We start from the raw sequence: 71,849 nt of genomic DNA, 5'->3' as shown, positions 1-71,849 counted from the left end.
TTGTTATTTTATAATTTTAAAAAATATAATTTTATTAATTTTAAGGAAAATAAAAATATAATTTTATTATTATTAATTTAAAATTAAATTTTAAAGAGTGCGGGTCCAGCTAACCCTATCTTGTGTAAAAAGATAGCCAAACTTTTCCCGACAACTCATTAATTGCTCTTGTATGTGTTCGCTGAACGTTGGGTAGTTGTTGTGCTTATTTAAATTTTTTTTACATGATTTGGTTCACTACAATAAATCTCATAAATATCAAAACAACCCACCATGAACAGCATGTGTACTCTTGAATAAAAGCATTGACTAGCTAATTGAGTTGACCTCTGCCTCTAAATATCATTATCTTTCTTCACTTGTAATCTTGTTTTAAAGGGGTAAATTTAAATTTTTAATTATTATTTTTATAATTTTGAAAAGATTAAATTAAAATTTTATTAATTTTTAAAAAATAAAAAAATAATTTTATTATTATTAATTTAAAATTTTAAGAAAAAGAGTGCGAGTCCTGCTAACCCCCAAATATTCCGCTGCCTATCTTATGTAAAGAGATGGCGAAACTTCTCCCGACAACGTAACTCATTAATTGCTCTTGAATGTGTTGGCTGAAAGTTGGGTAGAGTTGTTTAAAGTCCTTGTTGTGTTGTGCTTATTTAATATTTTTGACATGATTGGTTCACTACAATAATTGAAGGCTGAAATTGTAAACAAAATTGATTTAAATAAATCTCATAAATATCAAATCAACCCACCATAAACAGCATGTGTAATCTTGAATAAAAGCATTCACTAGCTAATTGAGTTGACCTCTGTCTCTAATATCAAATGCTCTTATTTGATACAATATTTTAATCAGAATTCCGATTTTGATGGAATATAGATATAAATTATAAAAATAAATTACAGTCTTTTATTCCGATAGTAATAGGAGTATATTAAAGTTAAAATTTTAAATTCCTGGTTGTTAAAGTACAAGTTTAGAATAGTTAAGTAAAAGTTCGAATAGTTAGGTATCTATAAAACATATTAGGATAAATTCTATGACTGCGGATTCGCTTACTAAGGGACTACACTTATGGTTTTATAAAAGCATATTGCTCATATGGGTGTATTGTCATTTAAGGATTGCTCAAATGGGTGTAATGTCATTTAAGAATATTTAGTTTTAGTGAGAGTTTGTACTTTTAAATGCTTTCATGTTATAGACAAAGTTTTAGTTATTTCAGTTTACATATATTAAGTTTATTTTATACAGAAATAAAGTTTATTTGGTTTATTCACACTCTGATTTTGATAAGGTTTGATCTCACTAAGGAGGACTACTTGGAAATAGACATGTTTATATCATATTGCATATAATTTTCATACTACACATCCATACTTGATCTATGTCATTTGGTTGTGTTAATATACGTGATTAGGGATAAATTTAGTTACGATATATGTAACGAAAGTCGCATTGGTTCTATGTTAACATAATTAATGGACAAGATTGTTTGGAATACCTTTTGGATATGATGGTAAAATTTTGAGCTCATAAGATTATATAACGACATGTAATTATAGAGTAATTAGTATATATATGTGGTCCAAGTGAGAGATTGTTGGAAAATATGGACATCACATATATAATAAGGGTAATTATATGTTATTATTTACTATTATGATACGTTAGCCCAAATTAAAAGTGATCTAATTTGGTTAAAATTTTATTGGGCTTTGATTATTAAATAAAGTATGGGTCAAATATGTGTAGATATTCTAGTAATTGAGTTCTAATCAAATACTAATTAATGATGGGTTAATTAGGAATTAGAACTAATATGCCAATGTTATAAATATTAGAGTTATGGTCCAAAATTAAATAACAAGATATCTTTTCTAATATCAAAGAGAGAGTAAATATTCTCCCAAGATCCGTCGATTTCAAGAAATTCATGACTCAGGTACGCTTCAGCATCTAATTTTATTTTTGATTCATTCTTGATGATTTGACATGATGGATCCTGGTTTGTTAAGTTTTATTTCAAATTTAACTAAATTCAGTGTGAAATGTCTCTACCACCGCAACATGAAATGAATTTTGCTAAATTATTACACAGTAGTTTTAAAAAGTAATTCCCACTTACTAAACAAATTTGGGAGAATTTCGAAGGAAATCAATCTTGACTATGAAACACAATTTTCTCTGTTTCTTTTCAAGTTTCTCTTCTAAGAGCGAGTAGTGTAAACATGTTCATGTTAGCATATGTGAAAAATGAAACAAGAAATAACATCTGAAAACCAATATTCCAGACTACTGCCGTTGCCGGAAGGTATCCTTGCGGATATATGTGGTCATTGCGTTGGAGATGATGGAATGCTTTCAATAGTCTGAGGAGGTTGATTTATAATATTATTAGTTAGTTCAAATAATTAATATTTAGATTAATTTGAAATTTTTTAAATACTATTTTCATAAAAGAATTCATTTTTTACATGATGATGAATAATGAATTAGAGTAAGTGTTAAAAAAATTATATTTATCTTATAAAGGAATGATAGATTATTTTTTTCTTTCATCCTTAGCCCTAGCCACCGCCGTCGGGATCTTTACTATAAGCGAGCCTTTGCCTCTAAATATCAAATGCTCTCCCACTTCCTCAATCTTTATCTTTCTTCACTTGTAATCTTGTTTTTCCATTCAAACTTTCCTCCCAAAATCAAGCTTTTCCTTTACTTACATTGCTCGGGGAAGGAGAAATGGAGGCGACGACGAGTGGCCCTCAATTTAGTGCCAAGCACTGTCACTATTGTACTATTTATAAATTTAAAATTTAATCTTTATACTTTTCTTTCTTAGATTTTAGATTCTAAAATTGAAGTCAAATTATTATCAGAAAAATTAAATAAAAATATCATTTTAAAAAAATAATTAGAAAAATAAATCAATTTTTTTAAATTTAAATAAATAAACTGCTTTTAAAAGAGAAAAGACAATGTAAGACACACTTTCTACCAAAAGTGATTTCTTTTTGCACACAACTCTTGTAATCAAATATTAAATGTTAATTACACATTAATTTGTTGACTTGATAATTTGGGTAGAATTCTTTAAAGTTCCGGTTGTGCTTATTTACTATTTTCGACAACCACAATAATTGAAGGATGAAAGTGGTGTGAAGGAAAGTGTCAAGAAAATTGACTTAGTCATGAATGGTGTATAGTATAAAATAATAGGGGAATTTCGAAATAAAACAAAAAAGGATTGATAAAAAAATCTCATAAATTTAGTCATGAATATCAAACCAACCAAACCTCAAAAGCAAGTGTGAAGCGGGCAGAGCTCTACAGCCAAAAGATAAGACAAAAGCATTGACTACCTAATTGAGTTCACCTATATTGTTTACTATAAGCGACCCTCTGCCTCTGCCTCTAAATATCAAATGCTCTCCCACTTCCTCAATCTTTATCTTTCTTCACTTAGTAATCTTGTTTTCCCTTTCAATCTTTGCTCCCAAAATCAAGCTTTTTCCTTTATTTATATTGCTTGGGGAAGGAGAAATGGAGGAGTCTAACAATTATGGCCACCAACATCCCCTGCTTCTTATCTTGGATCAAGACCAGCTGATCCACAATCAAAGTGGTGTAACTCATTGCTCCAGGTGCGGGGAGGAGGTTTCTGCTCCATGTTTTTGCTGTGTGGAGCACTGTGGGTTTTATCTTCACAAGGCATGTGGCGACGCACCTTTGGAGCTTAATCATCCTTTTCATCCTCATCATCCTCTTCTTCTTATGAAAAATGCACCTTATTCAAATGGAGTGTACGCCTGTGATTTTTGTGATAAAGAGGATAATAAGTTTGTTTATCACTGCTCTTGCGGATTGGACTTTCATATTAAATGTGCTTTGTTTACATTTAATATTGCTGAGAATAATTTGAAAGAGCTTGACCATGTTGCCCTTCAAGATGAAGAACTTGAAGATGATAGTAAGTGCTTTGGGTGTTGGGAACCATTAGCAAAGTATACACACTTTTCTCCTGACTGTAGATTTAATTTACATGAAAAATGCGCTAAGCTTCCTTTCAAACTGAATCATAAGTGCCATCACAAGCATCCTCTTACTCTACAATTTATTAGCGAACAACTCTCTTGCAAGATATGCCAAGTAACAGTCCAGCTAAAAGGATTTGTTTATGGTTGTTCTCCGTGTAAGTTTGTTGTTCACATTGAATGTGTATCAGAATCTTTAGCTCTTGTTGTTGAAGATAAAAGGCATGAACATCCTTTCACTTTGTTGCTAAGAGGATCATCATTCATTTGTGATGCATGTGGTATTGAAGGAAGTTACGCTTCCTACATATGTTGTACATGTAACATTATGGTCCATAAAAAGTGCACTTCATTGCCACGCATCATCAAAAGCAAGTGGCATGATCATCGCCTTTTTCACAAATATTTCCTTCACGTGGAAGATTTTAGAGTTCGGGATTGCATAATATGTCATGATGAAGTCAACATAGAGCATGGTAGTTACTATTGTTCAGAGTGCGATGTTATATTCCATGTGAAGTGTGCAATGAAATATAAATATTCATATGAAATAGTAGAAAATGAAGATGAGGAATCTCCTAATGAGTCTGTTAGCTCCATAACCAAGGTTCTTGAATGGAATGATGCTGGAGAAGCCACTGTAATAGAACATATCACGCATATTCACCACTTAACGTTAAGTGATAGAGTAGGTGAGTATGATAGTAAATGTTGTGATGGGTGCTTGTTACCGATCTCGGATTCATTTTACTACTGTACACAGTGTGATTTCTTTGTCCATAAAGTTTGTGTCGAGTTACCAAAGGTAAAGCAGGTTTGGCATCATCGTTGCCAATCATCACTAGTCCTTACTTCAAACGAAGTATTTTGGTGTGTAGCATGTGGTTACTGGTCTAAAGCTTTTGCCTATAAATGTGAAGAATGTAAGGCACGCACATGCCTTCGATGTATAATTGCTCTTACACCTGGTGCTCACACATGTGTAGGACATAAACACCCTGTTTTTCTCTACATCGAAAATACAGGGGGATGTGTTGCTTGTGGTTGTGATTCCAATGGTTGTTTGCGTTGTAAGGTTTGCGATTTTTCTCTAGATCATAAATGTTTTTCATTGCCTATTACATCCCAACACAAAAATGATCAACATCTTCTTTCACTCGCTTATGGTGATGATAATAGTTATTCAGAAAGCCATTTTTGTGATGTATGTGAAGAAAGTCGAGATCCAAATCTTTGGTTTTATCATTGTGCAACATGTGATACTTCTGCCCATGTCAATTGTGTTCTTGGAGAACATCCATTCATCAAACTCGGGAGTATCGTTGAAGTATATGAGGACACTCATGAGCACCCTCTCACTGTTGTTAAGAAGGTTTATTACTATCCGAACTGCAGTGATTGTGGTAAGCCCTGTTTAGATTTGGCTTTGGAATGTACTGGATGCAACTTCATTGTCCATGCTGGGTGTCTTCAGATTCGGTGGACTAAGGTGACTGTACTCCAAAACTACCCTTTTCTTTTGCGGAGAACACAGAGTATGGTCTTGACTTTATTACTTGAAATGCTGATTGTATTTATCATCCAAACTAGGCTTTCGTATTTGAAGTATAAATGTAAGGGAAGCATGTTTGAAGTTGAACCATGTTTATTCAAACTATAATTTCCTGATTTTTGTGTTCTTTAAACCATGTTTTAACAGAAGCATGAGAACCTGTTAGAGAGTGAATAGTTTATTGTAGAATATTATATATTTATATTTTAAAGGAATGGTAGATTTTTAAGGAAAAAAATAGTTTATTGTTCTGTTGTTTAAAAAAATGAAGTGAATAGTTTATGAAAGAGCATGTAGGTATTTTCCTAAAATGAAAATTTTAAGGTAGTAATTACAAACGAAAGGGAAAGAGTAAAAAAAATTATAAAATTAATATTTTTTGTTGTTTAAGACAAATTTTAAAGGTTTGAAGCACTTTTTAGTTCTTAAATTATATCATTTTTCTCATTTTAATCTTTAAAGATTTTTTAGCTCATTTCAATCATTAACGTTACAAAGCGTTCAATGGTTCAATCCTTTCACATTAAAGAAAACCGGGTGACCTCAACATCCAATTATAAAATGATACCCTTAGTAAATGATAAAGATATATGTTATTAAAATGGTGAAATTTTATTTTGTTATTTTAAAATATCCAATTTAATTCGACCTACATCAAAAATTTTTGGCTTCGCCCCTATTTTTATTTTTTATTGATCAATTGAGTTGTTTACAATACTCTCCAAAGTGTATTGATTAAATGCTAAAAATACATATTTATGTAATTTAATTGGTCAATTTACGAGAATACACCACTGATTTTCTCCATTTTATATTGAATTTTATATAGGGGTACAATTTGGGGTCAAAAGAGAAAAAGGAGAAGCAATTGGGCTAGATTGAAGAAAGGAGCAAAGAAGGCGGGCCAAAATAGAATTTTTTCAAATTGTAATTAGCTGAAATTTTATTTTGACTTATTAGGGGGAGAATATGTAGGGATTTTTCATATCATGGGAATATTTTATTTCCTTGATTTTCTATGGCTAGTGGCTCTTAATTTAGTAAAGTCACTAGTATAAATAGGGGGCTACTTTGTTCATTTAATCATCAAGTTTTTCATCAAGTTTTCAATCAAGCTTTCATCTTTGGAATGCAATCTTTCCTTCATTCTCTCAAAATTATTTGTTGTCTTTGGTTTCTTTACTTTCAATTTATTAATTTCTAGCTTGTCCCCCAACCTACACTACTTACATTTTTCTTTTCCAAACCTTTTTCTCATTCCGTGTAACCTAAAACTATTCCACATATTAAGCCACCCACTTTTTACCATTTCAACATTTTTTCCATCCAACCTACTCAATATATGACCAACTCCAATATGCCCTAAACGTTAGTTAACTAAACCTATTTCAGCTTCAGGTCGGTGTTAGCTTCGTCAAGATCTGTGAGTTACGAACCCGAGCAATTCAATTTCTAATGAGTCTGTTAGCTCCATAACCAAGGTTCTTGAATGGAATGATGCTGGAGAAGCCACTGTAATAGAACATATCACGCATATTCACCACTTAACGTTAAGTGATAGAGTAGGTGAGTATGATAGTAAATGTTGTGATGGGTGCTTGTTACCGATCTCGGATTCATTTTACTACTGTACACAGTGTGATTTCTTTCTCCATAAAGTTTGTGTCGAGTTACCAAAGGTAAAGCAGGTTTGGCATTATTGTTGCCAATCATCACTAGTCCTTACTTCAAACGAAGTATTTCGGTGTGTAGCATGTGGTTACTGGTCTAAAGCTTTTGCCTATAAATGTGAAGAATGTAAGACACGCACATGCCTTCGATGTATAATTGCTCTTACACCTGGTGCTCACACATGTGTAGGACATAAACACCCTGTTTTTCTCTACAGCGAAAATAGAGGGGGATGTGTTGCTTGTGGTTGTGATTCCAATGGTCGTTTGCGTTGTAAGGATTGCGATTTTTCTCTAGATCATAAATGTTTTTCATTGCCTATTACATCCCAACACAAAAATGATCAACATCTTCTTTCACTCACTTAAGGTGATGATAATAGTTATTCAGAAAGCCATTTTTGTGATGTATGTGAAGGAAGTCGAGATCCAAATCTTTGGTTTTATCATTGTGCAACATGTGATACTTCTGCCCATGTCAATTGTGTTCTTGGAGAACATCCATTCCTCAAACTCGGGAGTATCGTTGAAGGAGATAAGGACATTCATGAACATCCTGTCACTGTTGTTAAGAAGGTCTATTACTATCCGAACTGCAGTGATTGTGGTAAGCCCTGTTTAGATTTGGCTTTGGAATGTACTGGATGCAACTTCATTGTCCATGTTGGGTGTCCTTCAGATTCGGAGGACTAAGGTGACTATACTCCAAAACTACCCTTTTCTTTTGCGGAGAACACAGAGTATGGTCTTGACTTTATTACTTGTAATGCTGATTGTATTTATCATCCAAACTAGGCTTTCGTATTTGAAGTATAAATGTAAGGGAAGCATGTTTTAGGTTGAACCATGTTTGTTCAAACTATAATTTCCTGATTTTTGTGTTCTTTAAACCATGTTTTAACAGAAGCATGAGAACCTGTTAGAGAGTTGAAGCTCCTATTGCTGCTTTGTGCAGCCTATTCTGGAACTTGAGAGGCCATAGAAACTTGCTACCAAATCTCCTAATTTACATTATAAAAAATGGTCAAATATAGGGTTTAGTACCTCCACTATTCCTATATCTCGTTTTTAGTTTATACTTTATTTTTTATCATAATTTGATCGAATACTTTTATAATGTTACGAGTTAGTCCAAAAAATTAAAATTTAACTATTTCAATTAAAAGATTGACTTGAATTTTTTTAAAATTCTATTTTAACAAAAAAAAACATTTTTGATGTGATGAATAATGAATTAGAGTAAGTGTTAAAAATAAAGGGTGCCAGCTGAATGGAAAAAATATTAAAATTATGTAAAATATTATATATTTATATTCTAAAGGAATGGTAGATTTTTAAGGAAAAAATAGTTTATTGTTCTGTTGTTTAAGAAAACTGAAGTGAATGGTTTATGAAAGAGCATGTAGGTATTTTCCTAAAATGAAAAATTTAAGGTAGTAAATACAAACGAAAGGGAAAAAGTTATATATATATATATATAATTAATATTTTTTGTTGTTTAAGACCATTTTTTAAGGTTTGAAGCACTTTTAGTTCTTAAATTATATCATTTTCCTCATTTTAATCTTTAAAGATTTTTAGCTCATTTCAATCATTAACGTTTCAAAGTGTTCAATGGTTCAATCCTTTCACATTAAAGAAAACCGGGTAACCTCAACATCCAATTATTAAATGATATCCGTAGTAAATGATAAAGATATATGTTATTAAAATGGTGAAATTTTATTTTTGCTATTTTAAAAATATACAATTTAATTCTGACCCCCATCAAAAAATTTTCTGGCTTCGCCCCTATTTTTATTGATCAATTGGGTTGTTTACAATACTCTCCAAAGTCTATATTTATAGGTATGAGTCCTAAAATTCATCAAACTTATCTTGATCTTGATGGACATTTACAACACTCCCTCTTAAATATCCATTAGTAGATAATATACCTCATTAAAAGCTTACTGAGATAAAAACTCTGTGAGAAAAAAATCTTAGTGATGGAAAAGAGTACACTTATTTATAATACACATATCTTATTACCTCATTAAAAACCTTACTAAGAAAATTCAGTTGGACAAAACCTCGGTTAAGAGAAAAAAATACAACGCATATTTACCCCCTAATGACAACGTCACGTAATTTATCATATTCTACGATTCCAATCTTGAATATTAAGTTTTCAAATAATCACTTAAATAGATTTGATAAACGTTTATATCATCATTTTTGAAAGTTATGGGTAACGAAAAATTCGGGTAACAATAATCATAAAAACTTTGATCATAAACCTTCTATATATGTGCATGTTAGATCATTTTATATGCTTCCAATATTCTAAATCCTTGAAGGATTTTTATTTAAAATTCAATATATAGTGATTCATATAAATCTGTAAGAGCAATTATTAGATGCATGCCAAACTTTTATGAATTGGCGGACTAATAAAATATTTAAAGATTAATGCATCTACCACAAAACAATATCATATCTTTTCACAATTAATGCTGAGATTTAGGTTTCTCTTATTTCGTTTTTGCAAAATTACTTGTTTATACCTCATTGGCCTTAATCTTTAGACGTTCGGACTATTGGTTTAAAAACTTTACGTAGCAATGGACAACTTTTATCAACAGTTGATTGAGAATGAGATATGTGGAATGATATATCTGACTATGATTGCTCAAAATTTACTCCCTTTGCCGCATGCTATCAAACCTAATAGGGGTGCCAACATATCAGTTGCCTTCATTCTCCCATTTTCACTTTCATCTCAAAGCCCAAAGTAAATCTCAAAAATAAATAAATAAATAAATAAAGCCTCCACCGTGAATCTACAAAAATCAACATTGTCACGAGAAATTTTCAATCTACAAAAAACTCAACTCAAGAAGTTTAGTGTATGAGTACTAATGAAATGACAAAAGTTCGTAATGACATCACTACTAATTTGATGACAGCTAGACGACAACATCGTGTTTCTTAAATTTTTGCTTTTACTTGTTTGGATATGTATCTATTTCTTGAATATTTATGTACTTTTAACTTATTTTCAATTTACTTGTGTAAAATGATTTCTTATGCAACTTCATATTAATTGAAATATGCTATTTGACAAATTTATTCAAAGCGACATAATATCATGAATTTACATACTAAGAACATGACATAATTGTAACAGCCTAATTTTCAGTGGTGTTGGAAACAGTGATTCGAGATTACTAAATCCGACCAGTGAGTCTTAAAATTTAATAAATTTAATAATTATGGGTCAAGTGTGAATTTAGAAGAATTTTTGAACTAGTGAATTTTGTGATTTAGTAAATTTTGTGATTTAAAAAAAGAATTTAATAGGTAAATTGGGTCTAAAACGAGGTATCGAGACCTCGAATTCATAAGCCGAGCCATAAATATTTTTATAAATATTTATGGAATGCCATTGAGTTAGTATAAAAGTTTCGTTAGAAAATTTTAATGTTTGGATAGTCAATTAACTAAAAAGAACTAAATTGAAAATAGTGTAAAATTTGTTAAATTGTGATTAAATAGCTTAAGTGACTAAAAAGGAGGGATCTAAAAGGCAATTAGGCCCAAATTATATGGGCTGGACGGTTGGGCAAGAAAAATCTCGAAAAGTGATATAATAAGGGCAAAATTGGAAATTTTGTAAAAGTTAACAAATAAAAATCTTAATTAAAAGAGTTTCTAGGCAATTCTTCATATTTCTCAGCCAAAAAAAGCCATTGAAGAGTCCCTCCAAGCTGGTTTTTCATATATTTGAACCATGTAAGTTTAATTCTTGATTATTTCTTCTAATTTTTGTGATTTTGATACTTTTACAATTAGGTCCAACTAATTATTTCATTAGTTATTGATTTCATGGCTAATTTTGAAAGTTACCATTGATGAGTGCTGGATTTTATGATGAATTAATATGGAATTAAAGCTTTAATTTTATTATATGATGATTTTATTAAGTAATTTTGATAGAAATTGATTTTAGGGACCTAATTGTGAAAAAGTTTAGAATTAGGGTTTGATGTTGCGGTTTTGAATATCAAAGGAAATATAGTAGTCTAAAATGGTTGGACAAGGTGTTAATTGAGAAAAATTAGATCAATTGAAGGGTTAATTGAGTAGGGACCAAATTGTAAAATTGTAAATTTTGGAGGTAAAAGTGTAATTTCGAAAATTTAAAGGCATAAATTGTGAAGAAATTAGTATTGAATTAGATGCTAATGAATGGAAAAATCTATATTATAGATCGGGAATCCAAAGATAAACGCGGAAAAGAGAAAGTATCGAACTAGTTTATGAACTTTTATAACTCCTGCAAATTGGCCCAGGTAAGTTCATACGGCTGAACTTTATGATTAATTGTTAATGTGAAAATGATATATTGTATTAATTCGTATATTGTTGTTGAATTATGATTATGGTAAAAATGAGAATAAAATGAGATTGTTAGTTCAAATTAAGGGATACGCAGGATTGAGTACATACGTTCGGCAACCAGTGATGAATTGACGGATAAGTCCATGGTGGATCCATGGCAAAATGTGAAAAGTAGGTATGGTGTTTCAGTGAAGAAAACCATACTGAGTTGTGAAAAGTAGGTGTGGTATTTCGATATAGAAAACCATACTGAGTTGTGAAAAGTAGGTATGATTTTTCAATGAAGAAAACCATACTGAGTTGTGAAAAGTAGGTATGGTAGGTATGGTGTTTCAATGAAGAAAACCATACTGAGTTGTGAAAAGTAGGTATGGTATTTCAATGAAGAAAACCATACTGAGTTATAGCAATGTAAAATATTCAAGCAAATCGTGGCACCGGGCAAACGATGTACTCAAATCCGTAAGACGATCCTTAATTTGACAAGTATTTATAAGTGCAATTGAAGCTAAAAGTCGGAATATAAGTTGACATCTGATATTGAGCTCGATTGGATAGATTCACTATTTGAGGTTGTGGTTGGCAGGAAATGTTGAATTTTTATTTATTTAATAATATTGTTAGTGAAATTATGGTAAGATTTTATTATGAGCCTATGAACTTACTAAGCTTTCTGTAAGCTTACTCCTGTGTGTTTAATGTTCTTTGTAGATTGATGTGAAATCGGTGGATCGGATCAACACATCAGGGCACACTATCCAGATTACTTCGGTAAATTTTCTTGTGCATCATAAGGTTTATATGGCATGTATAGGGTTTAATTGAAAGGAAGTGAAGGTGTTATAAATTTGGTTATTAACATTTTTTTTTTACTAAAATAGTTTTGGACAGTAGCAGTGATGTGATTTTGAAAAATCACTAAAAAATAGAAGAAATTGAATTAGAAGCTGAGTGGGATAGGAAATTAAAGCTGAATGAGTCTATTTTCACATGAAAGAAATAGAGTAAGTAAAAGATTTATATATTATGAGAAATTTGAATTTAAGTGAGACAGGGTCAAAATAGTTTTTGAAATCCCCTGTTTTGAATTTAGAAAATTATTAAAAATTGTACAAAAGGATTGGGAGTTATAATTTATATGGCTAGATTCCTTAGTGAGTCTATTTTCAATAGAAACAAACGATAATGTTATCCGAATTCTGTACAAAGAGATAATTAATTTTTAGTGACGAGGGGTCAGAGCTGTCGAGCAGTGAAATAGGGGAGAATTTAAAGAATAAACTGTATTAATTGGCTGAACCAAAAATTCTGAAAATTTTATGGTAAGAATATATATGAGTCTAGTTTCAGGGAAAATTTACAGATCTAAATTTTGAGTTTCGTAACTTGAGTTATAATTAAAATAGTGACTTCTGCGCAGGTGAACAGTTTTATTGTGAATAGTAAAATAAATTGTTTTAATTTGATTAAGTATTCGGAGAATTATTAATGTTCCCGGTTTGGACCCGAACCATTTTTATTGCATGATTTAGGGTCTCGAGATTCCTTTTTAGGGACATATTGAATGAACGTAAGTGAATTAATTTTAAAAGTAAATTTTTATGCTCTGAACTAGCAAGTTAAGTCAGGTAATGCCTCGTGCTCGACTCTGACAACGGTATCGGGTAAGGGGTGTTACAATACTAAGAATATAGTTTACAATTATATTGACACGTTATTAATATTTATCAATTTCCAAAAGGTTAATATTTGCAAATAATGCACTTAAGAAATTTGTTTATTTAATTTTTAAAAACTATTCACTAATTAATTTTTATAATGGATGTTTTAATTCCTTGATAGTAGTGTTTTATTTCAATAATTTCGCTCAATCAACTTAAGAAATTGCCGGTCGAGTATGTGTGCGTGCCTTCAGTAAGGAGGAGTGATAAGCCATAAAAGTAACATGTTTTTAATCCCATTCTTGATGCGTTTTTGGATGATTTATTATGTGAATTAGTGAATTTGATGCTCCTAATCTTTTAAATTTATGTTTTTATACTTAGGTGAGTATAGGAGAGCGAAATGAGCAAAAAACGAGCCAAAATTGGGCAAAAAGAGCTATTTTCAGGACCCACGGCCTGGCTATTTCCACACGGGTTGGCCACACGCCCCTGTGAGCCACACGGGCTGGCCACACGCCCATGTGCCTGCCCGTGTCGATTTCGCACCTTGCTTCCCTGTTATGCAAAAAAACTCAATTTTTAGGGTTTCTGAGCATTCTAAAGTTTATAAGTACATATTAGAAGAAGACCTAGGGGAACACGTAGAGGAGAACGAAAAAAAGACGAAGAACGCCATCGGATTCATTTCAGAAGCGGATCTCCTTCAAGATTGAATATCTCCATTCAATTTCTTTAGAAGTTTTATTGGGTTTCTTTATGTCTTGTTGTTTTCCTAACTTTAAGATGATGTTATTCCAAATTATGAACTAAATTCCCTATATACCTAGGGAAGATGAAACCTATATGAATCTTATTATTTGATTTCTAAATTACATGATAAATACTTGATTCTTGTTCTCAATTATGTATGCTTAATTCGTGTTTTAATATTTTTAGGATATTAATTTATGCTAATGTGCATATTTCAGTTAAGCAAAAGTCCCTATTTAAAAGTAGATCTAGCATAATTGAGTGGAGTTGCATGCAATCCAAGAAATAGGACGACATAAATCTACTAGATTAGAGTCAAATCTAATAGAGGAATTCATAAATTGAGTTAATGCGACAATAGGGGTTTTAATTAGAAAGAAATTTCAATTAATTAACCGACAGTCAATTGTTTTTATTCTCGAAAGAGATATTAACATAATTTAGAGATTTCTACGGATCAATGCACAAGTGAATAAATCGTTTAATTCAGATTCAGAATAATAAGTGAAGTCTAGGTAGATTCTTTCCTGGGTATTATCTATCTCGTTGGTTTTATTCGATTATTTCCTTAATTCATTCTCTGTTGCGCTCTTAATAATTAGTTTAGTTAATTTTAGATTAAAAATAATTTCTTCAATTTATCGGCTAGATAATAGAAAAATAGTAAGTACTAGTACTTTTAGTCCTCGTAGATATCATATTCTCGACTCACCATAGCTATATTATTATTCGATAGGTGCGTTTGCCTTTGTCGTAATTTTAGTTAATTTAGTGACTCACCAAGGAGTTTGAAGAATTCAGATCGTGATGTTTTGGTGGATAAGATTACTAAGCATATTAGAAGATGGTAGACTTCAGCTTCTCCACTAAGTCATTAAGAAAGTTACACAATTCTGTAATTCTTTTCTTTGAAAGCGGAACGGTATAATTTTTGGTGAGGTCAAAATCCTTGCGGAAGTCATTCTCGGTCAGTTGGCAGAATTTTGTCATCCTAAGGCAGAAGGAGGACTTGGAGTTAAGGATTTGGTTAGTTGGGATAAAGCCTGCATGATGAGGTGTCTTAGGCTAATTTTGGTGAAGTCAAAATCCTTGTAGGTTGCATGGGTTGAACAGTATATTGTGAAAGGAGATTCTGTTTGGCAGGTACAAGTTAAGCAATGACATAGTTGGGCTTGGAAGAAGGTGCTTAAGCTTAGAGATATTATGCCGCAGATCGGAGAAGTTTAAAGGTGAGTAAAATTTAATTTAACTTGAAAAATTGTTTTTTATTTTATTTTTTATTTTGAGTTAATTTAATCGAGTTATTCAATTTATTTAATTTTTTTCGAGTCAACTCGAATAATTAGTTTAAGTTTCAAGTTCTAGTCGAGTTTAACTTTATGATTTGAATAACTCAAATAACAAATAAGAGTTAATACCTCTTTGATCCGTGCTCAATTTTGAAAATGATTAAATTAGTCTTTCAACAAAAAAATTTAATAATTTTCAAAAATATCAAAATAATTTTAAAAACCCAAATATTTATAAAATTCTAAAATTTATATTTTTAAAATTATAAAAATAAAAATCTAAAAATATATATAATTTTTGTTAAACTATTTGTCTCTTCTCTTAATATTATAGGGAAGAATATTAAGACAAAAAAAATGCAAAGCCGAGAAAGGTCATCATGATCCACACAATTTCACAACAGCTCAAACCAGTAATCAATGGAAGGAGTGATTATGGCCCAAACACTGCAATAGCTTAACCAAGAATGACAATAAACATGGATCCCATCTGCCAGCTTCTACTTTGGGATTCCATTCCCCATACCTAATGTTTTAGCTATTTTCCCATCTCTTTTTTTACTCTCTTATATCACAACCTTGTATTTAATTGTTAGACCAAATATATTAGCGAATAAAATAATTAAATATAAATAAACACATATAAAATAAAAACAGAATGATTTATATTTAATTGTTAAATATGAAAAATAATCAAAATTAAATTCAAATAAAAGTTTAAATAAGAAGGAAGAATAGGAAAATAAATTCATGTTAATCTAAAAAATTCACAAGTCTATTGGGCCTAATTGGTCCAGACATTTCAAGTCGCTCATATTGTGCAAGTGTGCCACAATCCCATTGGGATTGGACTCGCACCCGCCATGCGCGAGGTAAGATTATAAGTTTAGTCATTCAATTATTTTTCAAGAGGGTTCACATATATATACAAATCTCACACTTAAGTATCAATTTCTCATTCACCACTCAACCATTTTGAACATATGTTATACCGTTGTAAACGTCTCATGGAGTAGGATATGAAATCATAAAATTATAATTCAACTCTCCACCTTTACCTATTGAGAATATGCCTCAAAATTCCCCTAAAATGTAATTTTTCCAACACTAATTTCCTTACTCCTCTTCTCTAGGATGAGAACCTATTCTCATCAATAACCACCACCGTATGGCTGTTGAGAATAGCCGTTGGAACTAGGATTATAACCATCGGGCGGTATTTTGTTGTAAGCACTTTGTGCAAAACCATAAATGATTTTCACTTCCAATTACTAACTATTGGTTTCCATAGATGATTAAAGTATCTTTAATATCACATTACATAATCAGGTTAAAATTTTTCTTAATTAAAATGTCAAATAAAAAAAAAAGGTAAATTTTAAAACACGTTAGTGGCAGTTTGCATTTGACATTGTTGAGTGCCACTCAACCACTCTCAACTCATCTTAACTCAATAATTTCCGTCTTCGACAATTATTGAACAAACCAAACAATATAGGAAACTAACTACCACAATCATCAATAGCTCTCTCTACAATCCTCACTCTACTTAGCTTAACTTAGTACATAATATATAGTAATTTTAACTATTAATGCTATGTGTTGCTTGTGGTAAGGATGACATCAAAAGGTTTTTCGTTGTAAGAATTGCAATTTTTCCTTGGATCATGAATGTTTTTCCGTTGCCTATTAGATTCCAACAAAACTGAAAAGGAAAAAAAATAAAAAAACCTATTTAAAAAAAAAAAAGTCTTCACATTATCAAGCAACACAAAAAAAATAATATAAATTTCTTTTAAAAACTGAAAATATTAAAATTATAAGAAAAAATTACTTTTTAAAATGGTGTGGCAAACATTGAAGAAATCGGATCCGAAGCCATATTCAATAATTGTTGAAAGTCTGATGTGATATGATTTCTACTTTTATGTGCTTTTCAGTCAAAAGCACTTTTGAACCAATGATGTTGCAATTGTTTTTAGCATATTCAATAATTGCTGAAATTCTGTTGTTTATAGTTTCATAAATAAATGAAACAATAATTATAAAGTCATTTTTAAATAATAAATACTAATTTGTTTTCATTTAATTCTTTTAATAATATAAAATAATTTAGTTTGATCCAATATTCACAAAAAAAAGAAGGAAAAACCCTAGCTACCCGCCGCCCCTAGTCCCTAGCCTCTGCCACCTCCACTCCTCCACCGCTCAACCACCACCCGCAAAATCAACAGTAAAAAAGACATTAGGCAGTAGTAAATATATAATATTGTATTGAAAGAGGTTATAAAGCCAGAGGAGACTCAATGTAATTTACTATTACATATTAGTACCGTAATTTACTATTACTATCACATCTTTTACATTTTATTAAGCATATTATGTCATTATCACTACGGATTTATGTTGCATTATTATTATTTGCTAAACATGATTTTTTTTAACCTTTCAGCCTTTTTACCATACTCGAATAAATTAATTACACAATATTGCAAATGTAATTCGTTTTCGCACAATACATATAAAAAGAGATTTTAAATCGAGATTAATTTTCATTATTTTGAAATTAAAAAATTATGTTCTAACTCACGGAATATGATTTCTTTCTAAAACTAAAATAATTAAATATCTTTTAAAATTAAATTTTTTTTGATGTTTATTCTCTTTTGAGGATTTAAGGCATTGTGTCCTAACTTACGGGACGTAATCTTTTTCCTCGATTAACGTGTAATATACCTCTTTTTTTTGTAAAAATTTAATTAAGTAATATTTTAACAAAAGACCGTATTTTAAAATCTCACCAAATTTTTAATTTTCAACACTAAAACATTAATTAATCAACTAGGTACAAATTTTGGGAGTTACGGAGTGCTAATCCTTCCTTGTATGTAACTGACTCCCGAACCTATTTTTTAGATTTTATAAACCAAAAATATTCGTTTTAGTAAATTTAAACTTTTATTAAAATGATTGAATTACGAGGTGATTCGATCACACCTAATAAAAAAAGATTGGTGGCGACTCCCATTTTTACGTTTTTAAATAAAAAGTCTACTTCTTTTAAAAAATAGTTTCGATAGATTAATTTAACTGATATTTTCACTTAAAATTCTAATTTTTATAATTTCTTTAAATAGTACAATTTTAATAAAATTATAAAATAAGAAAAGCAAGAAAATTATGTTGTAAGAATCATATCGATAGTTAGCTACTCAGATAATTATTTTTGACTCAATTAACTAAAATTTTAATTCAATTACAATAACTTTTTAAAAGATAAAATTCATAAAAATATAAAAATATTAAACATAAATAAATAATAATACAAATATAAACATTCATTTTAGAAATTATAATAATAAAATTAAATATTTAAATTACTTTAAATTTTAGTTTAATTAATATCAATATTATTACTAATATAAGAAAATATAGATTCAAAGGCGTTAAAATACATTTATCTAAGCGTATAACTTAATTCTAATTCATTGTATGGAAAAAAGTTTATAACAAATTTTTTATAGGTTGGATGAATTTTTCACTCATTTATATATTATTATTATATAAAATGTAATGAATTTTCTTAGTTGGATGAACTTAAAAATAAAGTATATAACATCATCTTAATTTTAAGTAAAATAATAATATTTTATTCATAAATATAATCTCAATCAAATCAACCCACCATGGAAAGCAAGTAGAAAGGGGGAACCAAAAAGCAAAAGTAGCTTTAAATTAAAGCATGTGTGAAGCAGGCAGAGCTCTACAACCAAAACTAGCTAATTGAGTTCACCTCTGCTTGCTATAAGTGACCTTCTGCCTCCCAGTTCCTGAATCATTATCTTTCTTCACTTGTAATCTTGTTTTCCCATTTGACACTTTGCTCCCAAAATCAAGCTTTCCCTTTATTTATATTGCTTGGGGAAGGAGAAATGGAGGAGTCTAACAATTATGACCACCAACATCCCCTGCTTCTTATCTTGAACCAAGAGCAGCTGATCGACTATCAAAGTGGTGTAACTGATTGCTCCAGGTGTGGGGAGAAGGTGTCTGCTCCATGTTTTTGCTGTGCGCAGCACTGTGGGTTTTATCTTCACAAGGTATGTGCTGAGGCACCTTTGGAGCTCAATCACCCTTTTCATCATGATCATCCTCTTCTTCTTATGCAAAAGCCACCTGATTCAGATTCAGATTCAGATTCAGATTCAGATTCAGATTCAGATGGAGAGTGCATTTGCGAGTGCATTTGCGATTTCTGTGATGAAAGATGTGAGGAATTCATTTATCACTGCTGTTGCGGATTGGACTTTCATATTAAATGTGCTTTGTTTACATTTAATATTGCCGAGAATAATTTGAAAGAGCTTGAGCATGTTACCCTTCAACATCCTTTGATTTCCACTGAAAATGGTACTGAAGAACTTGAAGATGTTAGCAAGTGCCTTGGATGTTGGGAACCATTAGCAAAGTATACACACTTTTCTCCTGATTGTGGATTTAATTTACATGAGAAATGCACTAAGCTTCCTTTCAAGCTGAATCATGTGTGGCATCGCAAGCATCCTCTTGTTCTACAATTTAATAGCCAACGGCTCTCTTGCAAGATATGCGGAGAAACCAGTCGAATGGGTAGCGGATTTGTTTATGGTTGTTCTGCTTGTAAGTTTGTTGTTCACATTGAATGTGCATCACAATCACCATTACAAGTTATTAAGAGTACAAATCATGAACATCCATTCACCGTGTTTTTGAGACAAGTTCCATTCACTTGTGATGCGTGTGGCACCGAAGGAAATCATGTTGCCTATACATGTGGTACATGCAATATTATAATCCATAAAAATTGCATTTCATTACCTCGCATTATCAAAAGTAAGTGGCATGACCATCGCCTTCTTCACACATATTTCCATCACATAGAAGATTTTAGAGTTTTGGATTGCATAATATGCCATGATGAAGTCAATACAGAGCATGGTAGTTACTATTGTTCAAAGTGCACTGTTATATTTCACGTGAAGTGTGTAATGAAGGATAAAGATTCATATGAAATAGTAGAAAATGAAGATGAGGAATCTCCTGATGAGTCTGTCAGCTCCATAACCAAGGTTCTTGAAAGGAATGATGCTGGAGAAGCCACAGTAATACAACATTTCAAGCATATTCATTACTTAATATTAAGTGACAGAGTAGGTGAGTATGATGATAAATGTTGTGATGGGTGCTTATTACCGATCGTGGCTTCATTTTACTACTGTACACTGTGTGATTTCTTTCTCCATAAAGTTTGCGCCGAGTTACCAAAAGTAAAGCATGTTTGGCATCATCGTTGCCGACCAGCATTAGTCCTTACTTCGAATGAAGTATTTGAGTGTGTACGATGTCTTTGCTTGTCTAATGCTTTTGCCTATAAATGTGAAGAATGTGAGCAATGTACATGCCTTCGATGTATAATTGCTCTTACACCTGGTGCTCGCACTTGTCTAGGACATAAACACCCTCTTCTTTTCTACACCGAATATAAAGGGCGATGTGTTGCTTGTGGAAAGGATGATATCACAGGGTTGTTCCGTTGTAAGGATTGCAATTTTTCTTTGGATCATAAATGTTTTTCGTTGCCTATTAGATCCCAACACAGAAATGATAAACATCTTCTTTCACTTGCTTCTCATGATGATAACAGATATTCAGAAAGTCATTTTTGTGATGTATGTGAAGAGCGTCGAGATCCAAATCTTTGGTTTTACCATTGTGCAATATGTGATACTTCTGCTCATGTCAATTGTGTCCTTGGTGAATATCCGTTCATCAAACTTGGGAGTACCGTTAAAGTAATAGAAGATGCACATGAGCACCCTCTCACTTTTGTTAAGAAGATTTATGACTATCCGAACTGCAGATATTGTGGTGAGCGCTGTTTAGATTTCGCTCTCGAATGTACTGGATGCAACTTCATTGCCCATAATAGGTGTCCACGATACAATTGCACTTCTTCAGATTCGGAGGAATAAGGTGGCGGTGAGGTGACTATACTCCAAAACTACCACTTTTCTAATAGGCAGAGAACACAAAGTATGGTCCCGACTTTATTACATGTAATGCTGATTGTATTTATAATGCAAAATTTAGAGTATGTTTTAAGTTGGAATTTGTGTGTTATTTTCTTTAAATTTATGCATGCATGCCTTGTTAAGGTTTTTCTTACATACAGTAAATGTGGTGGATGCTTTGGAAAGTTCTATTTTGATAAAGGAATCTCTCAGCTTTTATTGTAATTACAAATGAAAAGGAAAAAATAAAAAAAATGATTATTCTCTATATAAAGATTTACCCTTTGTTTTTTTTTAATAAGAGAATTCTTTTCTATAAGATAAAAGAGTTAACAAGTAAATATAAAGAGTGAGACCATTTTTGTAGGCTTAATGCTTAATATATACTGCTTTTTCATTTTGCTCCTTCAATTCTTAATGTTACAAAACATTCAACGGTTCAATCATTTCATGTTAAAAAAATTCCGGGTGACCTCCACATTCAATTATTAAATGATATCCGTCTTTTTAATACCTATTTTATCTATATGGATACCAGAAATATTAACGGTGGTCGTTGCTAAAAAAAAAAGAATAAAGAAGAAGAAGAAAATAAGTGGACTTTTAAAAATAAAAAAGGGAATTAATCAGTGTAATTTCCCCAAACTAACCATTGTAACACTCTAAACCCATCAATTTGCAACATTCATTCCATTATCGTGCTTTTTGTAAGACAAAAAGACACTGTGGGGGTATGTTTGAATCCATTAATTTTGGTTTTCTTCCATTGCAGATGAGTAGTTCCACAACGCTCAATCTCTCCTTGCTTACCTCGGACATGTGGGCTGTTGTAATTTTCTGTTTTATTTTTATTTTCAAAATTGATATGGAGTTCAAATCTAAATTTGATTGATCAATGATCGGTTTTCTGATACAAGTTAATTCTGTACAGGTTGATTGGATGCACTTTTTGGCCTTTGCTGCAGTAGCTGTTGGAGTTATTCTTTATTCCGGGTAAGCGATTTGCAATCCCAACTCTTTCTTTTCCAATTTTTTGCCGACGGAGGGGAATTCGGATATGCCTTGCGTACATTGATGAATTATTATTGAAGGCACACATTTTGCAACCCCAAACCTTCGCTTCGGTTCGTTTTAAGATTCAAAACAGTTGTTTAATGAGTTAATTAATTGTTGCATATTACAAAAATAACTTCGTTCTAGCTTTGTTTAACAATTGACCGAGTTTATAGGCAAATTTGGTTAACATTGGTAAGGAATGTGAATTACAAAGGTAGGCATCATCTCCTCTCCTACTAGATTTATCTCATCTTCCATGGCCACTATAAATATAGAGAGGAGGTTTTGGGGAGTAAAGCCAATAGGAGGTTTTGGTTACCATTTTACTCCTGTTCATTTTGTGATTTCTTCCTACATAAAGCGTGTGCTGAGTTACCTAAGATGAAGGATGTTTGGCATCATTTGTGCCCAGAACCTCTTGCCCTTATTTCTGACAAAGCTTTTGAGTGTCTAGAATGTCTGAACTTGTGTAATGCTTTTGCTTATGAATGTTGTGGATGAAGGGTTGAAATGTAAACATAAGAAAGCTGAGGGACTAAAATTGAAAACAACTCAATTTCTTATGACATGAAATTGACGTGCAGGGACCAAATTGAATAAGTGAAGAAATATGAGAGACTAAATCACAATTTAACCAAATGTAAGAAGAAATCAAGGATGAAGTTTTAAAGAAATATGAAGGGAAAATGGTCATTTAGTAAGAAAGATAAGTTTAGAATGAAATGATGATGTTGATGATATTTTGAATTATTTAATGAGTTAAATATTATTTTAATAATAAATTATTTAGATATTTATTAATATTTTAATTATTTTAATAATAAATGGTCATCTTTCCGACATGAGAAAGAATAAAGGAAGAAAGAAACTTTGATTTCTTTACAATTTAGTCTATTGTCATGAAATCTCACTATTTCACTTAAAATTCTTGGAAATTTCTATAGGCAGCAAAGAAGAAAGATGGAGTAGAGATCCTAGAGAGTATGTTCCATAGTTTAGAAGCAATAAATTAGTAGATGGGAGTGAAGAAAATTAGAAGAGAAGAGAATGATAGTGATGAAATTGAGAAAGAAACAGAAGAGAAGCAAAAAAAGGAATGAATTCTTGTCAAAAGAGATAAGTTTACATATTAACTTTATTTATATCTCTACGAGTTGAGTTTAAAATGTTATAAATGAAATACATGGCATGTGAATTTTAATTGAAATAGTATAGAAAGTAATTGATTTGTAGAAACATCAAGTTTCAAGTGAAAGCGAAAAATATGATTTGTATCATGAGAAGTTTCAAGGTAAAGAAATAAATATGATATCAATATGTAAATATAAATGACTAATTTAAATAATAATCAAAAGTATAATGGTTATGTAGGTTTAAACGAAAATTAATGCAAAGAACCATTAAAAAAATAAATCTTATCACTAAAATATATAACATCATCTTACTTTTAAGTATAATATAGTTAATATGGTTAACTATTTAAATTAGAATATTGACTTGAATTTTTAAATACTATTTTAATAAAAAATTTCATTTTCCACATGATGAATAATGAATTAGAGTAAGTGTTAAAAATTCATGCCAATTACTAAAATCATTAAGGGTGTTAGTATAGTCATCAGACTTGAACTACAGAATACTACTATAGTTATCGAAACAAATCACATACAAATCAAGTTTTAAAATTCAGTTAAACAATACAACATATCATAAATCCATACCTCATATGAATTATAATCAAACCAAGTCTAACCCAAGCCTATGAGAGCTCTTAAGTCAAGTTGGTAGCTAAACAATTTCAATTTAAGAAAAAATCAAGTGGGTGTCGAAAATATCAAGTGGGTGTCGCGACATTGAAATCAGTAAGGACCAAAATGCTAAACTTTGAATTACAAGGGTGTTGCGACATCGGGGTTCGATGTCACAACACTTAGTGTTGATGTCGCAACATTCACTAGCTGGTGTCAAATTAAAAAAACAAAAGAAGCAAATAAACTCTTTTTTTTTTTTGGCACTCAAATTGGAAATTTAAAATTTTCAAAATACATTAAAAAGATCCTCAAATTTAAAAATAAAAAGAAGCAATTAAACCCTTGTTTATTTTTTTTTTGTACTTAATTGGGTACTTAAACTACCAAATTTAAGAAGAAAAAAACCTCGTTAAACCTCTAGGTCGGATTTTAGATAAGATATTTTGAATTTAGATTCTTATCATCCTCTTCTTCTTACGCAAAAGTCACCTTATTTATCTGGAGAGTACATTTGTGATTTTTGTAATGAATTGGATAATAAGTTTGTTTACCATTGCTCTTGCGGATTGGACTATCATATTAAATGTGCTTTGTTTACATTTAATGTTGCCCGGAATAATTTGAAAGATCTTGAGCTTGTTGCCCTTCAACATCCTTTGATTTCAACTGAAAATGGTGATGAAGAACGTGAAGATGTTAGTAAGTGCTTTGGATGTCAGGAACCATTAGTAAATTATAAACACTTTTCTCCTAACAGTGGATTTAATTTACATGAGAAATACGCTAATCTTTCTTTCAAACTGAATCATGGGTGCCATCGCAAGCATCCTCTTGTTCTACAATTTAATAGCCAACGGCGCCTCTCTTGCAAGACATGCGGAGAAACCGGTGGAAAGGGTAAAGGATTTGTTTTTGGTTGTTCATTTTGTAAGTTTGCTGTTCAGATTGAATGTGTATCAGCATCTTTAGATCTAGTTGTTGAAGATAAAAGCCATGAACATCCTGTTAGTTTGTTTGCAAGAAGATCATCATTCATTTGTGATGCATGTGGCATGGAAGGAAGTTATGCTTCCTACATATGTTGAACATACAATATTATGGTCCATAAAAAGTACACTTCATTGCCACGCATCATCAAAAGCAAGTGGCATAAAACTACTTATTCTCGTAATTTTATTTAAACACCGACATATTTAAAAAATTCATCTCAATATTCATTATCTAATCCACAAAGCAAGGAATAAAGTGAAAATTTTGTCTTTTTCTTTTAATTTTTCCATTATTCTCAAATTTAATAATGAACGTACAACACACCCAAATCCATTACATCCCATTCTTAACTATTATAAATTAAGATTGAATTATAAAAAAATACGAAAAGAGGAAGCCAAATAACCGCAATGCATGCATCAATATATGTAACAAAAGCCTATATAAACATCATAATACTTGTAATATTATTTAAAATACCCTCATAATTTTAGAATAAAGATTTGTCATATACTTTACTAAACTTTAACTTTAAAAGAAACCCGCTAAAGTAAAGTATCAAAGCAAAGACTCGTTAAAAGCAATATACTAAGATAGCTTCGGAGTCTCTCTTTCAAATTTGTACTTTGCTTCAAACATTGAGTTTCAGTTTTTTCTTGTTACGTCGACGGAAAAAACCAAAGGGGAAGGAGAAATGGAGGAGTCAAACAATTATGGGCACCAACATCCCCTGCTTCTTATCTTGAATCAAGACCAGCTGATCTACAATCAAAGTGGTGTAACTGATTGCTCCAGGTGTGGGGAGAAGGTGTCTACTCCATGTTTATGCTGTGCGGAGCACTGCGGGTTTTACCTTCACAAGGTATGTGCCGACGCACCTTTGGAGCTTAATCACCCTTTTCATCTCAACCATCCTCTTCTTCTTATGCAAAATGCACCTTATTCACCTGGATGGTACATTTGCAATTTTTGCGGTAAAGGCGGTTATGATTTTGTTTATCACTGCTCTTGCAATTTTGACTTTCATATTAAATGTGCTTTATTTACATTTAATATTGCTGAGAATAACTTGAAAGAGCTTGAGCATGTTCCCCTTCAACATCCTTTGATTTCCACTGAAAATGGTGATGAAAAACTCAAAGATGCTGCTAAGTGCTTTGTGTGTTGGGAACCATTAGAAAAGTATACACACTTTTGTCCTGACTTTGGATTTAATTCACATGAGAAATGCGCTAAGCTTCCTTTCAAACTGAATCATGTGTGCCATCGCAAGCATCCTCTTGTTCTACAATTTAATAGCCAACGGCTCCCTTGCAAGATATGCGGAGAAACAAATCGAGAGGCTATAGGATTTGTTTATGGTTGCTCTCCTTGTAAGTTTGTTGTTCACATTGAATGTGCGTCACAATCACCATTACAAGTTATTAAGAGTACAAATCATGAACATCCATTCACCTTGTTTTTGAGACAAGTTCCATTCACTTGTGATGCGTGTGGTGTCGAAGGAAATCATGTTGCCTATACATGTGGTACATGCAACATTATAATCCATAAAAATTGCATTTCACTGCCTCGCATTATCAAAAGTAAGTGGCATGACCATCGCCTTCTTCACACATATTTCCATCACATAGAAGATTTTGGAGTTTTGAATTGCATGATATGCCATGATGAAGTCGATACAGAGCATGGTAGTTACTATTGTTCAAAGTGCAATGTTATATTCCATGTGCATTGTGTGACAGAGGATAAACGCTCATATTCAATAGTTTCACTAGAAAATGAAGATGAGATTCCCTATGAAAGTTCCATCACTGTCTTAGAGAGCAATGATGCCGGAGAAGCTACAAAAATAAAACATTTCAAGCATATACATAATCTAATGTTAAGTCCCTTTGTTGGAAGGTATGAAAATCGTTGTGACGGGTGTTTGTTGCCAATCTCGGGACCATTTTACTCCTGTTCATTTTGTGCTTTCTTCCTACATAAAGCGTGTGCTGAGTTACCTAAGATGAAGGATGTTTGGCATCATTTGTGCCGAGAACCTCTTGCCCTTATTTCTGACAAAGCTTTTGAGTGTCTAGAATGTCTGAACTTGTATAATGCCTTTGCTTATGAATGTTGTGGATGTGAGACAAAGATATGTCTCCCATGTGTGATTGCTCTGACTCCTGGTGCTCGAACATATTTGAAACATGAACACCCCCTCTTTTACTACAGAGAGCACAAGGGGAAATGCAATGCTTGTGGTAATACTACAGGGAGCGCATTTTGGTGTAAGGATTGTAATTTTGTGCTACACACGGACTGTTTTTCACTTCCAATTACAGCTTACCACAAATGTGATCAACATCTTCTTTCACTCACTGATCATAATGATAACAGTTATTCAGAAAGTTATTATTGTGATATCTGTGAAAAAACTCGAGATCTAAATCGTTGGTTTTATCGTTGTGCAACTTGCGACACTTCTGCTCATGTTGGTTGTGTTCTTGGAAAATATTCATTCCTCAAACACAGGAGCATCTATGAAGAAAAAGATCATCCACACCCACTCATCATTGTGAAGAAGAAGTATTACTACCCTGATTGTTATAAATGCAGTAAGCCTTGTGAAGATGTGGCTCTTGAATGCTCAAAGCCAGAGTGCAAATATATTGTCCACTGGGATTGTGTAGCACCCGATTATCTACAGAGTTGGTGGATGTGGTGCATGTAGCAATTCAGAAGTAATCTTATTTGAAACTTACCACTTCATTTGCAGGAAAACTCAAGGCTGGAAAATAGGGTTTGATTTTTGTCTTGTTACTTGTGATGTTAGTCGTTGTTGTCATTGTAATTTGGTTTGTTTTAAATAAATGTCGTGTAATAATATGAAGTTGAAACTTGAGAGGTTTGCATTGTTGATTTTAGAATTTCTTGTAATTTGGGAGTGTGATTGTACTGACAATAATAAAGGTGTTGCTTGATGCTACTCTTAATAGCTCTTTGTTTCTTTATATAAGTTTACTTGAAAATACAAGCTTTTTCTGAAATTATCTCTCTTTTGATGCACATTTAAATTAGGTTTAACGTTTGATTGTGCATTTGTTTTCGCTGTATGTACAGATGTATAAGACAAAAGAATGTTGACCATCTTTATTTGATAATACACAATTTCAAGTAAGAATAACTATTACCGTTATCAACCTTTAGAGATGTAATCATTACTAATTAGATATTTAAATAAATATTAGAAATAAAATTATTCATGAAATAAGGACCATTTTGAAAATTTTCAAAACCTAACGTGATATCTGTGAAGAAAGTCGAGATCTAAATCGTTGGTTTTACCATTGTGCAATCTGTCTGATCATGTTAGTTGTGTTTTTGGAGAATATCCATTCCTCAAACTCAAAAGCATCTACAAAGAAAAAAATCATCCACATTGTTGGTGTTAAAGGCAGTAGCAAGCTGGTTTTAACTTGCTTGATCAGCACTTGGGGAAGAAACAAAAGCAGGAAAATTTGCTTAATAAACAGAACAGAAGCAAAGCAAAAAATTGTAGAGCATTTGAATGAAAAACAAGCTGAAATTTTTCATTGACAAAGCATTGGCAAGTTGCCATTACATATATCACACTTGAGTTTATCTTACAAATCAAAAATACTACCTAATCACTTACCTAACACCACTTAAAACATTGGAAATTGTTAATCAGCTTGCATAAGTTACATTGCTGAATTTTCAGTCAATCAACATCAAAAAATTACATCAAAAGTTTACCAACTAAGTTACAAAATATAAACTTAAACCAACAAAATAAGTTGAACTTGGACATCATTCACGAGCTTCAGTTGCTGCCTTCAAGTGCTGCTTCTTTACCGTATGTGGCTTGCATGGCCACGATTGTTGCTGCATGTGTTGCATGGAAGCTAACTTCAACACACATCCACTCACCATTGTGAAGAAGATGTATTACTACCCTAATTGTGATGAATACGGAAAGCCTTGTGAATTTGTGGCTCTTCAATGCTCGAAGTCAGAATGCAAATATATTGTCCACTGGAATTGTGTAGCACCCTTTTCTCTACATCGTTGGTGGGGGTGGGGCATGTAGCAATTCAAATCTAATCGTATTTGAAACCTATCACTTCATTTGCAGGAAAACTTAATACTGAAAAATAAGGTTTGATCTTTGCCTTGTTACTTGTGATATTAGTTGTTGTTGTCGTTATAATTTGGTTTTTCCAAATTTTCAAGTTTTAAATAGTCGTCATGTAAAACTTGTGAGTTCTGCATTGATGTTTGATTGTTGATTTTAGAATCTCTTGTAATTTGGCAATGTGATTGTACTTACATAAACACTACAATAATAAAGGTGTTGTTGGATGCTTCTCTTTATAGCTCTTTGTTTCTTTATATAAATTTACTTGAAATACAACTTTTCATGAAATTATTTCTCTCTCCTTTTAATTTGTTGTGGATCTATGTACAGATGTATGTTGAAAGCTGGACTGCAATGCAACATGGAGCCAGAAGCATGCTACTATCGAGATCAGCAGCTATCGAGCTCAGCTCATTTTGCTTGGTGCGCATTTAATGGTTTTGGACCAAATGAAGCAACCGGCATTCTTTGTTTTGTTTTGTTGTAATTTAGTTTAGTTTAATTGCAACTAGCTTTAATAGTTAGTAAGATTAAGTTAGTGATTAGATAGCTGATGTAAAAGTTGATATGTCACTCATTTTGTATTTGACTTAAGCTTACATTGGTTGTAAATTAGTGGAGGCGATTAGATTAGTAGGTAATCATCAAATGAACAAATTGTAACTCCTTTTATTTCAAATTTTGAATGAAAAATGTAATGTTCGATTACAATTTTCTTGAGTATTCAATTTTGTTCATTTTGCTTTGCTTTGCTTTTTCTTTGCTTGATTCTTCTTGCTTGATCTTGCAAACACCGTATTGTAACTTTGTTTGATGTTTGTCACGCCATTGTTCCAACAAATGGTATCGAGCCGAATCTTTGCGAGGCCATTTTTGTACTTTGTTGAGTTTAAATCAAAACCATCAGCAAAGCTTAAAATCAGAAAGGATCGAAGCACTTAAACTCAGTTTAGCAGAATGAGTTTCACTCCACCACCTCCACCAGTGTTCACTGGTGAAAACTATCACATTTGGATAGTTAAAATGAAGACTTATCTCCAGGCACATGATCTTTGGAGTGTGATCGAGAATGATGCTGAACCACCTCCATTAAGAGCCAATCCCACCATTGCACGATGAGGCAACATCTTGAGGAGCGAGCCAAGAAGCATAAGGCTATGGCACCTTGCAAAATGGAGTCTCTGATGTGATTTTTACTCGCATCATGGTCTGTGACTCACCAAAGCGAGCTTGGGAGAAGTGAAGGAGGAGTTCATGGGGACCGATAAGACAAGGCAACAAAGAAGTGATTAACCTCGGAGAGACTTTGAGAATTTGAGGATGAAGGAGTCTCGAGACCATCAAGCGATTCGAGACAGGATAATGGCCATTGTCAACACATTAGGCTCCCGGGAGTGGACTTCACAGAGCGAGTTGTTGAAAAGGTCATTACAACTCTCCCGAGAAATTTGAGTCAAAATCTCTTCACTTGAGGACTCGAGGGACTTATCACCATTTCATTGTCTCGAGTGATAAACTCCTTGTATGCACTTGAGCAAAGGAGGGCAAATAGGCGGGAGGAGAATCCTGAAGCTGCTTTCCAGGCTAAAGCCAGTGAAGGCTCGAGTGTGAGTGCAAAAGGCAAGAAGCCCTGGCATAATAGAAGGGTCAAGTCAGGAAAAGATGAAGCAAAAAGGGTGTTCCCACCATGTGTTCATTGCAAGAAGACAACACATTCAGAAAAGTATTGCTGGTTTAGGCCAGATATTCAGTGTAGAAAGTGCAAGCAGTTTGGCCATGTGGAGAAGGTGTGCAAGGGCAAACCAATGGAGGCTGCTCAGCAACAAGCTAGACCTGCTGAGGACATTCAAGCTCAGGAGGAGCATGTGTTCACAGCAACTTGCTTTGTTGGCACAACTAAGGCCAGCAATGATTGGCTACTAGACAGTGGTTGCTCAAACCATATGGCAGCAGACGAGAAGCTGTTCAAGGGCCTAGACAGAAGCTTCCACTCGAGGATTAGAATTGGAGATGGCAAGCTGATTGAGGCTAAGGGCAAGGGCGGTGTCTTTGGTTAGCAGGTTCGAGTAACAATGTCGATCACGGATGTGCTTTTGTACCGATTTAGACCGAATTTGCTTAGTGTAGGCCAATTAGTTGAAAAGGGCTATACATTAGTTTTCAAGGATGGTTGTTGTCTTGTTCAAGACATGAATGGTGCAGTTAATCTCGGTCTCTATGGTGATAGATGCTTCATGTTGGATGTTAGCCAAGTAGAAAGAAAGGCATACACCACCTTTGCCGATAACACTGATTTATGGCATAAGAGACTAGGCCATGCCAATTTTAGATCTCTTGATTTGCTACATAGGCTGAATTTAGTTGATGACATTTCAAAAATTGAGGTTAGTGGGAATGTTTGTGAGGTTTGTCGACTTGGTAAGCAAGCTAGACTACCTTTTCCTGCCGACAAGGCTTGGAGAGCTCAAAACAAGCTCGAATTGGTGCACTCGATGTTTGTGGCCCTATGAGAACACCCTCAATCAGTGAGAACAGGTACTTTGCCCTGTTTATAGATGATTTAACAAGGTTGTGCTGGGTCTACTTCTTGAAGCTAAAGTCAGAAGTGTTTGAAGCCTTCTGCAAATTCAAGGCTTATCTTTGAAAATCGGTCAGTTGCAAAATTAGAGCCTTGAGGATGATAATGGCTCAAATATGTGTCGAGAGATTTGAAGCTTTGTGGCAGATCTTTGGGATTCACCATCACCACAATGTCTATACTCCTCAATGAATGGAGTCTGTGAGAGAAAGAATAGGACTGTGCTGAACATGGCCAGATGCCTCTTGTTTCAAGGCAAGCTTCCAAGCCAGTTTTGGGCTGAGGCAGTCAACACCTCAGTGTATCTGCTCAACAGACTGCCAACTCGAGCAGTCAAGGATAAAACTCCTTTTGAGGCTTGGCATGGAGTCAAACCTGTGGTAACACACTTAAAAGTGTTTGGCTGTGTATGTTATGCACTTATTCCAGTAGAGAAAAGGACCAAGCTTGAGAGCAGAGCAACTCCAGGAATCTTTGTTGGCTACAGGCAGACAACAAGAAGGGCTATAGAGTGTATGATCCTACAAAGAAAGAAGGTCTTAGTCAACAGGATGTAAAGTTTGATGAGGAAAAGTGTGGAATTGGAATGGTGTTGAAGTGACATGTCCGAAATGGACCAGTTGGACTTGGTTCTTGAACCCATAGAAGAGGACCAGGAGAAGATGTTGTAGATGACATACCGGTGAGGGCACTAGAACTTTGGTGATGTCTATCGAGGTGCAATGTTCTTGTGATTGAACCTTCGGACTTTGAAGAGGTCGCTAAGAATGAAGTGGATGAAAGCTATGGAAGCCGAGTTGGAAATGATCAACAAAAATCGACTTGGGAGTTGGTGAGCAGACTAGAACACAAGAGGGTCATAGGAGTTAAATGGGTGTACCGGGCCAAGTACAATGCTGATGGCTCACTGAACAAGCACAAGGCCGGGCTTGTGGTGAAGGGCTACTGATCAAGAAGATGGTGTTGACTACCTAGAGACTTTTGCTCTAGTGGCAAGACTGGATACAATTAAGCTGCTGTTTGCTTTAGCAGCTCAGAAGCAGTGGAGAGTTCACCAATTGGATGTCAAATCAGCATTTCTGAATGGTTTTCTCAAGGAAGATATCTTCATCGAGCAACTTTGAAGGTTTTGAAGTTGTTGGACATGAAGACAAAGTGTACAAGTTGAGAAAGGCCCTCTATGGTGCAAACAGGCACCAAGGGCCCGGTATGACAGTTGATGCTTACGACCAATCTTGGATTTGTGAAGAGTCTTAGTGAACCTACCCTGTATGTTAGAAGGTCAGAACATGAAACCTTGCTGATTGTCTCCTTGTATGTAGATGATTTGCTTGTGACAGGGAGCAAAGTTGAGCTCATTGATGAGTTCAAGGTCCAAATGCAGCAAGTGTTTGAGATGATAGATTTGGGGATCATGACTTACTTCCTTGGCATGGAAGTGCACCGTCGATCGAGGTATCTTCATCACCAACACTCATTTGCTTTGAAGATCCTAGACAAATTTTGCATGCATAATCAGAAAGCGATCAACACACACGTGGCTCAAGGAGAAAAGTCGACTAGCGGTAGTGATAAGCGAAGGTTGATGAGAGGCACTATCGAAGCCTAGTTGGTTGTCTGTTGTATCTAACGACAACCGGGCGGACATCATGTTTGGTGTCACTGTTATCGAGATTCATGCATTGTTGCAATGAAGCACATTTGAAAGCGACAAGAGGGTCCTTAGATACATCAAGGGCACTGCTAGTTTTGGTGTAATGTTTGAAAGTGGGAACCAACTGAAACTAGAAGGCTACTCGACGATGGATCAAGGCGGATCCTTGATGACATGAAGAGTACCTCGGGATACTTCTTTACACTTGGATCGGGATGTTTTGTGGAGTTTAAAAAGCAACAAGCTGTTGCTCGATCCACGGTGAAGCAGTACATTCTTTGCAGCAGGAGCGATTAATCGAGCCATTTGGCTAAAGAAGCGCTTCATGACCTTAATGAAACTCAAGATGAAGCAAGCGAAATTTGGGTGGATAATCGATCTGCGATTGCAATAGCCAAGAACCACTGTTCCATGGTAAGACTAAGCATTTTAAAATCAAACTGCATTTTGTTAGAGAGGCTGAACAAGCAAAGGAAGTCAGCCTTGTGCATTGCAGCTCAGGGGCACAATTGGCTGACATAATGACCAAGCCCTTAGGGGCTGCTCGATTTGAATCTTTGAGAAGTGCAATTGGAATGTGTTGCATACAGTCCAAGGAGGAGTGTTGAAAGCTGGACTGCAATGCAACATGGAGCCAGAAGCATGCTACTATCGAGATCAGCAGCTATCGAGCTCAGCTCATTTTGCTTGGTGCGCACGAATGGTTTTTGGACCAAATGAAGCAACGGCATTCTTGTTTTGTTTTGTTGTAATTTAGTTCAGTTTAATTGCAACTAGCTTTAATAGTTAGTAAGATTAAGTTAGTGATTAGATAGCTGATGTAAAAGTTGATATGTCAGCTCATTTTGTATTTGACTTAAGCTTACATTGGTTGTAAATTAGTGGAGGCAGTTAGATTAGTAGGTAACTGTCAAATGAACAAATTGTAACTCCTTTTATTTCAAATTTTGAATGAAAAATGTAATGTTCAGTTACAATTTTGCTGAGTATTCAATTTTTGTTCATTTTTGCTTTGCTTTGCTTTTTCTTTGCTTCGATTCTTCTTGCTTCAGTCTTGCAAACACTGTATTGTAACTTTGTTTGATGTTTGCTGCTGCCATTGTTCCAACAATGTATAACACAAAGGAATGTTGACCATCTTTATTTGATAATGTAACAAGGACTTGTCTCCTTCAAAAACAGATGCATTTCTAATGGATTGCATATTAAAATTTAATTGCAGAAATTGATTAAAAAGTTATTAGAATAAGATATTGGAGCATAATTACAGAATTTATGAAGCTTCATCATACCTTAACCCTATTATTGCCTTACCAAATAATTTTGTAAAGAAAAAATTCAACAGCCTCCATAATCTTTCAATCTAGCTTCTTTAACAGTTAAACTGGAATTCCAAATGGGGCAAATAAATAAAATCGAAGGACTAGCTCTCTTTTTTTTTTTCCATAAAAAATATATATATTATAAGGAAGAATATTAAGACAAAAAATGCAAAGCCGAGAAAGGTCATCATCATCCACACAATTTCACAGCAGCTCAAACCAGTAATCAATGGAAGGAGTGATTATCGCCCAAACACTGCAATAGCTTAACCAAGAATGACAATAAACTTGGATCCCAGCTGCCAGCTTCTACTTTGGGATTCCATTCCCCACATCTATTGTTTTGGCTATATTCGCATCTCTTTTTTACTCTCTCATATCGCAATCTTGTATGTGATTTCCTTACTCCTCTTCTCTGAGAATGGGAACTTGTTAAACCTCTTTTCTATTTGATGATACATTCAAATGTATATCCAACTTTCCTATGGTAAATTACCCTATTAAGATAGTCATATACGCAAATTTGGTTAATCCTCTTCTATAGTAAACTCTAAAATAAATTAAAAATTAAAAAATATATTAATTTCTATTCAAATAATTCATGCCATATATTAAAGCAATAAAAAAATTGTATCAAACAAAATAATTTGCATGTCATAACAAATTATTTTGTAATCCATTTCTAATTATTTAATGACATGTCAGTAATTTTTTTATGTCATTGACACATAATAATTATTGTAATTTTTTTATCTTGAACCCCAAACTCATAACCCAAACCTCGAACCCTGAACCCAAATCTCGAACTCTAAACTTAAGTCTCAAACCCCAAACCTAAATCTTGAACCTCATAGTTAATGGTTAATGGTTCGAGGTTCAGTTTCAAAGTTCAGAGTTTAGACTAAAAAAATTACTAAAATTATGTGTCAATGACATGACATGAAAATAACTGAATTTTGATTTTTGAAGTTCCAAAAAAACACCCTGATTTCTGATATGAAAATAAATAAACTGAAATGACTACTCTGCCAAATGGGCAAATAAATGATTGGAAAAAAATTGAAAGATTAGTTTTATTTTGCTCAGTACAAAATATATATTATATGGAAGAATATGAAAACCAGAAACAAAATTGCAAAGCAGAGAAAGGTCATCCACACTGGTACATAATTTCACAACCGCTCAAACCAGTAATCAACCTTCAATTAACTGTAGTCGAGATCTATAAAAATAAAAAAGAGTAATTAGTAGAAGTAACAAGTAGGTCCATATTCACGTATATTGATAATAACTTTATTTCTTTAAAAAAAACAATAAAAATAAATTAGAAAGTTTTTTTTATAAAATAGAAAATTGAAATTAAATTAAACAATTAAACTTAAAAGTGAAAAAATATTTAAAAGTTTTGGAAAAATCGATGAGAAAAAGTTCTGACCATAGGTAAATCTCTGTTTGATTTTTGAATTCGATTATCAACGCAAATGTATCTTCAACACTTTTAGTAAATTAGTTCTAGTTGTTGACTCAGCGTCGGGCAACCAATCTGTCATTGCCTGTTCGGTAATCAAGAGACAGCTCGTTTGAAAATATTTTCCTAACCGATAAATAATCATATAACTTAGTGCCAAAGATTTAACTTAACGACAACATTAAGAACAGGAGAGACCTACTTCTAACCAACAAACTCACCCCAGCAAGATTCATTTAAGTTAAGATCAAATATTCACACCACATAAACGTAAAATACAATATAAACAAGCTATTGAATTCGTCACTACTATTTGAATAAATTGAACAATTATGGATTTAACTATTCTAATTAACAAGACAACCGTTTTAAGCTATCAAATACTGGATAGAGATTCAAAAAATCAAAGCAATTGTAATTAAAACAAAATATGCATGAATGTCAAAGAATAAAGAAGACTTAAATCCTTAAACTAAAAAAAATGAGAGTTTAGCAAGCCATAAAATCAAATGAATGAAAAAAAAAAAGAAGCTATTTAATCTCTAAACGGTCAAAAGTCCTAACTCCCTCTCCAATCAGAGTGTTTATAATATCTTTTCAACCAAAATTTGGCTACAGAAACTTGATTTAGGTCATAAAACCCATAAAAGACCAAAATGCTCTTGGAACACTACCAAAACTTGGAACTTCAAGTCAGAACGAGGCGATTCGAAGTTGGGGTGCCAACGTAGGTAACTCCTTTCTTGTGCTGGGGCGCTGGATGAGGCAGGGGTGTCAATTTGTTGTGCCAAGGCTCTAAACTCTTCATTTTCAGCTACGCTTTGCCTCGGTTCTTCGTTTGGTCTTCTGATGGTCTCAAAACCTGATCCTTAAGATCCTGTGCACCTATTTCATATTCAAAAACACTAAAATGATTACCGCTCCAAATGGGCAAATAAATGATTGGGAAAAATTGAAAGATTAGTTTTATTTTGTTCAGTACAAATGATATATTATATGGTAGAATATGAAAACCAGAAACAAAATTGCAAAGCAGAGAATGGTCATCCACGCTAGTACATAATTTCCCTACAGCTCAAACCAGCAATAATAAACCAACAATTAACTGTAGTAGAGAGAAATAGTAATTAATAGAAGCAACAAGTAGGATCGTATCCACAGATATTGATAATAAACATACAAGACATTTTTATTAATAACATAAAACTTGACCAAAGTGAAAGGTTTTCCATATAAGCAACATGAGGTAGAGGATCGTATAGTGTGGATTCACGACAAGGGAGGGGTATTCTCAGTTAAAAAGTTGTCGCAATTGCTGGCTTATGGTGGAACGGAAGCTGTTGGATTCCCATTTGATAGAATTTGGAGTCTGAAAGTTCCTCCAAGGGTGCGTAACTTCTTGTGGATGTTGGCGATTAATCGCATTCCAACAAAAGATTTTTTGATAATTCGTGGGATACAAATTGATTCATCAAACAGGGGCTACCCATGGTGTGATTGAGTTTCGGAAAATACTAACCATTTGTTTTTTGAATGTTCGTTTATCAAAAGCTTCTGGTCTCACATTTTTAGCTGGTGGGATTTAGCTTGGAAGGATGTGACAAATGTCGATGAATTCTGTTCTGTGTGTTGGAGTGTGAAGTTGACAGGCATTCAAAAGAGTTTATGGTTATTGGTAATTGCGGCTTCGTGTTGGATAGTATGGCTAGCTCGAAACGAGAAGATGTTTGAAAGGTCGGCTACAATTGATTCTTTAATCTTTCAATAAAAAATGAGATCATTGATGTGGGCTAGATTGGTACATGATGATTGTGTTTTTTCAGAGGTTGATTGGTGGGGACCTAAGGATTGCAGGTTGGGTAGAAAATTGGGGAGAGATAGGGATTGTGTTTGGGATTCTCCTCCTACGGGTTGGTTGAAATTTAACGTGGCTGGAGTAGTTGTGGAGGAGGTTGTGGGCAGTGGAGGGGTGTTGAGGGACGAAAAGGGAGTGGTCTCGGCTCTTTTTTATTGATTTGATGCGGAAGGTAAATGTTCCTCTGATTGTAGAGTTTGAATTGAGTATACCATGGTCGATAAGAAAATTATTTGCGGATATTGAAAGAGGATTACGGCATTTGGTGGAGATAAAGTTTGGCTAATTCATTGGCAAACGCTGGACTGTCCAGAAATCACTTTTTTAAAGCTTATTGGTAATCTGTTGTTTCTTGGTGATTTGTATTAGTGCAGTCTGCTTGCTGTTATTTTTCTTTGTAGGTTGTACTGCTGTTTTTTGCAGCTCTGTCGATTAGACATGAGCTGAAATTTTTATTACTCCATTTTACTTGTAATCAATTGATTGAACTAAAAAAATTATAAATTTGATTTTCAAGATAACGTAATGTTGGAGGACGCCCCAATCCTTTAGCATTCCAACCAAGGTAAATCATTGCCTTTTGTTAATTTCTTCTACTTATTAGAATAAAGAAATTAACTTTAATTGATTGTATATTATTCTAAATGCCAAATAATGATTTTTTCTTAAAAGGACATTAAAATAATAGTAATTAAGAGATGATTTTATATCCAAAGAATCATCAAATATTAATGAGTAAGAAAATATTGAAGTCACAATTTTACCCAAAAATAAATAAAGTTCAAAATTAAAAAAATATAAGGACTAATTAACGAGTGAGTGACGATAATGTAATTAATTGATAATATTAATGATAAAGAATTTATTAAAGTTAAATGATCATTACTTAAATGAGTGAGCAATTTTATAGTTTATCCATGAAATTAAACATTTAATTTGTCGTTGGTAATGATACATGCAACTCCAATTTTAATAAAATTATTATCGTTAAGTTTCAACAGTCAACATAATATTATTGTCATAGTTGCATGTTGTAGAAGTAAATGATGATAACAGTTATTCAGAAAGTCATTATTGTGATATCTGTGAAGAAAGTCGAGATCCAAACCGTTGGTTTTATCATTGTGCGGCATGTGATACTTCTGCTCATGTTGGTTATGTTCTTGGACAATATCCATTCTTCAAACTAGGAAGCATCTATGAAGATAAGGATCATCCACACCCACTCACCATTGTGAAGAAGATTTATTACTACCCTGAATGTGATAAATGTGGCAAGCTTTGTGAAGATTTGACTCTTGAATGCTCAAAGTCTGATTGCAAATATATTATCCACTGGAATTGTGCAACATCCCGTTCTCTACAACGTTGGTGGGAATGGTTGCTATAGCAATTCTGATAAAATATTTGAAAAATGCCCCTTCTTTTTGCAGGAAAACTCGAGTGTAAAATAGAATTTGATCTTTAGCTTGTTACTTGTAATGTTAGCTACTGTTGTCATTGTAATTTGATTTTTTTCGATTTTTAAGTTGTAAATAAAGAGGTTGGAATTTGTGAAGTTTGCATTGATGTTTGATGGTTGAATTTATAATTGCTTGTAATTGGATAGCGTGGTTGTACTTACATGAAAACTACAATAATAAGGTTGTTGCTTGATGCTTTATATTCACTCAATAGCTCTTTGTTGCTTTATATAAGTTTACTTGAAAACTGAATTATTTCTTGTGATTATTGTTCTCTCATTCTCAAAATGCACATTTAAATTATATTTGTGTTCCATTATGTATTTGTTGTGAGTGTTTTAGCTCTATGTATATTCCGTGAAAAAAATAGTGCAGTTTAGCCAAAATTCCCGTAAGTTGCTGGTAAGGATGTTGCGGGTGGACCTTGGAGTTCTTGGAATTTATGGTGTTGAACCTTTCAATTAATTGAAATGGAAAAAGACGATAATGTGAGAAAAATTAAAATATGAAATTAGATCTCTTAGATATATTCACAATCTTACAAGGATGAATGTTTTATATTATGTGAAAGATGTTAGTTCCCATGGACGTGGGTGAAGGGATATGGATGGCTGCGAACAAGTGGTGAGTGACGGTGAAATGAAAACGAAGCAATAATGTTGCCGACGAAGAAGAAAAAGATGAAGAAACAATTACGGTGGATGAAAGAGAGAAGTGTTATGAAGTTTGTTTATTAAACACACCATTTCGTTTAAGTTCCAGCCAATGGGTTGCTGTAGTTATTTATAAATTGGGCCTTGTTTAAATAGGTATGGGTTGAGTTTTGGTTAGTTATACTTTTTGTAAGTTGTTTCCTTTTTGGTTTTTGGGAAAACGATGGTAGTAGTTGTTTTTTTATTATTATAATGGGTTGTTGTTTCATTTTTTTTGCTTTTGGTGTTGTAATTGTATACAAATACAAAATGACTAATCAATTGTGGATGTTGCAACTATTAATGGTAAGTGGGAGAGAGAGTTGTTCTAATGCGTAGACTATGATACAATGAGATTTGGTGTTTGAAAGGAAGATTGCGATTCAATGGTGTTTGAATTGTAGGTTTGAATTGACCCATTAATGGTTTTGGGTGATTGTATTTGAAGCACAGTTGCATTGAAAGGAAATCAATCAGGAAAATTGTAAGAGCCCATTCTTCAATAGTTTCGGAAAAAGTGATTTTGGAACATCATTTTTAACTAATGAGGTCGTAAATATTGTTATTACAAGATTAATATAAAGTTTAGTTAGGATTTAATCTTTTAATTTCGTTAATTAAATAATTAATTTTGGTATAAAGACTAAATTGTAAAAATAGTAAAAATTAAATTATTATAGATTTATAAGTGAAAAACTTAAATTAAGGACCAATTGGAATTCTAGTGGACAGTTTGGTTAAATTTTATATGGTATATTATTATAATTTATAATTAAAATAACATAAAATGTTATAATTAAAAGAAACAAGTAGGTATGGTGAAAGAAGAGAAAAAAACATTTGTTCATCTTCCTCCCTTCCACTAATTTCTCCAATGAAGAGAATCTCTCTAGGGCTTTGAAGCTTTCGACACTTATTTAGGTATTCCAATTTAGCCCTTTTTGTAATTTTATATTTTTTGATATCTCGAGAGCTTGATTTAGCTAACCCAAGGATTAATTTGTGAAACTATTAAAGTTTTGAAATGTTTTCGTTGATTATTATTGAAGCTTTTGATGTTAAATGGTTGCATGTTAAGCTTAGATGCTAAGGAGGACTAAATTGTAAAGTGAGATTTTGATAGTTTTGCTATAAAGGACTAATGTGTGAAATTTATAAATAGTGGGATGAAAATATATGCTTTATGCTGCTAGTGAGTTAGTTGAGGATGGATTTGAGATCAATTTCGAAATCGAGGCTCAAATTTGATAATTATGGCAATTTCGGTTCCAGGGACTAAATTGAATAAACAGTAACACTTTAAAGAAATTTTTTAATATAAAATTAAAAGGTCATATGCATGTAATTAGACATTATAAGGTAATTGAAATTGATAATTTGAAATTAATTATCATATAGATCAATATTTGAAGCAAGTTGAAGATAATTGAAAAAAGGAAAAATTGTTGAATAGTCCCTACAACTCATTAGCTTTTTTTTGTAAGTTCATACGGTATGTGCTTATTTAAATTTTCATGTAATTTTACTATGAATGTATGTATGTTTAATATATTTTGAATTGTTTGCAAAATGGTAAAAAAAGTGAGCCTTGGATTAAAATGCAAAGAATTGTTTATCTATGTATAAATTAAGCTCGTGCGAATGTAGTGATGAATAGGATACAATTGGCATGTCGATAGGGTTAGATGTGCGCTTATACATGTTTGCACTTCGGTGCCTCTATATAGTACTACGGTGCTCTCTGGTTTGATGTAGGTACCCGAGTATTCAAAGATACTTGCTATAGTTCATCGGGCTAATATGATTTGAGTATAAACAATAAATGATATGAATGAAAGTATTATACCTATGTGAATGGATTAAATTGAATAATATGTCAAATGTTGAAATATTCTGCTATTTGGCAATGAGATGAACTCACCTATCCCTTGTGAATTGTTATGTCAAGTTTATAATATTATGTTAATTGTTTTTATTGCATATTTTTGGGTCCAAGGTAAGTTTACATGTATTTTACCTATGAGCTTACTAAGCATATAAAATGCTTACTCAATTCCGTTTTTTCTATGGTTAACATTTTGCTGAACATGTCGATCAGATCAAGTTGCTGCATACACTATCCAGCTTCTAATTGGTAGTGTTTTAAGTGTTCCGAACACGATTATGTGGGTTTTCTTTGTACATATGTCTACTTTTAATGTCCTTGAGTTTGAACTAGGAACAATGTGGATTTTTCGATGCTTGGTCATAATGTTTAAAAGAGTACATAAAGACAACTTGACATGTTTATGCTTAAAGTATATGAATGGTGTTTAGTGTGAGATTATTGTACATAAATGTATGGTGCTGGATTGAGTCATAATTGAAATGCATGAGTGATAGAAGTTGGAGGTGAAATGGTTCGAATGAGATGTTGATTTGGTTTATGTTTTCTTGTTTGAATGTATGGAAGTTTTGTGCATAGATAAATGAACGTTTGGTATATATTTGGTATGCATAAATGTGTTAAAAGTTTATGTTGTTTGTAACAAGTTTAAAAATGACATGTTTTGTACCACATGAGCTGGCATACGGAGGTGTGTCACACGACCTTATGACCACTGGAATATAGGAGTCTTTTGAGCCACACGGTTCCCAATTGTTACACTATTATGTGACTACTATAGAAGAATTGATGTTTTTGTTCGAAATAGTTTTAGAGAGAGTGTGTGTTGAGGGTAGTAAACTTGAACAACATAGTTCATCATGTATGGATAATGGAAATGAGACCTTGCACACAAGAATGCATTATGCACTTTGCTAATGTCGGCAACATTCAAGCCCTAGTTATGCTAGGAACTTCACTGTTCCCAAAACAAGGCAAAATGGTATAAGGTGAAGTGATTTTGAGGCGCACAATGACAGCGAAAGAAACTCTTCCATTGGTTGTCTATACATTAGTTGTATGTTTAATTGTGGAAGGTGTAGCAAAGATGTTACAGTTTTTTTGAAAAATATCCAAATAGAAGGATAAGGATTAGATGTAGGAATTTGTTGTTGGGAGATACTGAATGTGGATGGTGTTACCATATATATAATAAAGGTAATTATATGTTATTATTTACTATCATGATAGGTTAGCCTAAATTAAAAGTGATCTAATTTGGTTAAAGTTTTATTGGGCTTTAATTATTAAATAAAGTATGGGTCAAATATGTGTAGAGACTCTAGTAATTGAGTTCTAATCAAATTCTAATCCATGATGGGCTAAGTAGGAATTAGAACTAATATGCCAAGGTTAAAAATATTAGGGTCATGGTCCCCAAATTACATAACAAATATCTTTTCTAATATCCTTATCCTTAGGAAAGAGAGAGCAAATTATTCTTTAAATTTTTTGTGTGTTAATTTGAAAGATCAAATCTCCAAGATCTGTAGATTTCAAGGAATTCATGGATTCAGGTACACTTTCTCATCTAATTCTGTTCTTGATTTATTCTTGATGATTTGACATGATAGATCCTGGTTTATTAAATTTTATTTCAGATTTATTTTATAATTTTAACAAGTGGCATCCGAGCCTCGTCATGTTGAATTCTCTGAAAATGAATTGATTCTCTATTAATTTTGATTGATTCGATTTTCAAATTTCATAGATATGATATTTCATGTTGAATTTTAAAATTCATGATAAATTTCTTTTAAGTTTTGTTTAATTATGATTCAATCTGAAGATTTAACTTTTCCTTTGAAATTGAAATTACTGTAGACTAAACCTACGTAATTTCTACTTTCAATTTTGATATTGTCTTTTGTAAATTACTGTCTTTCAATTCGCAATGACCTAACCCATGTGATTTTGACTTCAATTGATTTGGTCCCGTAATTTATTACCCATGTATGAATATTATTCTTATAAGATATAATTTAATGCTTGGCTATTAAAACGTGATTGATAATTTATCATTAATTTTTATGGATTTATTAATCATAACATTTTTATTATGTTTTGGCTAAACATATCAGTTTGATTATATTAGCAATATTTATGTTTTTTTATATGACGAATTTTCATGTTATTATATCAATTCCTTTAAGAATCAAGTTTTGTACATAAGAAAAAAAATTAAGACCGGCGGCTCCAGTTACCTTAAAGGTTATAATTTTTTTTTTCTTCATTCGTTCACGATGATTTGACATGGATCCTGATTTATTAAGTTTTATTTCAGATTTAGTTAAATTCAGTGTGAAATGTCTCTACCATCATAACATGAAATTAATTTTGCTAAATTATTACACAGTAGTTTTAAAAAGTAATTCCCACTTGCTAAACAAATTTGGGAAAATTTCAAAGGACATCAATCTTGACAATGAAACACAATTTTCTCTGATAAGTCTGTTTATTGTTATAAGTTTTCCTTTCTCGTTCATAGAAAAATGAAAACAGCCTCTTTCACAAGAAATTGTTTTTAAAGATCATTTCTTTTCAAGTTTCTCTTCTAAGAGCGTGTAGTGTAAACATGTTCGTGTTAGCACATGTGAAAAATGAAACAAGAAATAACATTTGAAAACCAATCTTCCAGACTATTGTCGTTATCGAAAGGTATCCTTGCGGATATATGTGGTCGTTGTGTTGGAGATTACGGGAATGCTTTCAATAGTCTAGTGCTGAGGTAGGTTTATAATATTATTAGTTAGTTCAAATAGTTAATATTTAGATTAACTTGAAATTTTTTAAATACTATTTTAATAAAAGAATTCATGAATTAGAGTAAGTGTTAAAAAAATTATATAGTTATCTTGTAAAGGAATGATAGATTATTTTTTCTTTCTTCCTTAGCCCTAGCCACCGCCGTCAGGATCTTACTATAAGTGAGCCTTTGCCACTAAATATCAAATGCTCTCCCACTTCCTCAATCATTATCTTTCTTCACTTGTAATCTTGTTTTCCCATTCAAATTTTCCTCCCAAAATCAAGCTTTTCCTTTATTTATATTGCTTGGGGAAGGAGAAATGGAGGCCACGACGAGTGGCCCCCAATTCAATGCCAAGCACAGTCACTGTTGTATTATTCATAAATTTAAAATTTAATCTTTATACTTTTATTTTTTAAAATTTAATTTATCTATTTTTTAAATTTTAAAATTGAAGTAAAATTATTACAAGACAAATTAAATAAAAGACCATTTTAAAAAAGAAATTTAGAAAAATAAATTGAATTTTTTAAAATTTAAATAAATAAACTGCTTTTAAAAGAGAAGACATTTTTAGTTAAAAGCACACCATGTAAGACACACTTTCTACCAAGAGTGGTTTCTTTTTGCACATCAACACTTTAATCAAATATTAAAAAGTTCCGGTTGTGCTTATTTACTATTTTCGACATCATTGGTTCACCACAATAATTGAAGGAGGAAAGTGGTGTATAGTATAAAATAATACGGGAATTTCGAAATAAAACAAAAAAGGATTGATAAAAAAATCTCATAAATTTAGTCATGAATATCAAATCAACCCAACCTCAAAAGCAAGTGTGAAGATAAGATAAAAGCATTGACTACCTAATTGACTTCACCTCTATTGTTTACTATAAGCGACCCTCTGCCTTTGCCTCTAAATATCAAATGCTCTCCCACTTCCTCAATCTTTATCTTTCTTCACTTAGTAATCTTGTTTTCCCTTTCAATCTTTGCTCCCAAAATCAAGCTTTTTCCTTTATTTATATTGCTTGGGGGAAGGAGAAATGGAGGAGTCTAACAATTATGGCCACCAACATCCCCTGCTTCTTATCTTGAATCAAGACCAGCTGATCCACAATCAAAGTGGTGTAACTCATTGCTCCAGGTGCGGGGAGGAGGTGTCTGCTCCATGTTTTTGCTGTGCGGAGCACTGTGGGTTTAATCTTCACAAGGCATGTGCCGAGGCACCTTTGGAGCTTAATCATCCTTTTCATCTCGGCCATCCTCTTCTTCTTATGCAAAACCCACCTTATTCTTCTCACTTAAGGTGTGTTTGCGATTTCTGTGATAAAACATGTAAGAAATTCATTTATCACTGCTCTTGCAAATTGGACTTTCATATTAAATGTGCTTTGTTTACATTTAATATTGCTGAGAATAATTTGAAAGAGCTTGACCATTTTGCCCTTCAACATCCTTTGATTTCCACTGAAAACGGTGATGAAGAACTTGGAGATGTTAGTAAGTGCTTTGGATGTTGGGAACCATTAGCAAAGTATACACACTTTTCTCCTGACTGTAGATTTAATTTACATGAAAAATGCGCTAAGCTTCCTTTCAAACTGAATCATAAGTGCCATCACAAGCATCCTCTTACTCTACAATTTAATAGCGAACGACTCTCTTGCAAGATATGCCAAGTAACAAGGCGAAGAGGATTTGTCTATGGTTGTTCTCCCTGTAAGTTTGTTGTTCACATTGAATGTGTATCAGAATCTTTAGGTCTTGTTATTGAAGATAAAAGGCATGAACATCCTTTCACTTTGTTGCTAAGAGGATCATCATTCATTTGTGATGCATGTGGTATTGAAGGAAGTTACGCTTCCTACATATGTTGCACATGTAACATTATGGTCCATAAAAAGTGCACTTCATTGCCACGCATCATCAAAAGCAAGTGGCATGATCATCGCCTTTTTCACAAATATTTCCTTCGCATAGAAGATTTTAGAGTTTTGGATTGCATAATGTGCAATTATGAAGTCAGTACAGACTATGGTAGTTACTATTGTTCAGAGTGCGGTGTTATATTCCATGTGAAGTGTGCAATGAGGAATAGAAATTCATATGAAATAGTAGAAAACGAAGATGAGGAATCTGCTGATGTTAGCTCCATAACCAAGGTTCTTGAATGGAATGATGCTGGAGAAGCCACTGTAATAGAACATATCACGCATATTCACCACTTAACGTTAAGTGACAGAGTAGGTGAGTATGATAATAAATGTTGTGATGGGTGCTTGTTACCGATCTCGGATTCATTTTACTACTGTACACAGTGTGATTTCTTTCTCCATAAAGTTTGTGTCGAGTTACCAAAGGTAAAGCAGGTTTGGCATCATCCTTGCCAAGCATCACTAGTCCTTACTTCAAACGAAGTATTTTGGTGTGTAGCATGTGGTTACTTGTCTAAAGCGTTTGCCTATAAATGTGAAGAATGTAAGAAACGTACATGCCTTCGATGTATAATTGCTCTTACACCTGGTGCTCACACATGTGTAGGACATAAACACCCTATTTTTCTCTACACCGAAAAGAGTGGGGGATGTGTTGCATGTGGTAAGAATAATATCGAAGGGTTGTTGTGTTGTAAGGATTGCGATTTTTCTGTAGATCATAGATGTTTTTCGTTGCCTATTACATCCCAACACAAAAGTGATGAACATCTTCTTTCACTCACTTATTATGATGATAACAGTTATTCAGAAAGCCATTTTTGTGATGTTTGTGAAGAACGTCGAGATCCAAATCTTTGGTTTTATCATTGTGCAACATGTAATACTTCTGCTCATGTCAATTGTGTCCTTGGTAAAAATCCATTCCTCAAACCCGGGAATATCATTGAAGTACTTAAGGACATTCATGAGCATCCTGCCACTGTTGTTAAGAAGATTTATTACTATCCGAACTGCAGTAAGTGTGGTAAGCCCTGTTTCGATTTGGCTTTGGAATGTACTGGATGTAACTTCATTGTCCATGTTATGTGTCCACGATAACAAGTTCACTTCTTGAGATTGGGAGGACTAAGGTGGCGTTGAGGTGACTATACTCCAAAACTACCACTTTTCTTTCGAAGAGAACACAGAGTATGGTCCTGACATTATTACATGTAATGCTGGTTGTAATTATTATGCAGACTAGGGTTTCGTATTGTAAGGGAAGCATGTTTTGAGTTGGAAAACTATAGTATTCTGATGTGTGTTATCTTCTTTAAATGTATGCACGCATGCCTTGTGAAGTAAATGCTTTGGAAAGTTTGTTATTTAGATTAAGGAATCTCTTTAGCTTTTGTCTGAAACCCATAATTGGAATTGCCACCAAATCTCATTTACATCTGCCAAAAATTGGGAAATTAAAAGGTATACAGTAATCCTACACAACATTTTGATTATGCAATAAAAAAAAACATAAATTAAATGCTAAAATTATAATTTAGCATCTTTAATTAAATAAAACTGTAACATTCTTTTTCATATTTATATAAATTATAAAATTTTCTATTCAATAAGTAAAATTAAAACAATTTAATGTATTATGTTAGAAAAAAAGACATGGTACTCAGCTCAGAACCCAATACCCAATACCCAATCCCTAATGCATAACAGTAACACTAATTACAATCACTATTTTATACTAAAACCAGTCAATTTAACGTTAACCATTGCTTATTTTATTACAATTTGAGTTTTCTTAAAAACTTATTCGACTTAATATAAATTTAAAGAATAAAATTGGATAATTTATGGGTAATATGTCATAATCTTATTTAAAATACCTTGATAATTTTGCTATAAAAGTTTTCCATATTTCAACACTCATCTTTTAATTTTGTTTCATCAAATTTAAAAAAAAAAAAAAGTTAAGTCCCTACTTTTTTTTTTGCACTCATTTGAGTATTTGAACTTTCAAAATGCATTAAAAAAGCCCTCAAATTTTTTCGAAAAAAGTAATTAAGCCCCTATTTTTTTTTTGCACTCAATTGAGTACTTGAACTTTCAAAATGGTTCAAAAAGACCCTCAAGCTTTTTCAAAAAAAGCAATTAAGCCCATGCTTTTTATTAAAAATTAGAAAAAAAAATTATAAAAAATTAGAATCAATAAAAGCTATAAATATTATTAAATTTTAATAAAAATTTTAAATATTAAAAATTAGAAAAATATAAAAATCATAAAAATATAAAATTGTAAAATTTTATAAAATCGTAAAAATTATAAAATATATAGAAATATAAAATATATAAAATTTTAAAAGTAGTAAGAAAATTATATAAAGAAATATAAATTTATAAAAAAAAAAAAAAATTATCGTACCAAAAGAAGCATTTTATGATTTTTCTATAACTTTTATTGATTTTTATTTTTTATTATTTTTGCCACATGTCACAATGTATTGCAATATGTGATAACTTTAATTGGAAAAAGACTATGGGTCATTAAATTATTTTATGATTTTTATAAAATTTTACAATATTTTTTACAATTTTATAAAAATCTAATTTTAATAAATTTAAATTTATTTATATTTTATTAAAATTTAATAATTTTATAAAATTATTATTTATAATTTTTTTTAATTTTTAAAAAGAGTAGCGGCTTAATTGCTTTTTTTGAAAAATTTTGAAAATCTTTTTGATGTATTTTGAAAGTTCAAGTACCTAATTGAGTGAAAAAAGCAGGGGCTTAATCGCTTTTGTTTGAAGAAATTTGAGGACCTTTTTGATACATTTTAAAAGTTTAAGTACTCAATTAAGTGCAAAAAAAATAGACTTAATTACTTTTTATAAAAAAAGTTTGAGGACTTTTTAGCACTGTTTCTTATCTTGAACCAACATCCCCTGCTTCTTATCTTGAACCAAGAGCAGCTGATCGACTATCAAAGTGGTTTAACTGATTGCTCCAGGTGTGGGGAGAAGGTGTCTGCTCCATGTTTTTGCTGTGCGGAGCACTGTGGGTTTTATCTTCACAAGGTATGTGCCGACGCACCTTTGAAGCTTAATCATCCTTTTCATCCTCATCATCCTCTTCTTCTTCTGCAAGAGCCACCATCTTCTTACACAAGGTGTGTTTGCGATTTCTGTGATAAAACATGTGAGAAATTCATTTATCACCACTCTTGCGAATTGGACTTTCATATTAAATGTGCTTTGTTTACATTTAATGTTGCTGAGAATAATTTGAAAGAGCTTGTGCATGTTGCCCTTCAACATCCATTGATTTCCACTGAAAATGGTGATGAAAAACTCAAAGATGCTGCTAAGTGCTTTGGATGTTGGGAACCATTAGCAAAGTATACACACTTTTCTCCTAACTTTGGATTTATTTTACATGAGAAATACGCTGAGCTTCCTTTCAAACTGAATCATGTATGCCATCCAAGCATCCTCTTGTTCTACAATTTAATAGCCAACGGCTCTCTAGCAAGATATGCCAAGTAACAAGGCGAAGAGGATTTGTTTATGGTTGTTTACCTTGTAAGTTTGCGGTTCACATTGAATCTGTATCAGCATCTTTAGATTTTGTTGTTGAAGATAAAAGCCATGAACATCCTTTCACTTTGTTTACAAGGAGATCATCATTCATTTGTGATGCATGTGGTGTGGAAGGAAGTTATGCTTCCTACATATGTTGTACAAGCAAAATTATGGTCCATAAAAAGTGCACTTCATTGCCACGCATCATCAAAAGCAAGTGGCATGATCATCGCCTTTTTCACAAATATTTCCTTTTTAGAGTTTTGAATTGCATAATGTGCAATGATGAAGTCAGTACAGACTATGGTAGTTACTATTGTTCAGAGTGCGATGTTATATTCCATGTGAAGTGTGCAATGAAGAATAAAGATTCATATGAAATAGCAGAAAATGAAGATAAGGAATCTGCTGATGTTAGCTCCATAACCAATGTTCTTGAATGGAATGATGCTGGAAAAGCCACTGTAATAGAACATATCTGTAGGAACTAAGAAAACAGAATTAGAGAATTTGACAGAAACTTAAGCTTTAAGCTTCAATGTCTTACTGAACAAATAAGAAAATTAAGCCAAAGCTTTGTGAACAAAATGCTTAAATAAAGACTAAAAGAAGAAGAATTTTTCTGAAAGATTTCATTACCATTAAATGAAGGCACAATGCCATTACATATGCCAAGCAATCAACTGGTCAAAATAAGAAAATGTTACCTAAACACATACCTAACTCCACTAAGTAGCCTAGTAACTTGATAAACATTGCTTGTACACTTGGTAAAACTGATTTATCAATCTATCAGCACATAATTACATCAAGCATATCAACAACATAGGTCATATATGTTGACACCATTTTTTTGGTAAAACAGGCTCAACTTGGATTTTAAAAATAAAATGAAAATGAGAGTCGCCATCGATTCTTTTGAGGAGGTGTGATCGGTTCACTTTATAACACGGTTGTTTTCAATAAATGATTTGATTTTATTAAAACAACGTTTTTGGTCCACGAAATTAAAAAAAAAAGGTTCGGGAGTTGTTTACGTACGAGGAAGGGTTAGCACCCTCGTAACGCCCAAAATTGGTACATAATTGATTAATTAACGTCTTAATGTTGAAGGTTGAAAGATTTTAAAATACGAACCTTGTATTAAAAACTTGGATAGATCAAATTAGCCGTTAAGACCCTCTCATTTTAGAGAGAGAAAATGTTATACCCAATGAGTTAGGGCATGATATTTCACCTCTTCAAAAATGAGCTTGTCTAAAAACTCGTACAATAAAATTTTAAAAGGATATTCAATTGTTTAAGTTAGATGAAAAAATTGCGGCCCAATACGTTAGGGCACAATTTCTCAAAATTCTAAACATTGAATATTGTCTTTATTTATTTTTTTAGAAAAATTCTCGTCTCGAGAAAACAACGTGTCATATCCAATGCGTTAGGTTACAACATATCGAATTCCCGATAATGAGCTTTTATTTATGTTTTTTTATTTAAAGAGCATTCTCGATTATTTAGATTCAACGAAGAAATTTGGAACCCAATACGTTAGGGCTCAATCCTCTCGAAGATCCCAAATACCGAATATTGCTTTTATTTTCGAAATTTTCTTTTTTTAAGAATCTGAGTAAAAATAGATGTAATGGAATAACAATGATGATAACGTAAGTAAAATAATACGAGCAAAAAAACAAAAGATAAACAAACAATAAGACCAATATATATATATAAAAAATCAATCATGCAGATACAATAACAAATAATAAAAGATAAAGTATAAAGTATAAAAAAAATAATAACGGACATGTAAATAAATAAATAAATGAACAAAATTATAAAAATATAAAATATATATATGTATAGGTATAAAATTATGGAAATATGGAAAACATATGTATGTACACATATTTTAAAGCTATTATCCATGAAAATATGTGTAAGTATGTATGTACACACATATATACGTATATAACAATCATAAAATATAAAAAGTATATATATGTAGGTATATATATGAATCATAAAATATAAAGAATATATACAAAATATATATTTTGAAAGTATAAAGAATATGTAAGTACATATATGTATATATATTTATGAAAATGAAATATATATATAGACATGTATGTAGGTATGTGTAAATATTATAAAATATAAAATATATATAGGTACGTATATAAAATATACACATGTATATATATTATAAAAAACATGTATGTGTATACATATGATTACAAGAAATACGAAAAAGATATGTATATATATTTTAAGTTTATTAAATAATAGAGTATGTAAGTATGTATATATATGTATATAAAAATAAAAAAATGTGTACGTATATGTATATATTATAAAATGTATGCATGTATATATATAAAAAAAAGAGTTGAAATTTAAAAGGTAGATAGGAGTAAATAATAATAATAATTAATAATAATAATGATAATAGTATTAAATTGATTAATTTCAATGAGAAAGCAACCAAAATAACAAAGAAAAGGACTAAATCAAATAAAAAATTAAAATTTGGGGTTGAATCGCAAATAAAATCAAAGGGGAGGGACTACGTTGAACGCGCGAATAATATAGAGGGGTTGGAAGGGTAATTTTCCCTTCTCCTCTAAAATGGCGTCGTTCCAATAGGAAATCGAAAATAAACTAAAAGGGCAAATTTAAGAATAAAAAAATCTGATTAAAAAAATTAAAAAGCGGAGGGGCTAGAAGCGCAATTTACCCCTCCGCATAAAAACACGTGGATCCTAGACCCAAGTCAAAACGATGTCGTTTTTGGCCTCTGAACCCCAAGTCCAAAACAACGCCGTTTTGGTAGGCTATTTAAGCCAAAAAAATTTAAAAAAAAAAAACATTTCAACCACTTCTAAAAAAAAAAACCCAAAGCTCCCCTTATTTTCTCTCAAAGGCCTTCTACCTCCGACCTGGATCCCGACTGATGACCGCCGTGGAGTCGCCGTCGACCACTGTCGGCCACCGCGCCAGCCATCGTCGGTCGCCGTATACAGGGGCCGAAAAGTTCGAAGGTCAAATTTTTTTTTTGTATATATATTTGTATACTCTTTTCTTAAAATAAAACAAATGTTATTTTATATAAATATTTCGAAAGATGAAATTAAAGGAAAACTCAAAAAAAAAGTAAAAAATAAAAGTAAATAAATGGAAAAAGAAAGAGCAAAACAAAAAATCACCTCTGAAGAAAGTTTTATTTCTTTTTATTTTTTGTTGAATCTATTTTCTCTAAAAAAAAGGCAGAAGAAGCCCTTTTTACAAACTTTCTATGGCTTTTATAGCTATTTTTTACATATTTTATTCTTTATTTTTACTTGCTGGTGTTTCTTTTCTGTTTTTGCAGGTGTAGGTGCGGCGATGTCAGGCAGAGCAGGTGGCGATGTCATGATTTGACATGATAGATCCTGATTTATTAAATTTTATTTTAGATTTAGCTAAATTCAGTGTGAAATGTCTCTACCATCACAACATGAAATTAATTTTGCTAAATTATTACACAGTAGTTTTAAAAAGTAATTCCCACATACTAAACAATTTTGAGAGAATTTCAAAGGACATCAATCTTGACTATGAAACACAATTTTCTTTGATAAGTCTGTTTATTGTTATAAGTTTTCCTTTCTTGTTCATAGATAATGAAAACAGCCTCTTTCACAAGAAATTGTTTTTGAAAATTATTTCTTTTCAAGTTTCTCTTCTAAGAGCGTGTAGTGTAAACATGTTCGTGTTAGCACATGTGAAAAATGAAACAAGAAATAACATTTGAGAACCAATCTTCCAGATTATTGTCGTTGCCGGAAGGTATCCTTGCGGATATATGTGGTTGTTGCGTTGGAGATTACGGGAATGCTTTCAATAGTCTAGTGCTGAGGTTGGTTTATAATATTATTAGTTAGTTCAAATAGTTAATATTTAAATTAACTTGAAATTTTTTAAATACTATTTTAATAAAAGAATTCATGAATTAGAGTAAGTGTTAAAAAAATTATATATTTATCTTGTAAAGGAATGATAGATTATTTTTTCTTTCTTCCTTAGACCTAGCCACCGCCGCCGTCGGAATCTTTACTATAAGCGAGCCTTTGCCTCTAAATATCAAATGCTCTCCCACTTCCTCAATCATTATCTTTCTTCACTTGTAATCTTGTTTTCCCATTCAAACTTTCCTCCTACAATCAAGCTTTTCCTTTATTTATATTGCTTGGGGAAGGAGAAATGGAGGCCACGACGAGTGGCCCTCAATTTAATGCCAAGCACAGTCACTATTGTACTATTTATAAATTTAAAATTTAATTCTTATACTTTTATTTTTAGAAATTTAATTTATCTACTTTTCAGATTTTAAAATTAAAGTCAAATTATAACCAGACAAATTAAATAAAAAGACCATTTTAAAAAATATTTAGAAAAATAAATCAATTTTTTTAAAATTTAAATAAATAAACTACTTTTAAAAGAGAAAAGATATATTTTTAGTTGAAAGCACACAATGTAAAACACACTTTCTACCAAAAGTGGTTTCTTTTTGCACGTCAACTCTTTTAATCAAATGCTTAAATGTTAATTACACATTAATTTGTTGACATGATAATTTGGGTAGAATTCTTTAAAGTTCCGGTTGTGCTTATTTACTATTTTGGACATCATTGGTTCACCACAATAATTGAAGGATGAAAGTGGTGTGAAGGAAAGTGTCAAGAAAATTGATTAACATGTACATTTATATATATACATACATATGGTGTATAGAATAAAATAATAAGGGAATTTCGAAATAAAACAAAAAAGGATTGATAAAAAAATCTCATAAATTTATTCATGAATATCAAATCAACCCAACCTCAAAAGCAAGTGTGAAGATAAGACAAAAGCATTGACTACCTATTTGAGTTGACCTCTATAGTTTACTATCAGCGACCCTCTGCCACTGCCTCTAAATATCAAATGTTCTCCCACTTAATCTTTATCTTTCTTCACTTAGTATTCTTGTTTTCCCTTTCAATCTTTGCCCCCAAAATCAAGCTTTTTCCTTTATTTATATTGCTTGGGGAAGGAGAAATGGAGGAGTCTAACAATTATGGCCACCAACATCCCCTGCTTCTTATCTTGAATCACGACCAGCTGATCCACAATCAAAGTGGTGTAACTCATTGCTCCAGGTGCGGGGAGGAGGTGTCTGCTCCATGTTTTTGCTGTGTGGAGCACTGTGGGTTTTATCTTCACAAGTCATGTGGCGACGCACCTTTGGAGCTTAATCATCCTTTTCATCCTCATCATCCTCTTCTTCTTCTGCAAGAGCCACCATCTTCTTACACAAGGTGTATTTGCGATTTCTGTGATAAAACATGTGAGAAATTCATTTATCACTGCTCTTGCAAATTGGACTTTCATATTAAATGTGCTTTGTTTACATTTAATGTTGCTGAGAATAATTTGAAAGAGCTTGAGCATGTTGCCCTTCAACATCCTTTGATTTCCACTGAAAATGGTCATGAAGAACTTGAAGATGAAAATGGTGATGAAGAACTTGAAGATGTTAGAGAGTGCTTTGGATGCTGGGAACCATTAGCAAAGTATACACACTTCTCTCCTGCCTGTGGATTTAATTTACATGAGAAATGCGCTAAGCTTCCTTTCAAACTGAATCATGTGTGTCATCGCAAGCATCCTCTTGCTCTACAATTTAATAGCGAACGGCTCTCTTGCAAGATATGCGGAGAAACCAATCGGAAGGCTTTAGGATTTGTTTATGGTTGCTCTCCTTGTAAGTTTGTTGTTCACATTGAATGCGCATCACAATCACCATTACAAGTTATTAAGAGTACAAATCATGAACATCCATTTACCTTGGTTTTTAGACAAGTTCCATTCACTTGTGATGCGTGTGGTATCGAAGGAAATCATGTTGCCCATAGATGTGGTACGTGTAACATTATAATCCATAAAAATTGCATTTCATGGCCTCGCATTATCAAAAGTAAGTGGCATGACCATCGCCTTCTTCACACATATTTCCATCACATAGAAGATTTTGGAGTTTTGAATTGCATGATATGCCATGATGAAGTCAATACAGAGTATGGTAGTTACTATTGTTCAAAGTGCAATGCTATATTCCATGTGCATTGTGTGACAGAGGATGAACGCTCATATTCAATAGTTTCACCAGAAGATGAAGATGAGATGCCCTATGAAAGTTCCATCACTGTTTTAGAGAGCAACGATGCTGGAGAAGCTACAAAAATAGAACATTTCTTGCATATACATAATCTAATGTTAAGTCCCGTTGTTGGAAAGAATGAGAATGGTTGTGACGGGTGTTTGTTGCCAATCTCGGGACCATTTTACTCTTGTTCATTTTGTGATTTCTTCCTTCATAAAGCGTGTGCTGAATTACCTAAGATGAAGGATGTTTGGCATCATTTGTGCCAAAAACCTCTTGCCCTTATTTCGGACAGGGTTTTTAGGTGTCGAGAATGTCTGAATGTGTGTAATGCCTTTGCTTATGAATGTTGTGGATGTAAAGCAAAAAAATGCCTCCAATGTGTGCTTGCTCTTACTCCTGGTGCTCAAATATGTTTGAAACATGAACACCCCCTCTTTTACTACAGAGACTACAATGGGAAGTGCAATGCTTGTGGTTATACTACAAGGGCAGCATTTCGTTGTAAGGTTTGCAATTTTGTGCTACATCTTGGATGCTTTTCACTTCCAATTACAGTTCTTCACAAATGCGATGAGCATATTCTTTCACTCACAGATTATGATGATAACAATTATTTAGAACATCATTATTGCGATATCTGTGAAGAAAGTCGAGATCCAAACTGTTGGTTTTATCATTGTGCAAAATGCGATACTTCTGCTCATGTTAATTGTGTTCTTGGAAAATATCCATTTGTCAAATTCCAGACCATTGAAAATGTAAGATATCATCCACATCCACTCACCATTGCGAAGAAGATGTATTACTACCCAAATTGTGATAAATGTCGTAAGCCTTGTGAAGATCTGGCTCTTGAATGCTTAAAGTCAGAGTGCAAGTATATTGTCCACTGGAATTGTGTAGCACCTCGTTATCTACACCGTTGGTGGGACTGGCCTATGTAGCAATTTAGATCTAATCATTTGTAGGAAAACTCTTAAGACTGAAAAAAAGAGTTTGATCTTCGCTTTGTTACTTGTGATGTTAGTTGTTGTCGTCAATGTAATTTGGTTTTTCCTACTTTTAAGTTTTAAATAAATTTCATGTAATAATCTGGAGCCAACACTAGTGAAGTTTGCATTGATGTTTGATTGTTGAATTTAGAATTTATTGTAATTGGAGAATGTGATTCTGTCGCGGCCCAAAGTGTAAAGCTTGTTAGATTGAAGTCTGTCACGAGAACTAGCTCGATTCCAATAATTGTTGGAGAAGCCTGTCAAATTGAAGTCTGATTGGTCCGTTAATGAAGATGTGGCAACATAAGCTATTTTTAGTAAATATGGGAATCATATCATGTAGATTTAATTTGATATGATGTAATCTTGTAAATCCTTAAAATCAAGGAATAGGCTAATCTCATCCGTCGATGTAATTTGATCTTGGCCGTCGGTTTTGGGGGAGCTCAACTATAAATAGAGAGCCTTCCCTCATTTGTAGGTAATCCATTTGTAAGTTGAATTCTTAAAAGTAATAGAATTCTTTGAGCATTTATTCAAACATTTTGTGTACATTCTTTCAGTGGCTTTCTATTGTTCTTTTGTAGTTTCTTTTGGCACAATTGCTTCCGCTATACAAATTGGTACTTTAGAGGAATTCTAAAGGAATCCTCACTTTTGGGAGTAAAGGTTGGCTTAGGAGAGTTTGGAGCGAACGGATCGTCTAAGGCCGCACAGATTAAGAGACAAAAGATTTAGCCCAGTGACCATTATACATACATGAAGACTTTGCTTGATGCTTTATATTCTCCCAACAGCTGTTTGTTTCTTTATATAAGTTCATTTAAAAACTCATTTTTTTAGATCATTTTTCTCTCATTCTTAGATTCACATTTAAATTACATTTAGTATTTAATTATGTAATTGTTGTGAATGCTTCAGCTCTATGTATTCTAATTGCACTACATTGGTTATCTTTTATTTCATAAAAGGACAAGAATGTTTCAGGTTGGTGTGTTTCAACAAGTACATGTCTCCTTCAAACTAGAAAACACACAAAATAAGTCTTTTAGTCATATTTGTGCATAACAATCTTATCGTATGATTTTACATCTTATAATTTTATTACAAAATTGTTAGAAGAAATAAGAGATCTGAGCTTAATGCAATTAATTACAAATGCCATAAGAGACCAAGAAAAATTACCGAAGTTAATTACAAAATCGTTAGAAAGTGGAATGCACCCAATAAGACTAAAGTGGAAAAGAGTCAATATTTACGGTTCGAAAATTATCATAGAAATTATTTTTCATCTACAAATCAACTCCAAATAAAACATTTTATCTACAAAATCATAAAAAAAAACATTTTTAAATAGTAAATATTAACTCTTTTGAAAATTGATCTTACTTAATTCTTTGTAATAATATAGGGACTAAATTAACCGATGTAATAGTAGAGATATTAATTTGATCCGATTCCTATAATAAAGGGACCTACCAAATATATATACATACTCACAATGATAGGATACAAGTATGAAAAACCAAACACTGCAAAAAACTGCATTATATTACTTGAATTAGACAGTACATGTTTAGATAAATCATATTACATATGGGAAAATGACTAAAATGCTTCTTGTAATTTATCGAATCTTCTAATGGTGATTCTACTTTCAAAATATCAAATTTAATACTTGAACTTTAATTTTGTCAATCAATGTGATACTTCTATCAAAATTTGACATTACTTGCTATATGGACCAATCATAGGATGCCTTGTGGTGCAATTTATCAGAATTTGTTGTTGTATCAATTCAAGGGAAATTGGAGGGTGAAATTTAACCCCACTAACCAAAGCTTAAAAAATTTGAAGTCAAGCTTTGAGAGGAGGTCATGGCGAGTTGGGTTAACTTATTTTTATTTGTCTCAAGTTACATTTTAATTTGGGTTAACTATTATATTCTCACAAAACCATTGTCTGTCTCTATTTTTGCTCGATTTCGAAGTTTACTTCGGATTTTACCTATTTAGAAGCTGGGTGAATGTTAAAGTATAGAGGTTGTTAGTCTGTTAGATCATTCTGTTACTTAGTCTAGTATATAGTTGGTTAGCAGCAGTTACTCAAGAAAACAAATATATAAACACTAGCAGTGTATTGATTCAAGTAGATAAAGAATACTAAACAATTCTCTTAGTAAATTCATCTTTATCAATTTGTTCTCTGTTCTTATGCAATAGTATAGTGTTTGACACGTTGTAAGGATTGTGATTTTTCTTTACATCATAGGTGTTTTTCGTTGCCTATTACATCCCAACCCAAAAATGATAAACATCTTCTTTCAGTCACTTATCATGATGATAACAATTATTCTGAAAGTCATTTTTGTGATGTTTGTGAAGAAAGTCGAGACCCAAACCTTTGGTTTTATCATTGTGCAACATGTGATACTTCTGCTCATGTCAATTGTGTTGTTGGTAAATATGCATTTCTCAAACTCGGGAGTATCATTAAAGTCTGTGAGGACATTCATGAGCATCCTGCCACTATTGTTAAGAAGATTTATTACTATCCGAACTGCAGTGAGTGTGGTGAGCCCTGTTTAGATTTGGCTTTGGAATATACTGGATGTAACTTCATTGTCCATTTTAGGTGTCCACGACAACAATTTCACTTCAGATTGGGAGGACTAAGGTGGCGTTGAGGTGAATATTCTCCAAAACTACCACTTTTCTTTGGCGGAGAACACAGTATTTTATTACATGTAATGCTGATTGTAATTATTATCCAAACTAGAGTTTCGTATTTGAAGTTGAAATGTAAGGGTAGCATGTTTTAAGTTGGAATTTGTGTGAACATTTGATTATTCAAACTCTAATTTCCTGATTTCTGTGTTCTTTAAACCATGTTTTAATAGAAGCATCAGAACCTGTTAGAGAGTTGAAGCTCCTATTGCTGCTCTATGCAGCCCATTCTGGAACTTGAGAGGTCATAGACACTTGCTACCAAATCTCCTAATTTACATTATAAAAAGGGGTCCAATATAGGGTTTAGTCCCTCTACTATGCTTTTTCTCATTTTTAGTTTAAAAACTTTACTTTTTAACATAATTTGATCGTATATTTTTACAATGTTATTAGTTAGTTTAAAAAGTTAAAAATTAATTATTTCAATTAGAAACGAAAGAGCATGTAGGTTTGTTTTTCTAAAAATGGAATTTTTAAGGTTGTAATTACAAAAAAAGGGGGGAAATAAAAAAATTTAATTTTTTGTCCTTAAATTATATCGTTTTTCTCATTTTGGTCTTTAAATATTTTTTTAGGCCCATTTCAATCCTTAACGTTATAAAACCTTTCACCTTAAAAAAACGGGTGGCTTCAACATCTTAAATGATACCCGTCTTTTTAACACCTAGTTTATCTATATGGGTACCAAAAATATTTTTCTTTTGGTAAAAAAATAGCAGAAATCAACTTTTCAACGTAACTCTAATGAGAAAGTCTCATGATTACGAGTTCTTGAAGATCAACCAACAATAATATTGGAACACTCGTTGGAGGCTCTTTAAAAGTGTAAATTGTATTTAAATCTCCAGTAGCTATTTTTGTCATATAATTCGTAATCTTATTTTATTCCCTTAGAATATATCGAAATTTACTTGCCAACCCTTCACAAATAAAAAGTGGATGAGTCGTACGTCTAAAAAGCTATTATCCACTACATAATTGTTGCTAATAATATCAATCAAAATAATATTGTGGATAGCAAAAATATTAATGGCCCTTACTAAAAAAAGAAATTAAGTGGACTTTCAGAAATAAAAAAGGGAATTAATCAGCGTAATTTCCTTAAACTAACCATTGTAACACATTCTAAACCGATCAATTTCCTTAAAATAATTCCTTAAACTAATATATGATAAAATTGTATTTTATTCCCTAAAAAATTAGAAAAAATTGATTTAATTTTTTTAAATTTATAAAGATATAGTACGATTTAGAGCATCAAAGTCGACTCCAATATCAGCCAACGGATTTGTTTTTGCTGCATACCGAAAACAATAAAGTTAGATCATGCAGAAAGGACATACTTGATGACAATTTTTAGAGAAGAAGAATGTTTACTTACGTCCAGATATGTTCAAATTCACCAATCCTCTGCCTAATGTATCAGCCCAAACCGCCGACTTAAGCTCGAATTTATCCTTTGAGGGTTGTGGAACTATAGCAAGTGCTCCCATTGATGTGGGAGTGACCGTCTGTGCTGGCTTTGACCCTGGTTCTGAAATTAAGCCACTTAGGAAATCATTATTATTTTGTACAGCGGGTGAATTTGTGATCTGGTGAGCACCCTGTGAAGAAACTGGAACAAGAGAACCCTGCCGTGATAGGTTCCCAGAGTTAAACCGTGCAGGTTGGCTGTAGGGATTAGCACCTGGCTGTGGCGGTTGGCTATAAGGATTAACACTCGGCTGCACAGATTGGCTATATGCATTAGAACTAGGTTGTCCAACTTGGTCATATGCGTTAGCACCAGGCTGTGCAGGTTGGCCATATGGATTAGCACTTGGCTGTGTCGGTTGGCTGTACATATTAGCACTTGATTGTGCCTGTTGACCATAGATACCTGGCTGTATTGTTTGGCTATAAGCAGTTCCCCGATTTTGAGTTGACATTTCTTGAGGAAGAAACTGGGAGTTTGCGCCATTGGGTGCAGAATAAGCATTTGCAGAGAATGAGTTCCCAAAGTCAAAATTTGTGACTGTCTTGGAACTTGCAGAAGGTGGCTGAGGAGCTACTTCATTTTGGTTTGTAGCAGGCTGGAAAGTAGGCATGGAAGTGGAAATTTGTTGTACAGCTGGAGCAGAGTCAGTTGAAGGGACAGCTTTAAAAGGATTATCGCCAAATGGATCATCAAAATCCTGAATCAGGAACAATATCCCCTAAAAATTTTAGTATGGCAACAAATTCACCCTAATACCTTTATGCTACCCTTTCTATTGTACACAGGATTTCAATAATTCATTCCTTTTTAACTATCAATTTTGTTTTAGACGCTTTTCAAATATACAACTTTAGAAGAAAAAATGAAACTGTTGAAGCTGGCCTGCATGCAGACAAGAAGCAGAGAAGTTGCCCGAGCCAAGCAGTTGCAGCTGAAGTTCATGCTGCTGTTCATTTTGTTAGTTTCAAATGATAGTAACTTAGTTAGATTAGAACTAGTTTGTTAATGTACTTGATGTAATTTGTTGATGTTTGAGCTGATAAATCAGCTTTACCAAGTGTGCAAGTTTTGTTTAACAAGTTACAATGCTACTCAGTGGAGTTAGGTAGATGTTTAGGTAACTTTGTTTCATCTTGACCAGCTTATGTCTGGTATATGTATTGGCAATATGCCATCTTTCAAGTTAATGAAAAATTCATCAAAGATTCATCATAAAAAACTCTCTTTTCTTGTTTTCTCTTGTCTTTCAAGCCCGATTCTGTTTTGTTTGCTCAGCAAGCCATCGAGCCTTCAAGCTCAAGCTTCTGTTATTTTTCATTCATCTTTGTTCTTAGTTCCAACACAAGAAAACTCTTAGACTGAAAAACAGGATCTGATCTTTATCTTGTTACTTGGGATGTTAGTTGTTGTCATTGTACTTTAATTTTTCTGACCATTTAAGTTTTAAATAGAAGTCATGTAATAATGTGAAGCTGAAACTTGTGATGTTTGATGGTTGATTTTAGACTTTTTATTTTTTTTTTGAATGCTTTTCTTTGTTTCTTTATATAAATTTACTTGAAAATACAACTTTATCTAAAATTCTCTCTCTTTTGCTGCACATTCAAATTAGGTTTAGCATTTGATTATGTATTTGTTGTGGATGCTTCAGCTCTATGTATTTGATAAAGAACACGAATATTTCAAGTAACAGGGACTTGTCTCTTTCAAAAAACACAAACATATTTCTAATGGATTGCATATTAAAATTTTATTGCAGAAATTGATTAAAAAATTAATAAAATAAGATATTGGACCTTAATTACAGAAATGAAGCTTCATCATACCTTAGCAAATAATTTTGAAAAGAAAATATTCAACAGGCTTCGTCAATCTAGCTATTGCTGCTTCTGTAACAGATAAAGTGAAATTACTACAGTTTCCAATAAAATTGAAGGATTAGTTTATTTTTTTTACCATAAAAAATATATATATTATAGGGAAGAATATTAAGACAAAAAATGCAAAGCCGAGAAAGGTCATCATCATCCACACAATTTCACAACAGCTCAAACCAGTAATCAATGGGAGGAGTGATTATGGCCCAAACACTGCAATAGCTTAACCAAGAATGACAATTATATGAATAAAAAACATGGTTCCGATCTGCCAACACAAATGTGCGACTCTACTGCTTCTACTTTGGGATTCCATTCCCCACATCTAATGTTTTAGCTATTTTCCCATCTCATTTTTACCCTTATATCACAGCCTTGTATGTAATTTCCTTACTCCTCTTCTTTGGGATGGGAATCCATTCTCATCGATAACCACCACCGTATGGCTGTTGAGAATAGCCTCCAGATCCCATCATAGGGTTATAACCGCCAGGCATTCCTTGCATTTGGGGTCTTTGTCCCATTCCCATATTCATCCCCATGCCTGGATTCATGCCCATGTTGTTCATCCCCATCCCCATCCCCATGCCCATTGGTTGTTGATTCATACCACCATAGCCTCCTCCCATTCCCATGCCTCCAACAGGTCCACCACCCATTCCCATGCCCATGCCCATGCCCATGCTACCCATACTAGAACCCATCATAGGATTTGCGGGAGGTCTAAGAGTGGTAGCACCAGAACGACCAATCCCAGACCCAGATCCCATTGCTTTACCCATTGTAACTGTAGATGTCACTGCATTTGGGGCAGGTTTTTCCATCCTTTTTTCCTTCCGATTAAGAGCATCGAAGTCGACTCCAATATCAGCCAACGGATTTGTTTTAGCTGCATACCGAAAACAATAAAGTTAGATCATGCAGAAAGGACATACTTGATGACAATTTTTAGAGAAGAAGAATGTTTACTTACGTCCAGATATGTTCAAATTCACCAATCCTCTGCTTAATGTATCAGCCCAAACCGCCGACTTAAGCTCAAATTTATCCTTTGAGGGTTGTGGAACTATAGCAAGTGCTCCTGTTGATGTGGGAGTGACTGTCTGTGCTGGCTTTGACCCTGGTTCTGAAATTAAGCCACTTAGGAAATCATTATTATTTTGTACAGCGGGTGAATTTGTGATCTGGTGAGCACCCTGTGAAGAAACTGGAACAAGAGAACCCTGCCGTGAGAGGTTCCCAGAGTTAAACTGTGCAGGTTGGCTGTAGGGATTAGCACCCAGCTGTGGCGGTTGGCTATAAAGGTTAACACTCGGCTGCACAGATTGGCTATATGCATTAGAACTAGGTTGTCCAACTTGGTCATATGCGTTAGCACCAGGCTGTGCAGGTTGGCCGTATGGATTAGCACTTGGCTGTGTCGGTTGGCTGTACATATTAGCACTTGATTGTGCCTGTTGACCATAGATACCTGGCTGTGTTGTTTGGCTATAAGCACTTCCCTGATTTTGAGTTGACATTTCTTGAGGAAGAAACTGGGAGTTTGTGCTATTGGGTGCAGAGTAAGCATTTGCAGAGAATGAGTTCCCAAAGTCAAAATTTGTGACAGTCTCGGAACTTGCAGAAGGTGGCTGAGGAGCTACATCATTTTGGTTTGTAGCAGGCTGGAAAGTAGGCATGGAAGTGGAAATTTGTTGTACAGCTGGGGCAGAGTCAGTTGAAGCGACAGCTTTAAAAGGATTATCACCAAATGGATCATCAAAACCCTGAATCAGGAACAATATCCCCTAAAAATTTTAGTATGGCAACAAATTCACCCTAATACCTTTATGCTACCCTTTCTATTGTACAGAGGATTTCAATAATTCATTCATTTTTAACTATCAATTTTTTTAGGTGCTTTTCAAATATACAACTTTGAAAGAAAAAATGAAACACATTAGGCAACAACAGAACAGCTTATCCAAATTCGTTGTACCATAAATAGACATATTGCAGACAGGTTTAATGAAATCCTTGTATATGATCCCTCAATATTATAAATGGACCATGTTACCTGATTTCCAAAATTAGATGCCGGCTGATTAGCAGCAAAGGTGGGCATAGCACCAGAGTTTGCAGGGGCATCAACCTCAGTAGCAGGGATTTCAGGTGTAACTGGCACAATGGCAAATGAATCTGAAAGAGCATCCAGCAAGTCTATTTCAGCATTAGTCGAAGCAGTGGGAACAGCAGTAGCAGGGACAGCTGTGGCAGTGGGAACAGCAGCAGGAGCAGGAGCAGGAGTTGGGGCAGCTATAATTGATGAGCAAAAGATGAACTAATAAGTTCAAGTTACAAGGGATAAATGGAATGGCATCAAAAGATTCCAAACTAAGTTCCATGCAATCATATGAAACTCCAACCAGTAATTTCATATGGATTGAGAAAACATAGCACAAAATTGAATAAGAAGTCATCAAAACACTAAAACTGTCACTACCAGATAACCAACTGCAAAAGGCTTACCTCCCCAGAAAGTAATATCCGCAATTTGGCAAGAAATATACATTTTGCAGATATAAAATACACTAAAAACTACCACAAAAAAAAAATTTAAAATAGCATGGAATGTGAAGCAACAGAGCATGTCAAACTTAATATTTAGACAACTCAGAAAATTACACTTTGCATGATGATAGTTCAAGTCAAAAGACCAGCACATCAAAGCAATAAACAATGACCATCCAGGTAATGCAATTGGAACATAGAAACCATAGAATTTATATAGAATTTTATACCTGAAAATGAACCACGGGGATCAAATTCATCAAAAGCCTCTGCTTGTTGATTTGGAGGAGAAGCTGAGTTACTAAGATCAGAGGCTGCTTGGTTAGGATTATTGGTAGGAGGAGGAGGAGGAGCAGCTGCTACAGAAGTTTGGCCAACCCTATTATCAAACATCTTTTCAGAATGCAGCAACAAACCAAAACACAGTTCCAAGCAACATGTCTGATGTCTCTAGAGTTTAAGGTGAAAAGCAATACCTTTCGCTACGGACAGGACTCTGAGTCTCAGTTACTGCTTCTTCATAACTAGGAGGAGCACCAATATTTTGTTCAGATTGTTTCCGCTCATGCCGCCTGAACAAAATATATATATTCAGAAAATTTCAGAAACAAGAAACCAATCGAATAAAAAATTTGATCAACTAGAATCAAAGGTTAGCCTAGTTGGTTCATGCAGACACCCATAAGAGGTGGCATCCAACAAGTGTAGAGTTTGAATCTCAGCACTTGCAATCTCTTCTTTTATTCCTAGGCTGTGATCTCCTTTGAGAAAATATATATATCAACTAATACAAGTTTTGACTGCATCCACTCATGGCTACCTTCCATCTTGAGAGTGATCATCAGCTCTATCACCACTGCCCCTGCAGAGATGATAGTCATGCTAATTACATTCTGTCTCAAGCCTACCACGAAAGTATGAGCAGTATGCTTGAAATTGACAAGGAAGGATCATAACTATAAAATCTTCCATGACTTGGTGAAATGAAAACCAAAACCTCATTTGGATAGAAATGTTGCATTGAAAATTACCAAGTGAATGCACCATTTAAGAATCCTACTCTAGTGCAACACAAACTATTAATATATACACCTATTTTGTATGGTTTTCATGATACCCATAAAGAAAGGGAAAATTAATTACTTCAACAAAAAATTGAGACCAGGTTAACATAATTAAATCAACATTAATATGTTTCCAAGAAGAACATAGCAACAAAAAGGTTTCAAAATTCAAAAGTATATAAGTGCATACCGAGAAGAAGCACCATCCTCATCAAAAGCACGGTCTCTATCAGAGCTCCTAGATCTTGTGCCATATTGATAATCATCAACACTTCTACTTCTACCTCGGTAGTCATCATCCCTGTCACCATCTCTGCCGTAGCGGTCTTCATAATCTCTGCCATAACGATCTCCATCACGACTGTTTGAATCCCCATATCTGCCATACCGATCATCATCTCTATAGCCATATTCCCGGTCTCTTCCATAACCATTTTGATCATCATAATCCTTGTTTCCATAACGATCATAATCATATTTGTCTCCATATCCCCCTGAACCCGGCCTATACATTCCACCTGTTGATGTGTTCCTAAATCTGTAGAACAAGCAGTAATGCATTATTGAAGGATTCAAATTCTGCATTAATCTATAATCTCATATAGAGAATGCAACTCCAAAGCAAAATATTTAACAAAGAAGAATAAAAGCAAATCACACAGATCCCACTGATCACGAGCAAGAAATGTTATCAGAACTTACAAAAATGGAACTCAAATAGAAATGAGATTAGATTAAGTATAAACCTTTTTCTATTTGAGTTCCAGTTCAGCATTAATATTCTAAAAGGATTGTGTCTATCACTCAAGAAAGAACAAAATATATGGATGTCCACCGTGAACAGATGAACAAGAAATATCCAACAATTAATGGCAAGAAAGTGAAAATACAGCTGCCCATTAGGAGAGAAAACCACTTTAATCAAAATCTCAAATCAATTTTCTGTGGACATATTAATGATGCGTCCAACTGAAACTCACATACAGCATACGTGTGTGTCTCTCAACTGCTATGTGAACAACAGATACCACATAACACATGAATTTTCCTAACAGAGAGAAAGTGCATCTGTATATGTGCATGCTCATGAAACATGTACTTGCCACGTTGAAAGTATGAATGCTCTTGCACAGATGTACTTTCATGTTGACAACACACAAGTAAATATTATGTTGAAAGTCAGCATGCTTGTGAATGTGATGTTAAAAGCAGCATAGAACAAAAATAACCGGCAATATTTGTCAATGCCAGTGTAAAAACACTTATTCAGGAGGATGGTTGAACTCAGCAACAAAATTAAAGCAAAAAGGCATGTTGCTGACTCACTTGTCCCTGTTAGCTGCAGCCTTTTGTCTTACTTCAATTATTCTTTCTTTATCATTAACTAGGGCCACAAGGCTCTGAGATTTCTTTCGGACATTGTTACCTTGGTCCCTTCCACTGGAATCAATGTACTGAAAATTGGACAAAGCCTGTAACATGGAAGAATTATTTAATCAGACCAAAACATTTAAAAAAAGTAAGCTGCAGATTGTATCATAAACACTGCATGCAAAGTTGTCATACAGAATCAAGAAACAGAAATTACCGATATTTGATAAGCATGTTCTCTTATGTCATCTATGACACGCTCCGATCCATGACCAACAAGGTACTCCAGAACAGTCAGAGCCTGAAGCTCAATAAAGCAAATACCTTAGTACATTGGTACATTGAAGAAACGTAAAATACATACCAAAAAAGAAAAGAGAATACAGTACACAAAATATGTGTTAGAACACAATGATTGTTGCAAAATTGAAGACGGAGATTTAGTTAAAAAGATAAAATGCTAACAATTACATGAGATTCCTGTATGATACTTTTTACATGTTGCAGAGGAAATAAACTGATGATGAATGCAACTAATCTTTGCTGACCTTGTAGACATGACGCCAATTCTTTCCAGTGTCACTTAGACGTTTCCAGATCACTGTCATGATCATCTGATACTCATGACTGCATGAATATTTATAGGAATGAATTTCCTAGTAACATATATGGAATGAAAATCATACATAACTTCTCTCAAGCTTACTAGTTTCTTGTAGCCATTGCAATATCTGCAAGAAGTGATCCATGAGGACCCCATGGCTCATTACTGGTAGCATCAAGAACCTGAAAGACAAAATGAAAAAAAAAATTATTTCAAGCGGATAAATTAAATTTCAATAGTATTACAAGTAATGTTATTGCTTAGCCGCATAGAGACTTCTGTTGTGAAAGAATACTATATTTATTAAAGCTAACTACTTTGAATGACAATTCCCTCCTTGCCAAAAGGACAAAAAAGAAGTATGGAAAAAATAGTTTGGAACTAATAAATTCTATCAAGATTCAGCTCAGCCAGAGCATCATATGTACCTAATCAAACTTAATAAGACATTTATATGAAAAATAAAGATCCTTTAGCAAATGTAAGAATAAGTCCATTGATAAACCTTCCATTAAGTGCTCCAAAACATTCAAACAATCATCAAACTAGCCTGCAACAGGCAGCCGCTGAATGTCAACAACATATATCAGCAAACTCTTCTCCCAAACCAAATCAGCCATTTGTACTTTTTACTATTATGTCCCCATTCCTTATAGTACTTGGTTAAAAGGCGGCATACGTAAGCCTTTGACTAGTAGGAATCTAACCATCATAAAATAAATACCACTCAGGTTACTAATCCAAGAATTCATTAATTTTAAACAAGTTCTCAATCTCAAACCTAAGTAGTATAATCTCACGTTTACTTCTCTCCAGTTTCTATTGACCCATTACTAGAGTTGGTATCAGAGTTAGAATCACATTCATAGTTTCATATTTTAAATATGATATAGATCAAAACAGTATCTAGATAGTTTATTAAATCCCCTTGCCTACCAATCATCAATACTTACAATTATGCAACAATCACCTTTTAAGTACTTAAATGGACCGTTAACTTTCTAGAGTAGTCTTACCTTCTGCTCTATTCCAGGAACTTTGAGAACTTTCTTATTAACCTCTCTCTTACTGCAAAAACATAAGAAAAATAAAACATTTAGCCACTGGTTATAGGCTTATAGCAGATACTGATAAGCAGGAATAAAACGAATTAATTCAAAAGAGACTAAACTTCCAATAATCATCTTTCATAGATAATTTAGTACCAAAATATTGCTTTGAACTATAAAATATTTGAAACAAATTCAACAACGCTATCATATAAGGGAATTAGAATCTAGCAATACACTTACAGCTCTCTAACAGTTTGACCGATAGCCTTCTTCATCGTCGCCTGGGTTCAAAACGAAGCAATCCTGTCACATTAAAGAAATAGGGGGAAAAAAAAAAGGAAAAGCTTAGATCTTGAACCAATTTCAGGCATACAAAGTAATATAATTAAATCCAACTGAACATATAAGTTCGAAAACATTACAAAGGAAAGTCAAAGAACTCAAAGAGGGAAAAATTGAAGATCAATTACAGGAAATATAATGACATTTGTGATAGATATCACGATTTTGACCAATATTTCTAACAGATCCCTAGATCTTCAAATCTTATAATTAAGAATCTTCGAGGAAGTTTTAACAATTACGAATTCAAATAAAAAAAAACAGGAAAAATCAATCAAAATGAGATCAAATTCAGCTGAATTTAGATACATGAAAAATAGATCTATAAAATGAGAAATCCAAACGAAACTCCAAATTCAAAAAAAAAAATCAGATCTAAATGAGAGTGAAAGAGAAAACGGAAAAAAAATCAAAAAATTTCAAAGAAAAATCTTAACCTGATTGAATCAAAATGGAAAACCAAAGATCCGACGGCAAAGAAAATTAATAAAAATCGATCGTCGCTGTTAGAGAGAGGGAAAAATATTGAAGTGGAAAAGAAAATGGGAATTTTCAATGGAAAATATACGACGAATTCATTATTCACAATAAGCTGTTGTGAAAGGAAAATGAAATGTAGTCATTGGAAAAGTTCAAAACTACCCTTGTTTTCAATATTCACATTATCATTTTTATTTCTTTGGGTTAATTGCATTACACGTCTTTAAATTATGTTTGGATTTTAATATGGTCCCTAAATTTCAAATATTTTAATTGAATTTTTGAAGTATTAGTATTGTATTGATCATGTCCCTGTATTGGTTTAATTGTTAGTTCGGGGAATAAATGTCAACTCAAATCTGTTTAGGAGCATACTTAAAACAAATGGATCCAATTGTAAACATTTATATTCCCGCTATGTGACAACTTGGATTTGATATGTATTCATTGAGTTCTCAAAATATTAGTATTATATCGATCATGTCCTTAGATTGGTTTAGTTGTCAATTCGGGCAATAAATATTAGCTTAAATCTATTGCATAGCATATATAAAATA

At 32.9% G+C, this 71,849-nt stretch overlaps 8 protein-coding genes across 11 annotated transcripts; 6 read left to right on the top strand and 2 right to left on the bottom strand.

The window, feature by feature from the left end:
• Nucleotides 1-3,260: 3,260 nt before the first annotated feature.
• Nucleotides 3,261-6,731, top strand: LOC105796405 (uncharacterized). 2 transcript variants are annotated; one of them, XM_052627903.1, is made up of 2 exons: nt 3,261-5,527; nt 6,420-6,731. In XM_052627903.1, the coding sequence occupies exons 1-2, from the start codon at nt 3,548-3,550 to the stop codon at nt 6,465-6,467; spliced, it is 2,028 nt and encodes a 675-aa protein (XP_052483863.1). In that variant the 5' UTR covers nt 3,261-3,547; the 3' UTR covers nt 6,468-6,731. The 2 variants fall into 2 exon arrangements, with proteins under 2 accessions (XP_052483863.1, XP_012481569.2); XM_012626115.2 differs by having other exon boundaries at nt 3,261-5,573.
• Nucleotides 6,732-19,097: 12,366 nt separating this feature from the next.
• LOC105795576 (uncharacterized) lies at nt 19,098-21,597 on the top strand. 2 transcript variants are annotated; one of them, XM_012625273.2, is made up of 2 exons: nt 19,098-19,446; nt 19,544-21,597. In XM_012625273.2, the coding sequence occupies exons 1-2, from the start codon at nt 19,404-19,406 to the stop codon at nt 21,355-21,357; spliced, it is 1,857 nt and encodes a 618-aa protein (XP_012480727.2). In that variant the 5' UTR covers nt 19,098-19,403; the 3' UTR covers nt 21,358-21,597. The 2 variants fall into 2 exon arrangements, with proteins under 2 accessions (XP_012480727.2, XP_052483862.1); XM_052627902.1 differs by having other exon boundaries at nt 19,532-21,597.
• A 4,213-nt stretch (nt 21,598-25,810) lies between these two features.
• Nucleotides 25,811-28,167, top strand: LOC105795575 (uncharacterized). Its single transcript, XM_012625272.2, has one exon. It carries the CDS (start codon nt 25,888-25,890, stop codon nt 27,910-27,912), a length of 2,025 nt encoding a protein of 674 aa, XP_012480726.2. The 5' UTR covers nt 25,811-25,887; the 3' UTR covers nt 27,913-28,167.
• A 17,723-nt stretch (nt 28,168-45,890) lies between these two features.
• On the top strand, nt 45,891-48,356 carry LOC105795574 (uncharacterized). Its single transcript, XM_052627901.1, has one exon. The coding sequence runs from the start codon at nt 46,095-46,097 to the stop codon at nt 48,084-48,086; it is 1,992 nt and encodes a 663-aa protein (XP_052483861.1). The 5' UTR covers nt 45,891-46,094; the 3' UTR covers nt 48,087-48,356.
• A 2,099-nt stretch (nt 48,357-50,455) lies between these two features.
• Nucleotides 50,456-51,052, top strand: LOC128039799 (uncharacterized). The gene has a single exon (XM_052628339.1). The coding sequence runs from the start codon at nt 50,456-50,458 to the stop codon at nt 51,050-51,052; it is 597 nt and encodes a 198-aa protein (XP_052484299.1).
• A 4,453-nt stretch (nt 51,053-55,505) lies between these two features.
• On the top strand, nt 55,506-57,853 carry LOC105796406 (uncharacterized). Its single transcript, XM_012626119.2, has one exon. It carries the CDS (start codon nt 55,530-55,532, stop codon nt 57,693-57,695), a length of 2,166 nt encoding a protein of 721 aa, XP_012481573.2. The 5' UTR covers nt 55,506-55,529; the 3' UTR covers nt 57,696-57,853.
• Nucleotides 57,854-61,670: 3,817 nt separating this feature from the next.
• On the bottom strand, nt 61,671-62,562 carry LOC105795573 (clathrin interactor EPSIN 2-like). Its single transcript, XM_012625270.2, has 2 exons — nt 61,857-62,562; nt 61,671-61,772 (listed from the first exon to the last, which is right to left on the bottom strand). The coding sequence occupies exons 1-2, from the start codon at nt 62,560-62,562 to the stop codon at nt 61,705-61,707; spliced, it is 774 nt and encodes a 257-aa protein (XP_012480724.2). The 3' UTR covers nt 61,671-61,704.
• A 1,308-nt stretch (nt 62,563-63,870) lies between these two features.
• On the bottom strand, nt 63,871-71,413 carry LOC105796402 (clathrin interactor EPSIN 2). 2 transcript variants are annotated; one of them, XM_012626112.2, is made up of 14 exons: nt 71,250-71,413; nt 70,711-70,773; nt 70,435-70,486; nt 69,521-69,600; nt 69,363-69,441; nt 69,032-69,115; nt 68,770-68,915; nt 67,634-67,981; nt 67,200-67,241; nt 66,856-66,951; nt 66,610-66,758; nt 65,886-66,124; nt 64,803-65,595; nt 63,871-64,718 (listed from the first exon to the last, which is right to left on the bottom strand). In XM_012626112.2, the coding sequence occupies exons 2-14, from the start codon at nt 70,743-70,745 to the stop codon at nt 64,252-64,254; spliced, it is 2,610 nt and encodes an 869-aa protein (XP_012481566.1). In that variant the 5' UTR covers nt 70,746-70,773; nt 71,250-71,413; the 3' UTR covers nt 63,871-64,251. The 2 variants fall into 2 exon arrangements, with proteins under 2 accessions (XP_012481566.1, XP_012481567.1); XM_012626113.2 differs by lacking the exon at nt 67,200-67,241.
• Nucleotides 71,414-71,849: the final 436 nt, after the last annotated feature.

The sequence above is a fragment of the Gossypium raimondii genome, chromosome 3 (genome assembly GCF_025698545.1).
Source record: "Gossypium raimondii isolate GPD5lz chromosome 3, ASM2569854v1, whole genome shotgun sequence".
Classification (NCBI taxonomy): domain Eukaryota; kingdom Viridiplantae; phylum Streptophyta; class Magnoliopsida; order Malvales; family Malvaceae; genus Gossypium; species Gossypium raimondii.
This window is presented reverse-complemented; position numbering and strand designations above follow the sequence as displayed.

Coding starts and splice junctions, on each gene's coding strand:
- LOC105795574 (XM_052627901.1), top strand. CDS start 46,095: ATGGAGGAGTCTAACAATTATGGCCACCAACATCCCCTGCTTCTTATC.
- LOC128039799 (XM_052628339.1), top strand. CDS start 50,456: ATGCCATCCAAGCATCCTCTTGTTCTACAATTTAATAGCCAACGGCTC.
- LOC105795576 (XM_052627902.1), top strand. CDS start 19,404: ATGTTTTTGCTGTGCGCAGCACTGTGGGTTTTATCTTCACAAG. Junction 19,447..19,531: donor GTGGGTTTTATCTTCACAAG/GTATGTGCTGAG, acceptor CACCTGATTCAG/ATTCAGATTCAGATTCAGAT.
- LOC105796406 (XM_012626119.2), top strand. CDS start 55,530: ATGTTCTCCCACTTAATCTTTATCTTTCTTCACTTAGTATTCTTGTTT.
- LOC105796402 (XM_012626112.2), bottom strand. CDS start 70,745: ATGAAGAAGGCTATCGGTCAAACTGTTAGAGAGCT. Junction 68,916..69,031: donor AACATGCTTATCAAATATCG/GTAATTTCTGTT, acceptor TCCATGTTACAG/GCTTTGTCCAATTTTCAGTA. Junction 65,596..65,885: donor CATCTAATTTTGGAAATCAG/GTAACATGGTCC, acceptor TTCCTGATTCAG/GGTTTTGATGATCCATTTGG.
- LOC105795573 (XM_012625270.2), bottom strand. CDS start 62,562: ATGCCTACTTTCCAGCCTGCTACAAACCAAAATGAAGTAGCTCCTCAG. Junction 61,773..61,856: donor GAATTTGAACATATCTGGAC/GTAAGTAAACAT, acceptor TTCGGTATGCAG/CAAAAACAAATCCGTTGGCT.
- LOC105796405 (XM_012626115.2), top strand. CDS start 3,548: ATGGAGGAGTCTAACAATTATGGCCACCAACATCCCCTGCTTCTTATC. Junction 5,574..6,419: donor TCTTTTGCGGAGAACACAGA/GTATGGTCTTGA, acceptor AATTTTATATAG/GGGTACAATTTGGGGTCAAA.
- LOC105795575 (XM_012625272.2), top strand. CDS start 25,888: ATGGAGGAGTCAAACAATTATGGGCACCAACATCCCCTGCTTCTTATC.